At 30.5% G+C, this 72089-nt stretch overlaps 1 protein-coding gene across 2 annotated transcripts; it reads right to left on the minus strand.

The window, feature by feature from the left end:
• Positions 1-24408: 24408 nt before the first annotated feature.
• LOC121113674 (uncharacterized) lies at positions 24409-46810 on the minus strand. Of its 2 annotated transcripts, none has more exons than XM_040707522.2 (4): positions 46517-46810; positions 30037-30214; positions 28734-29021; positions 24409-25532 (listed from the first exon to the last, which is right to left on the minus strand). In XM_040707522.2, exons 1-4 carry the CDS (start codon positions 46694-46696, stop codon positions 25339-25341), a joined length of 840 nt encoding a protein of 279 aa, XP_040563456.1. In that variant the 5' UTR covers positions 46697-46810; the 3' UTR covers positions 24409-25338. The 2 variants fall into 2 exon arrangements, with proteins under 2 accessions (XP_040563456.1, XP_040563463.2); XM_040707529.2 differs by lacking the exon at positions 46517-46810 and adding an exon at positions 46333-46382 and having other exon boundaries at positions 25229-25532.
• Between the last annotated feature and the right edge of the window lie 25279 nt (positions 46811-72089).

Consider the following 72089-nt stretch of genomic DNA (forward strand, 5'->3'; position numbering starts at 1 on the left):
AGCAAGTTATCTATATGCTGTTTCAAGTAACTTATTTTTTTAGTTTGAAATAATATACATGTATGTATGTGACATTCTTGGTAATACGTCTTATCATAGAATATGAATATTACATCTTTATACAATCACGTAATCCAATTCAAAATTAGAATTTTGCTATATCAACATTAATCTATAAAACCGTCCGAGCTTAATTCTATCAATAAATTCATTTATTGTATAAATGTAAAAACATATTTGATGACTATAGACACGGCTCTAAGAAAAATAATGCAACAGTTCATATAATTATATAATTTGGTTAATTGCGGTAAGTATCGGTTTCAGATCTTCGAAGATTTGAGGTGCTGTATATCTCCACTGAACTGTAATGTATGTTTAATACTTTTTTACCTTGTTAGGCATTTGTGAAAATGTTTAATCTATGTAACACTGAATTATACTTTCAATTATAGATAAATATGATCTATTATTATTTCTTTTAATCATTGAATTCAAATATACAGATATTAAATATCTTCTCTTTTTTTTCCAAATATGGCAATTTATCCTTTTGAGAAATGTCTGTTTGACAATAAAAAAATTGCTCAATAGTCTTAAAATATTTTTGGAGGAGAATGGTAGATTGATAAGTCAGCAATATTGAATGAAGCAAAAATACTATAAAATAGCACATAAAAAAGTTTTACTATGCTATTGTTAAGATGGAGTCAGCTTTAGAATCAGGAGAATCAGAAAATTTATACCGGTTCTGACTACAAAAATTATAATAATTTATGTAAATAAAGCTTATTTATAATCTAAGGTTCACATTGAGGGCTTGTAAAGTTTTTTTCTTAATAATTATAAATAATAGGTATTAAGTACTATTAATTTATGAAAATTGAAAGCTGAATAATTTATAAATTTACGTCACAAATTTCAAACGTACTCTATGGTTAATACAATCAGAATTCCTGAAAAAATCTCTAAAATTTAAATATTTATATTGTTTAGAAAATTGCCAGTAGCCCTGCTCGTTTATTACTGAGTCTAGTGAATAGTCTATGTCATTAGAGTAAAGTGTATCGTTGCAGTGAGAGGTTGTGTGGTTAGCTGTTCCTTGGTTACGATAAGGGTTGTGAAATAAGAGGGGTTTTTTTGCAACTCCGTCTTAACCTATATCAATTATTCAACTCCGACTATTTGAAATTATTTGAGTTATACACCGAATTTTTGAAATTATTTAACTAATACAACAAGTATTTGACGTAATTTGTTTCCAACTATTAGAAACTATACAATTCCGACTCTATCTATTTGGATTTATATAAATCCAAGCCACTTTTTTATTGAAGAGAGATTATCTTTTATCCTAATAATTCTATTGATATTTTTGATGTTATGTTAATTGAATTTGATTAATTATGTGGTTTTCTTTGTTATAAAGTTGTATAGCTTTGATAATTATATATTTGTCCATACTCGCTTTTTTATATGTATACCAGACCTATATATAAAAATTATATACAACACAGTTTACATTACTACATACAAATTATTATATATTGATTCTGAAAAAAATAATTGAATCAATAAGATTTGCTTACATTTTTCCACCAAGATCAGATTCCATCATTCAAAGTGCAGAGAAGAGGCGCTGTGCAGTGACTTGAGTTGGAGGCAGCCCCAAAACAGGTATCACAGCTGTTGAATTATTTTTTGGTAGCACTGTATGGCATCACTAACAGTTAAATTATATCTTTTGTCAAAATTTTCCACTTCTCAAAGGGCTACATATAAGTTTTTCTGAAATTTAATCATTTTCAAATTCACACAGCTTGTTTACTCATTTATTTTTGTCGTTTACTAGACTGTTCTTATTTGTCTATAGAATTTTCATACTCTTCTTAAATTTCTGGAGATTGACTGAAGTTTCCTAGAAAAATTCATGTTTTTTTTTCTTATTTCATCTGTTTCTAATTCTCCATCAGTTTCAAAGTTTTCGACAAGCCCATTGATTCTAAGGGCTATATTGTAAAGGGAACTCGTGGCCTTTTTAAGGGATTTTCATTGAGACGAACGCTATGCGTAGGGTCTACATAAACTACGCCAAGTAAAAAATAGTTATTCTGTATTTCTATTATAGAGTCCTTGATCGTTTTAGCTATACTTTTTGGAGTTTGATTTAATTGATATAGTAACTTTTTCCATTCCTTTACAAATAAACCTGCTGTCATATTGTATCTTGTAATTTCTTGAATAATATAAATTGGGCGTTTTTGTATACATCAAAAACATTTAACTTGATTTAAATCAGATTTAGATATTGTCAAATCTGGATTTGCCATATCAAATAATAAATATTTTAATTTAAGGATTCCGTCAATCATTCAGTAATTGCTCCCCCATCTTGTTCCTTAATCTATTATTGCACCATTCTTCGCTCTTCTATTAACAATAATATCCATTTTCGGAGTGCGAGCCCTAGTAACAATAGACCTTACCTTTCCAATTATATAAACTACTTCATGTCAATTTAATCTTTCAATTACTTCTAGATTTTATGCTTCCTTTCAATCAAATTCAGAGTCGAAAAAACTTAAATCACGGATGGGTGCATCAATTTCCTCAAATTTCTTCTGAGTCATGCCTTCCTCATTTAATTTTTTGACAATTTTGATCCTATTATTTATATTATCAGCCCAAAATGTGATATTTTTTCAATTCATAAATTTTCTGATATAAAAAACAGTAGTTGTAATAGATTCACTAGAGTAATTTGGTTCAGTATCTTTCAAAATAATGTTCCAACTACTTTTTCAATATTTTCATTCATAAATTGAAAATTTAATGACAAATTATTTGTTTTTATTCTTATATTGGCATCAATTTACCCAAAAATAAGTTTTTCATGACACTCCACGCTTACTACCACTCACCATTTAAATCTTGAAAGGCTGGAAATGAAAAAAATCTGAGAGGGATATAATTTTCCACAACCTTTTCCATAATGGTTCCAAAACTTTCCTTTTGTAATTTGGATACCAACATTAGGTGTCTTGATGGAGGATTTCTATTTGATTTCATCCAAAAGATAATGTGCCTATGTAATCTTTTAAGATGTGTTTTCAAATTAAAAATTCTTGAAGGCGCATTTGATTTAAGCCCCAGAATGCAGCATATCTTTTGGCCACATCCATGCTTTTTAACAACACTTTTTTTCTTGACTTTCAACTTTTAAGACTTTTTCCATCTTCACTGACTTCAATAAACGATTTCCCTCTTAAAGCCAGAATATTGACACGTGCAATAACCAAATGAACTATACCATTCCTTACTTATAATTACTTATAGTTCAAGCGTTCACCGGCCATGGGCCCTTTCTCGCACATTTAAGTAAATGGAAATCAACAAGTACAACGTATAATGTCTACATGGAAGAACTACAGACTGCAGATCACCTTATCAATAGATGCCCATCACTATCGTACGAAAGATATGAAGCCTCTCAAGAAAAGGATGAAGTACTTCGTTTTTTAAGATTAATGAAATGTAAAAAAATGAAATCAATTTTTGAAGAAAATTATAATTTAAAATAATTATGTATACAGGAACTAACATTTACTGTTGTAGCACATATACCCCATTGTGTGGTCGCACTCTTTATCTTATGCATTTATTGTACAATTCTATTACATTGATATAATATTATATGTGTGTGAATGTATACGGTATACAGTAATAAACTCTTAACTTAAAAAAAACTTACTTATAATTAAATTTTCAAAATTTGTTCACTTATCACTTATTATGGTCATTATATCGAAGAGACGTGAGCCATTAAATTATGAAATAAATCATATTTAAATATAGGAACATAAGTAATATATAATAAATATATGTTCACTATAATTGTCCTAATTTGTTTCAAAAGTGTATGTGACATCATAAAATAATAGATGTAATCTGTTCTTCTTTTTGAACCTTTCTTTATTCCTTCCAACTCCAATTATTTAAAATTAGACAACTTCAACTCCGACTTCAGTTATGTAAAATTCTACGACTCCGACGCAAAAATACGCAACTCCAACGACTCTGACTTCACATCCTTGGTTACGATTGCATATATTATGTTCAGAAACTTATGAATATATTAGTAATAGATAGATTTTGATCCATTTCAATTGTTGCGTATCTTGTATTTTCTTTATACATGGAACAACTATTTGCTCCATATAACTAATAAGTACAATTGGCTATTAATTAAATATCCATCTTTATAGTCTTTAGAATCAAATGATTCAAGAATATTTATATAGCCAATAAAATGTATTAATAAAAAATTGTATGTTGGAGTTGGAGTCGATAACATTCAAAATACTGGAATTGGAGTCGGGCATTTTATATTCCGACACCGCAACCCTGGATGGAACTATAAAAAGTTATATATTACTTCACAAAATGTTACCTGAGTTAACAGTCTACTTTCGTAAGTTATACTTATAATTATTTTCATATTCATACCTAGCATAACTTTTTTGGACTAAGTTTTATTATATTCATTTTCGAAAATAATATCTAATTTGTTAAATGCAATTTTTGATATAAAAAGAAAGTACCCATCCAATAATATTATCCCACATAAAACCTCCGTTATTGAATTGGAATATTATACAACCGGAGATTTATAAAAATGTTCTTATTCATTTAAATTTACATTTTATAGACAATACTTTTCAGTAGGCTCCTAAACCATTAAATCCTTTTATATATACAATTATTTATTATCTCGATAGTGTCTTCTTTAAAGTTTATTCATATATTTAGAAACTTTTAATTGAGGTTTAGTAAGAGGGAGTATCCGCGGTACACCCTTCACGGTACGCGGTTTGGTACAGCATAATAATAGAATGTTTTTTTTAATAGAATTAATATAGTTTTCCATGTTTTTTCGCTATTTTATTCATTAAAAATTTATTTTCAGTACTAATAAAGTATTCCTAAATATACTTCAGTTCTCTAAAAAAAAAAAAGATTGATATAAAATATCAACAATTTATAGAAATACTATTATTACAAAATTCATAAATTTGATTGCAAAAAGATTATTTATTCGGTAATAAAGAAGAAAGATCAGTAGTTACAATATCACCAGGTGTCAAAAATAATATTTTGTATAATACAGATACCCCTGTATTTTTGAGGTATGGTGAAACTAATTTGGAAATATTGGAAAAAAATTCTGAATTATCCCTTCACCATAACACTAGATTTTTGTAAGCTGGGATGCATTTTATAAGTGATTATCTATTTTTCTATTTCTTTTAGATAATGTTTGATTTCTTTTAACTCAAATTCAAAGATATAAAATCAATGTTCAAGGTGCAATAGATATTTATGACGCAAAATATATACTTGATTTCGTAAAAATAATCATCAATGGTTTATTATGTATAATATATAAAACAAATATAGAAAGAAAGAAAAATTATAAAATCAAAACATTTAATATGTGATTAATATACGTACCGCACCAAGGGTAAAAATGTACCGAAATTATCAAATACTAAATAAATTGATTATAGCTTATATTTATTGAATTACGGAATTAGATGTAACCTTAGATAAATAATTCAATATTTACTCAACCTGACCACAAATGGGAGAGAACACTTTGACAAAACGACCTGTTAGATTAAGATATATGAATACATCCCTTTAATTGAATTAAAAAGGTGAATTATAAAAGGGGAAGAAAAATTATTTGTGGTATCATCAAATCTGGGGCTTGTCTGTCTTCCCTTTGCACAATTCACCGTGATAATTTAAATAAAAGGGGAATTCAAGGGAATTGTGCTCTTAAATATAAAATATGGAATGACACCTACAGTATTTTCAGAGCCTACAAAATTTGAAAAAAAACAACTATAATGTGAATGTCGTTTTTCCACTGGGCTTATAAATTTAGTATTTACTATCTTTAAATATCTGATTAATCTTGGCGGAAGGAAGAAAATATTAATCATATTTTCTTCCTAGCTTCTGCAAGAGAACCTCAAGAAGGAAATAATTAAATGGAGAATAAATGTTCTCACCAATTGTGAAGTAGTATACGAATAATATAATGATATTTATCTCTAAAGTTAAATTCTTATAATAAAAGGGAATATCATTTTAATTTCATTCTCTGTGGCGCTAATATAATTAAATGCAAAAGTTTTCCAATTAAAAGAAGAAGAAAAAGCACTTATATATAATTACTTAGAGATCAAATGAGAGAAAATAATGCAGTATTTTAAAAAGGGGAAAACAATATTAGTGCTCATCAAAAATAGTTTTTGTGTGTCTGTGTATTTTATGAGTGACCACACCATTGAACCTAGGAAGCTGAAATTTTGCATGGGTGCCTCTTTTGAAACGTGTCAGGCTAAAACGGAGGAGGGTATTTTCGGGAGGGGCCACTTATGCTATACCCAAAAAACAAAGACCTACATACGGTGTTGAATTATAAATCCAAAAGTGATTTGCTTCTAAAAAAATAATTATACTAAAATTTATGCAAAGTTAAAAAAACTATAGTCAAAATAAGATATTGGTAAAAATACCGAATTTCGTACCTTTTTTTTTTCAAGTGCAAAAAAATCAGCTTCCTTTGAAATATAGGATTCTTAGTCAAAATAAAGTTTGTAGGAATTGGTCTAAGAATTCTTTTGTATATACATTTGACATATAAAAATTGAATTTTACCTGAAATATTACTGATTGTTTGAATAATTTTTCATTTTTGTATCTTTTTTTTTTTTTCGTCAAACGTCAATTTTCAATTTTTAAGAAGAAATTCTACAAAAGAAATGCATTTTGTATTTTTAATTTCAGACTTTGACTCTAGAGAAGAGTATTTTTCAATTTCAGGAACATTTTATAACATAGTTAGTTATTACAAGATTTGAAATAGTAAACCAGTTGAGGTGGGTTATTTTTCCCACAACCATATTTTGCATAACTATTTTTTTATTTTATTTTTTGTAAGAACGAAAGAAATGTTAGTAGATTTGTGTTTCTTTTTACAATGCCAATAAATGAATTTGACTATTTAGAAAATTAGTGCAGAAAAGATTTTTTTGATTTTTTTTTTTTTTAATCTCAATTTGGCAATTTTTTGAAAAATATAATCAATTGAGTTATCATTTAGACATTTTTTTAAGCATTTAAATGTTACTTGATTATTTTTGTTTTTAAAGTCATAGTAACAGTTCAAAGGTTATAAGTTATAGTATACATATAAAATAGAGCTTGTGTATATCCCTTATGGGTGCCCACACCAATGAAAATAGGAGATTGAAATTTTGCATGGTTGCCTCTTTTGAACCGGGTCAGACTAGGACGAGAGTACCGATTATTAATTAAAAAGAGGTTTGAAGACTTCGTTCCAGTACTTGATGGGGGAAGCCTTCAAAGAGCTCTCTAATTCCTCCCAAAAGAAGTAATCTATGAGATTCATATTGGGGTAGTTAGAAGGCCAGATCTAGGGGTCCCAAAAATGCACCTTCTCTTCTTTAAACATTTTTGGATCTTGCAAGCCTTGTGAGAGGGGAACGAGTCTGAATGAAACAGGAACTCAACACCATTGGCCTCTGCTTTCATCTATGGTATTAATTACCCTTCTTTTGGTTCAAAGAAGATGGGGGGGGGGAATGATATTGACGTTGTTCCCAATAATCCCAAGGGTCATGATACTGGATAAAAACTTGGTTTTAAAGAGGTTACCTCTCTATTTGACCAAACATTTGTCGTTCTGGATTTTGTTGGATCTGTCAAAAGTCCAAATAAAAGATTATTCGGTTACCAAGGGACTTGAAATTGCTTAGTAGTTTCCTTGCGTGAGCAGCTCGGGTGGCTTTCATTAAGTAAATATATTTTGTAGAGGCAATATGACTTCATATGTGTTTACATATAAGAGAAAATATACATGACTAGTCCTCTTAAATTTGAGTTCGTCAACTTATGTTCCATTAATATGCACTTTCTTTCAGATTGACAAAAGGAGTGATTTAAATCTACATAAATGTATACAATGTGCATTTAATTTAATATAAAAATTCAAATCTACTTTTGTATTTTTTAAAGAAAATATTTGCGCATCAAAAAGGTATTGTGCATTTCTTTTACATTAAAATCTCCTTGTTTGCATAAACAAGGAAATAAGATACGGTCGCAACTTTTTTTATCACATTTTGTTTCCTTTCAGAAAATGTATCAAAATGTAATTCAATCTTTAAAAAAAATGTGTTTTCTATATTGAACAAACATTTGTCTTATTAATTACACTTCACAAAAAAGTGAGGAAATTACTTTGTGAGACTCTTTTACTTTTTTACTCAAATATATCCATGGACTGTTTACCCATCCAAAAATTAAAATGGAAACACTAATAATATAAAACTTTATATGATCCTGCAAAGTTGCTATGTATAATACTATAAGCATCAGTGAACCAATTCAATATTTTTTTCTAAAAACCTGGAAAAGTCATTGGAGAAAAATATATTACATAATATAAACAATAGATTATTTTTATATACATCAATTATAATCAAACAAGTCATATTTATCGGGTACTCCATTGAAGTCTACACACTGACTAACTCAATAACTAATTAAAGTCGAGTGATTGAAATAAATTCAAATTTCGAAATATATTGATTTATTTTTCTCTTTATTCATGTAGAAAAGTTACATCATACGGATATGAATAAAACTTTTAATTTAAAACTACTTTTCTTCAAAAAAAAGAAAAGAACAACAAAACAGAAAAAAATTACAATGCACTCAAGTACACACTTTTCAAACGATGACTAAAAAAATAAGGCAAGAATATTTTCTGATCGTTTAAAAAGCAACCGTTAAATTAACTAAAAAATGAATAGAATAACGAGAGAAAAAAAAATAAGCAAATTACTATTTTGAATTAAACGACTTGAACTTTTTTAAATTGTGAACAATCTATCCCAAAACCATCAAGTATCTTTCTGAAAATGAAGGATGAAATTTAATTATATCTTCAGCAAAACTTCAAACTTGAGATTTTATTATCTGGAATTTTAATTGTATTAGCAGTATAGCCTGACCGTGACAATTTAAGGTCTTCCTTTACTTCAACTTTAAGTCCTTTGTATTTAATTATGAAACTATGGCAATTGTGTAATTAATAAGAAATAATTGTTGTGTCTTATTATAATGAATTCGAACTTGTTGATATGTTTTTTTTTTTAAATTGAATTAAATGCAATCATTTTACAATGAATGTAAAAATGTATTACAAATGACTTCAATTAGGGGGACACTCATTTTAAATCTTAAATATATGTATGATGGTAAAACTTCCGAAGGGCGTAACATCCTAGAACCGAGCCTGGCAAGTACTAAAAGTATGAAGCACATAGATAAATAGATTTTCACAGTCTTGACAGGGAGAATTTAAGTACATTCATCCTGAGGATATTCACAATTCTTCAGTGAACTTCTTACCATCTGCTATACCGGTAAGATTTTTTATAATTTAACTTCGCCAAGATTACGAAAGCACAAGAGCATCTAAAAACCTGTCCCATATTTTTTCACCTAGTCCACATCTGCTGCTGAATCTTCAATTTTCAAGTGCTCGGGTATTGGCAATCTATAAGAAAACAAATATCTCTTCAGAGGAAATAGAAACCGAGCACAATTGAAAATGAACCTATCAGTTAAGTAATGAATAATTAAGTTTTTTTTTTGAGAGAGCATCCATCTTCAAATTTACTGGATCCATCTAGTGTTTAAAATAATACGTTTCCTGTAATTTTGTAGATACAACCTTGAGGTGGAATATATTTCACTTGAACATTTTAATCATCTTGTACACAATAATAAAGGGATATTAATAAAACTGGATGTTATTAAAAAAAGTAAGAAAAAAACAAGTGGGTTTTATATTGCTTTTGAAAAGTGGTCATTTTTTTCTTCGGTGTGAGAAAAAACAAAAATATTCTGACTGAATTAAGTGCTGTTACTCCGTTTTTTAACATATCGGTGTGTTCGTTATCAAGTGAGGAATTTTTCTGAACAATTATAAACTTTGGAGGAGATGACGAAAGTTTTTTTTTTTTTGTTGTTGAAATTGGTTCTTTAACAACCTATATAAAAATTTATTCATAAAAAGGTAAAGTGCATATCCTTGATTACTCAGAAAGAGTGTATTTTAAAGATGGACGGACTCCCACACGTTAGACAAACAGACGATGAAGTAATAAAGAATTCTTCTGACTCATCTCCTCGTATACTTTATATTTGGACGATGTAACAAGGAGAGCGTAGAAGTGTCACTGAAGGGAAGTTTATTGACTGGAATAAGAGATTTATCAAGGAAATATTTGTTATTTCATTTGAAGAAAGTAATGGGAAATCCTTTCGTATGGAATGTCTGAGGGATATTGACGAATATGATATTGTTTTATTATGTGGTTTTAAAGAGCATGAGTTAGCAGGAGCCATTCAATACTTTGGTATTAACCAAGCGGGTTTTTACTCCAAATTTCCAATTGACAAATGAGAAAGATTAGATGACCTCAAAAGAGTACACCCATTTAGGGTTAAAAATGTTGATGGAAGTTGTGTCAATGTTAAAAGGCATTGATAAAGTTAATTTTAATAAAGAGAAAAAAATTACTGTCACAATTGTTATCACATTTAAACGAATCGATGAGTTAACCGCTGTAAATTGCTTGAAACAACTTGGACAAGTAGTCAAACATTACCCAAAAAATACACAGTCAATGAATTGGCTGGGAAAAAAAATACAAGGATAACAAAGATGTGTGGAGAGTTGAAGATTACATTGTAAAAATAGTTGCAGATCCATCCAAAATTCCACAGCTAATTGCTTTTCAGGGATGGCTTGTTAAGCTTAAATTTAGGGTGTCCAGTCTACAATGCCAGAATAGTTTAGAGCTAGGTCACACAAAATATGATTGTAGTAATAGTAGAGTTAAGTTTCATGAATATGAAAATGTTTTGAAGCAAACAATTGCAAGAAATAGGTCTACTAAGGCCTCTGGAGGCATTCGAAATGTCTAAGATATATCTATTCGTGGGGTTATGGTAGGTGAAAAGGTAACGGAGATTACGCATGGAGGAGTGAAAATTCAGAGGAGCTCAGAAGCGAAGTATGAAAGGAAGGAAGAAGATAAAATTGAAAGTGCAACGATGTTTATTAACGGTGGAAGAAGTGGATCTGGCCTGTGTCAATCCTAACGCAGTAAATGGTGAAAATTATATAAGTATCTCTGAAATGGTCACTTGTGAAGACAATACTGAGAAAACTAATACTCAATATGACGTCTATCCAGAATTTATAGTTAGAAGTACAGAAGAAACGCTCGAGGTTGAAGGGGTTGAGATTAGTCAAAGTACGAATATTGAATTGGGGGATGAGGGTAATCTAAACTCCATTGGGAAAAGATGAAGCACCTGCTAAAATTCAGAGCAATTAATTTCACCGATTCTTATCGTTTCTCATCTTGATGTTGCTTAAAAAGCAAAGATTTTTTTTCAACTGATCTCAAGGTGTCAGGAAATCAGTTGGGGAATAGGTAAAATTATTTCATTAAACACAAGGCCAGGAAAAACCGTGCCTTATGTGAAAAGTTTAGTTCGTGATAAACCTGAAATGATATGCATTCAAGATGTTAAGGCTCATGCCTCAGCATCTTGTACATCGAAATGCCCTATTTGTATTCCTCAAAATTATCATTACTTTTTCACAGGCTCTGGTATGGATAGGGGAATACTTTCTCTAATTTCAAAATTTAAGAACCTAAATGTGTTAATCAATTATCAAAGATTGGGGATTGCCATAAAACTTTTATTCCAGCAACAAGGGGTGGTTTTTGTGTAATGAACGCATATGGACCTAATGTAAAATGCTCCACCTTCTTTCAATGTATAATAAATGTTTTTAAAGAATGACTTTTATCCTCTATTGATCATAGGAGATTTAAATGTTGACTTATATAATACGAATCGTCGGTACCCCCAATCAAAAAACTTTATCTAAACTCATAATGGAACTGAGTTTGAATGACATTATTATAATTTTGAGCCTAAAAGATAATATGTCCTGGAGAATGGGACAGAATAATTCTCGAATTGATCTGGCCCTTGCCTCTTCTGATCGTAAGCTTATTGAAATTGTTTTCTAATTTTATAGACGTAAAAATCGCTTTCAGTCTCCCAAACGGGTATTGGAAGAAAAAAAAATTATCAACAAACTTAAATCACGTTTTGTTAATCAATTCAACCTTTATTTAAAATTAAAAAAATTGTTCATGTTTTGATTCGTTCACTTAAATCTACTACCTTAGAGTTTGTTCGTAAAGAAGGAAAGAGAGAAATGTCGTTTAAAAAATATTTAGTAAATGCTAGGAAAAGGTTTCCTAATTGTACGTAATTTCACTTCCGATATTGAGATTGTTAAGTTTCCTTCGCCAAAATTAGGTGAGCACTCGATTTTAACTAAATAAGTTAGTTTTTATTTTATCAAAAAGAACTTTAAAGATGAGAAACTTTCGTAGTATGATGGTGTTAATGGCAAAATTTTCACTCAGTGCATTATACGGTGTTGCTTCTGATCTAGTTGTGATAGGAAAGTTTATGGTAATATATGGGCATCTTCCAAAGTCATTGACGAAGGACAGGATAGCCTTGATTTCCAAAAAATAGTTGCCTGCGGATTTCAATAACTGTAGAGCAATTACTGTTCTTAATGAAAGCTATAGAATCCTTTCTGGTATTCTCGCAGCCAAAATGGAGCCAATTTTAAGTTATAATGAAATCGCCGTAGCTCATCGAAAACACGCTCGGGAGAAGTTATTCTCTTGAATTCAATGTGCGTTCGCACCCAGGCGATTCTTAGAGAAAGAAATATGCTTTGGATACGGATTTCACCAAAAAAATTCCTAGGTTAGATGGATTAAATGTAATACTATTATGTTTATTAATAATTAATCAGTGCAACTCCATCTAACCAATTGAAGGAACATTAAAAAAAAAAAGATTATAAATTCGGTCCCGAACAGAAAGAATTTATGAAGGGGCGCTTGATTTCCGACATATCAAGAAATATTCAAACTGAAATTGAGTGTATACAAAATAGGTGGAGATTTGTTGCAATAATTGAAATTGGCTTCCTTTAAAGCCTTTGATACCATTTATCAAAGACATATTTTTGAGAATAATAAATAAGCTCCTTCTTAGAAGATTTTTCAACCCAATAAGTGATCTTCTATTCAATGGTACGTCGACTATTTCATTAGATGACTTGGGAAGTGATCCAATAGTTTTTATTAACAAAGAGAATGGAAGTTTTAATGAACAACTTCAAGAAAATATGAAAAAAGGTATGAAGAACTTAGAATAACGGATTGTTCTATCAAAAAGAGTGTCAGTATTTTAGGAATTAAGTGGGAAAGTTAAGGGCCTTGTATACAAACTAGACTGACTTAAACTTTTTTATTAATTTTTATTCATAAATAGAAGAAATTTAATCTCTAAAAAAGAATTGACCTCATTAATTGTTCCTGCTACTCTTTATAAGGCAACGTCTTTCCCTTGGTTGGCCAAGGAGATCATTGACGAAGAAAATTGTTGGCTCAATAATCTTTTTCATCGAAGCTACATAACTTCCTTAAAAAGATCCAAAAGTATGTTTGGAGGAGGGTTGTCTTCGACCTTTCAAGAAACTTGGAGTCTGAGTAGCGTGCATCTATTTCGTCCCATCCTACCTACAATTTGTTAATGCGTATCAGTCTTTATGGAACTATGATGGTGGCATATTACACTACTACCACTCATTGTCCGAAACTTAAAACTCTTTCCCCGTTTAATGTACAATTATAAGAAATTTAAAAGCTCTTCCGGATCTTGAGAATAACTATTGGTTTATCCTTTTATTTAAATATTATCTAACTACTGTTCATTCTTTTTTATGGAATGTTTACCTATTTTGTGGCTTTGTTTTGTTTATTTATTTATTTTCCAATTTTATAGAAGGAACTTTTTGTTGAAAAAGAATTGATTGTATAGCAATTTTTCAACATATTTGTCTTTGGTTTAGGGAATTAATTTTAAACAAGAATGTTTATTTACATATATATTTTTTATATGTAACTTTTTTAAGAGTGAAGCATTTTGTCAGGAAATGTATAGAAAACTTTGATTACATAGCCTCCATGAGTCCTGATCGAATAATCCCATTTATTAGATGCATCTTCATTGGAAGGTGGGCAGAAACAAAGCTCACAAAATATTTGAGGAATGTTCTTGTATGTGATTGTAATTTCCATACATGATTAGGACGTGTAAAGAACCATTTTGTTTATCGGCAACATGGATCAATCTGTCATTCCTGTTCCCATTTGGGAGTTACTATTTTTTTCATTCTTACCTTCAACGTTGTCTGCGGAAATTTTATATGTGATTGATAAGTTAAAATCATTACCTACTTATAACAGGTGAGCTGGAAACAACTGTTCTCCACTCTTGGTCCGCTTTAGATGGAAGATCAATGGTATTTTTTTAGAAGAATCATTTTCAAGAGAACGAGTCCTCCTGCTATCTGATTTCTAGGTCTACTTAGACCAGGACTATAAAATTTATGGAAAAGGTCCGACCACCATTTCTTTTGACCATTTATAGCTTTATCGGTTACTGTAGGCAGGGATAATACCTTATATAAAACAAGGGGAACAGTACGGGGTATTATGAAGATCAATATGACTTTGCAAGTTTAGGTGTCTCCATTTTGTAAACTTTATGAACTACATAAAAGGTATACAGAAGTCCAATTATTCTCTGTTTCTCAAGTTCTTTTATTGTCAATCCCAAGCACTACAACCTTGTTGATCAAAGGACAACTGATAATCACCATACCATAGACAGGAAACCATTTCCTAATAGGGAGAACACTAGTCTTCGTATCATTTGAGCTAAGTCCTGATTTCATCTCAAACTTCTTTAAACGAGACAGCACTACTTTTTATAGATCGATGAAATGTTTAGACTCAATTAATGCTAAATTCCCAATATTTACGGTTCAAGGTTAAATCTAATTCTTCAATGGCCATGACCAACAGTAAAGGAGTATCCTTGCCTACAACAACCTGGTAGAAATATAAGATCAATCAATTTCACTCCAAATCTAATTGGATAGTAAAAACGCTTTGGTAAAAACGCTTCACCGCCCTGAGAATATGCTCGTGAAGAACAGAATCGAACGCTTTCCTAAAATCGTTAGCCACTATAGCCTCAAATATTTCCTTCTATTCACTGTGTCAAGTGCATATTGTATATTTCTTCAAACATCAGATATTTTTCTATGCTTAAGAAAACCCTTTTGATGGGCAGCTATTTTTATATTCTATATTGGTTCCATATGTGTATCAATAATACCTGAAAGAACTCCATACATGATTAAATAAGGATTCTTATTGGTCGCCAATGACTTATATCCGATTCATCTCCTTTTTTAAGAGTTAAAACAATTCTTCCCTTTGTAACTGATCTCGATACCTTAGTTTGTCTTTCCATTAACCATCCCATAAATAGGGTGTAAGGAGTAATTTTACCTCTTGAGGTGGTGTTAAAAAATTTCCTTCCAATTCCGTCTGGACCGGTCGTCTTGTTGTCTTTCAAATATATATTCATGTAATAAGATATAATATTAGTAGAAAAAATAGAACTTGAATAATACCTTGCCTTCTAAGGAATATTATACCGTCCTCCGGCCGTAGATTGAAAATCTGTCTGGAAATATCCTAAAATATCTTGGGCCCTTGTAAAACTTTTATCACTGTAATTAGTTTTAGTAATCTCGAAGTTCCGCATCTCTCATTTTCCTTTACCTTTTTGAGTCTCAGACTGGAGTGATTTTCAATTACCATTTGTTTTCCTTCTCTCTTCTTCAACTATATTCGATATCCTGTCCGTATTGACGATATCTGAAGTGAAAGATCTCCAAAATATCAAAGCATTCGTCAAAGGTTCCTCCAAGTTTTCTTGAAATCCTTTGACTATTTCTTTCCAATCTGAACAATTTTCTTACTCTTTTGAATTATGCAAAGCTTAAGAACAGTACCTGCACTTGAACCCGCGAAAGAACAATGAAAATTACTCTCGATTTTATAACGAAGAAACTCTTTATATTTATTTTACTCCAATATCCATTTTGATTCCTTATAACCATTGCACGATGTTTTATTACGTAATTCAAGATCAATCATTTTATTATCAGAGGCTGGATCAGTAAAATAAAATACATTTCTAATTTGGGAAAGCAGTTTTGGAGTTACAAGTACCTAATCAATTCTAAAAGACTGGTCTCCCCTTCTCCATGAAAAAGTACTTGTAGAGCTCTGAACCCTTATTATATCTACCAAATCTAGTTTTAAGATTAACTTTTGAAGTATATACCTATTTGCATATTAGCTCCATGCTTCAAGATTGACGTTGAGATCTCCAATTAGCAAGAATGGGGTTGAGTCTTTTCCTTGGTCGTTGAAAATTGCTTGAAAAAACTCCGATGTCTTTTGATTAGGGCTAAAGCGTTAATTTGAAGTAAATCAAAATGGATGACCCAGAGTCAGAACTCAGGAGGGAGACACAAGTGACATGAAGAATACACAAATGGGATACCTTTGATTCAACGTTTTGTAGGCATACATTGTCAAGTTTGAGAGAAGGCATGCGTTTCATAAGTGCATCTCGGAATAGCCTATTCCTTCCTCATTTAACATTGAAAGAAATTATTTTACTACTTCCTAAGCTAGAATGGGTTTTATCAACTACTTGCATATTTATTCGAACACCAATGCTCAGGAAAAAATCAATAACTTTAGTTTGCCTTGTGTTTAGACGCATTATCTTATTTTTTTTAAAGTAACAAAAGACGATAAAAACACGCAGACTTAATTTTGATTGTTTCTTCTTTCTTACTGGGGAAATATCTTTATCCCACATACATTTTTCCCATAGAAGAAGCAGGAGCAAGATGGTCCAGAATTGTTATTTTTTTATTTTCCTTTCTACCCTCTCCATCATTCGTCTTTTCACTTTCTAAAAGACAACATTTATTTTCCTTATCCGAATACTTGGTCTGTACTTGATCTACATTATCATTTCCCAGTTCCTTAGTTAATCCAGAAGACTTAACTTCATCTTTTTCTTCAGCAGTTTGGGTCTCAATAACCTCTTTGATTTACATATTCGGATAGAATATATTTATCAATTCTGGAAGGATTATTTTCATTTTTGTCCTCTATCATCTCTATCATGCCTTCATTTCCCGATTCATTGTTGAATCGGGAAAACTTATCTTCATCTCTTTCTGTCACAGTTTGAGTCTCTCTAACCAGGGGCGTCAGTAGAAAATAATATTACGAACAAACAGGGCCGTAGTATACGCAGAGTTCATACTACCCAAAGTTCCAACAAGGGTCCTGAAAACTCGTATACAGTTGGCCTCAGTTTAAAATGTGTTGGTATTACCTTTGGATAGTAAGTTTGGGAAACCCTGGCGTAAGAAATATTATAGTTATCATATTATAGGGACCTGACATGCTTAATAGTGCACCTGGATCCATAATCTAACCCACTCCTCTCCCATTGTATTTACACTGTCTGGTGCCTAAACCCCCATTTCTAGATTCAACAGAAGTCCTTAGCTATTTGGAACTCAGATACAGCTGTATCACCCTGGCAACGTAAAAAAATAATTGGAAGATGGCTTTTTGCAATGCAACAAAAACAAAAAGAACTCAAAAAATTGACTTATTGATGAAAGCTTCATTTGCTTTTATCATTATAATGTTAACTTACAATATCGAGTTTCTAATTGTATTATTTTTTTTACTATTTTAATTAACATTTAATTCAAAATTCATTTTTATCCTTTACCCTTGCCAAAGACTATCTCACCTTTGTTAGGGTTGTACTAGTCTAATAAGTAGATTTAAACGTATCTCTCTCTCTAACAGAAGGTACTAGACAGAAGAGTCCTTATTAATATGGGATTGACCATGACGTTGTATATATAATGCATTACATATTCGTTAATTAAAAAATATATATTATAATTGTTTACATAAGATAATAATCAGTCGTCATCATTATTGGATCTACATTTTATTTTAAAATATATTATAAACATAACATTGCACAGCTGGTAGGATATTGAATATTGAGTCAACGGAAAGATTCAAAAATGCTTACGAAAGGTGAATTGTAAGAAGAAACCCGAAGTTTGATAGTGAAAGTTAAAATGTTATAAGGAAATCTATCATGGGTCAATGAAAATAAGAAGGGTGATCCGACGATGACATTGATGATAATCTCGATAGAAGAGTAAAAGCGAGCTCAAAAAGGGTCCACCAGAAGAGATGAATAACACAGTGAAGAGTCCATGAAAAGAGATGAGCAACACTGTGAAATGGTCGAAAAACTGTTTAAATCATTTAATTAAACTAAAAATGACGAAATAAAGGAAGAAAGTGTCATGAAAATAAATCAAGAAATGAAAATATGTATAAAATCAACTTGAGGAAAACATAACTATATTTTAAAAAATTGGTAAACTTTATAGAATAATTTTGTGTTGTTCTTGGATTTTGGGATAAGAATAAAATTTAAAAAAAGGCAGTTTTTAAGTCATCAGGTGGTCCAGAAATACTGGATAAGATAGAACAAGCCATGTCAATCCTAATGCATGGATAAAATACATTAAAAGAAATTGTGGAAAATTACCTTAAGAAATAAATGAATGTGGCATTAGAACGGATCAAGTTCGTGGGAAAGAAACATTTGATTCATTTTACACGGGTTTATGTTACCAAGCAAAAAATGCTGGATTAGCAGAAATGTCTTTTAAGAACTTGGTATCAACACTAATTATAATGGAAATTAATAGTGAAGAAACAAAAAATTACTTACTGTCTAAATACCCTGAGTTTTCACTTTTAGAAGTTATATCCATTTGTCGAAGCGAAGAAAAGTGTAAATTTATGAGGAGGCTTTGGTAAGAAAGTCAAGTTGGACATCAAGTATGAAAAGGAACAGATAAGAGAAATTTGAAGGTGTTCTTACTGTAGAAGAGATTATTATAGAAATGGAAAACATGTTTTGCATAGGAGAAGAAATGTAATCAATGTCAAAAAATAGGTAATTTTAAAATAATGTATCAATCATAGAGAGTAATTTTCAAATCTAATACAATAAAAGTGAGTGGTGTATAGAAGAACGTAGATGATTGAATGGTATTTCTGGAAGCAATGTACAGACAAAGAAAAATTAAAGGGGGAAAACAGTAACAGATTCTGGGGCTGAAATAACTGTTGCGGATATTGTTAATTTGAAAAGTATGGGATTTTGGAACAAAATAGAGGAGAACAATGTTGAAGGTCAATTATCAAGTTTCGATGCGTTGAAGTTGAAGATTATGGTGATAATACAACTACTATTTGTGTTAAATAATATGCAAGTAGATGAAACTATTATTGTATGTAAAAATGTTAATTAAGTATATTTGTCAAGAAAAGTTTGCAGAGATCTTGGGTTAATTCTGGGGATTTCTCCAAACAAATTTGAATAGCAGCATTAAAAAATGAAATGAATAGAGATGTAGAGCAAATTAAAAAGTCACTGATGAGGGTATTCGATGATATTATTTATAATGGGCAAAAGTTAGAAACAAATGGATGGAGAAGCAAAGAAAATATTGTTAAAGGATGGTTATAGAACTCATGCAATTTATTATGCAAGACCCATATCCTTTTCCTATAAAGGTGAAGTAAAGACGCGAATTAATCACATGGAGAAAATTGGAGTGATCAGTAAAGTAGGGGACAAGGCTATTGAATGGTGTAACCCATTAGTAGTAGTTCCAAAATTAAATGGGAAAGTTAGGCATTGCGTTGATTTAAAAAAATTGAAGCATCAGGTTAATCGACCAATTCATCCAATAAGGACTCCAAGAGATGTTTTGAGTTTACCTACAGAGGGCAGATTTTTAAGACAATGGATGCAAAACAAGATTATTGGCTAATAGAATTAGATGAAAAATCAAGACATTTGACTTGTTTTATGACTCCTTGGGAAATATATGTTTTTAATAGAGCACCTATGGGTTTTGTTACAACTGGAGATGCATATTGCTTACGTGGAGATGATATTTTTGGATAATTTACCAGATACATTTAGAGTGATCGATGATGTTTTAATAGGATCAAGGGATTTGGAAGATTAGGTTTGTAAAGTCAGAAGGATTTTGGAAAATTTAAATGGACGACTAACCATACCTTACCCATGGATAAATTGAAAGAAATGTCGACTTCACCACCTATATTAGCACCATTCGATCCGAAATTAGAAACACGCGTTGAGACAGATTCATCAAAAATTAATGGTTTAGGATATGCGTTACGTCAAAATCATAAAGAGGGATGGTAGTTCATATAATGTGGACCTTAATTTTTGTCTAGTGTAGAGACAAGATATTCCATGATCGAATTGGAGAGCTTCGGAATTTTGTGGGCAATTAAGAAGTACCTTATATTTTTGGCTGGATTACCTACATTTACAGTTATAACTGATCATAAACCTCTTATCCCTATTTTAAATAGATACACCATAGATATGGTTGAAATTTGAGATTGATCCAGTATAAACTTAAACTGTCCATGTATCAATTTAGGACAGAAAAAAGGAAAGGAAAAGATCATGAGATCCCGGACGCTTTATCAAGTGTACCAGTGTCATTTCAGGAAGTTAATGAAAATATTATTGAAGGAGAAGTTGGTTATTAAAATTTTATCTGAATTGAGCACTGAGGAAGGCCTTGTTTTATATAAAAATCGTTTGATAATTCCAAAAGGTAAACGGAAAGAGATTTTGGAAAAGCTTCATTATTCATATCAAGGAAAAGAACGGACAAAGAGAAAAGCCAGACAAACGGTTTATTGGCCGTGAATGAATATAGAAATTCAAGGAAAGGTACAGTCATGTAGGAAATGTATAGAAAGGTTACTATCGTTGCCAAAAGAATCACTTTTGTTTGATCCAACTCCAATAAGACCGTTCGAAATTGCATCTCCTGACCTGCTTGAGAGTAAAGGTAAACATTATATCGTTTATGGTGATAGACTATCGGGTCCATAGTTTAGTTTAATTCTAAAGAATTGAAGGAGTGTTTGAAGAGATGGAGCATAACATGGGGGCCATCAAGTACTCATTATCATCAAAGTAACAGTCACGCTGAAAGTATAGTCAAAGCAATGAAGGAACAATTAGAAAAAGTAAATGGAAATTATGGGTCAGAAGAGTGTTTTCTTTGGATTATTTGAGTTTAGAAATACCCGAAAGATTGATGGAAAATCACCTAATAAAATTTAGTTTGTTCATGAAGTACAATCTAGTATACCATAATATTTGAGAAGTTAGATCCAAAGCTGAGTAATAAAGGGTCTATTTTATTTGGTGTAACATTTTTTTTGTCTGGAGCTTATTTTTTCTGCGAGGTTTCGACTAAGCTTTTCAATGGGTGCCCTGAGATTCCATTAAAAATTAGAATGATCAAATCAAGCTTTTTAAACCTTTTTTATTCAAGGTAAATTTTAATACGAGGGTCGTTTGAAAAGCCCTTACAAAGTCCGAGAGAATGCACTACTGCCGAATATCCAGGTTATATTTAGTTAGTAGCATCTCTTGGAAGAACACACTCCAATTTTCAACACAGTTGTTCTATTTCTTTCTGTTGGCATTCTTTTGAATCGAGAAAGTGGAGTAATTTTCAAAAAATGTAGAAAAATAATGTCGTGCGTTGATTCAACATTAATTTATGAAAGGAAAAAAGCCTCAAAAGACTAAAAAAGCTTGATGAGCATTATTGGGACTCTACAACATTCATTAGAACAATTTATAGGTGGTTTCAAAATTTCCAGAGTGGTCATACGGGGACAAGTGACGCGGAACGTTCTTGACGCCATATTGATGTTACTACTCAAGAAAACGCAGATAACATTAATGATATGGTGATGGATGACAGAATAATGGAAATGGGTGAGATTGCTAGTGCTGTGGGCATTTCGAGTTGGAACCCTATTTATAAAGAAATAGACCGATCTTAATAATTAACAACACCTAATAATATTTCTACTTTGATGTTGTAAATTTACAAAAATGCAATTATTTCTTCATTGTCTATTCTTAAACTTAGACGAAACGTTTAAAAAAAGGAATTTGTTTTTATGTTTTTCTGTTTAAACTATAAATGTAAAAGAGATGGGATCATCTTGTATTTTATATTAATAAAGGATTTTTAATCTAGATTAATTATCTTCGAAGTGTGTTGCAAAATACAAGAGTATTCTTACATGATATAGTAAGTGACGTTCCGTACTTCCTATTATTTCAAGTCTAGTTTCTTTGCCAAATATTTCTACTATTCAAGGAATTTGTACCAAGTTTTTCGAGTGGTCCATTAAAATTGTAAAACTTTGAATTTTAAACTTCAAAAAGATTATTTATTAATTAACAGTAGAATTAATATTTTGCTAGATGTGTGTCTGGGCTCTCCTACTCAATAATGTAGCCGCCCTTAGTGGCAATTATGGATTCCAGGCGGCAGCAGAAGGCTTGGCACCCGCTTTGGAAGATGTCCTTTGTCATAGCGTCCCAGTGCTGGCTGCCAGTGGCTTTTAGGGCCTTGGTGTTTTGAACGACGGACACTGCATGCCTTTCCGTCGACAAGCACCTAAAAGGTGTAGTCAAAGGGTTAACATCAGGGCTGTAGGAGCCCAAAAGTGAAAAAAAAAAGCATTTCAAAAGAACTCAACAGACTCATTCAAAAGATCCTTGCTATGAAAGAGATGGGGTTCTTTGATTGCGGGTGCCAAAAAGTGGCCTATCTACCCGCACACGGCTCTTACCGACTTTTTTGACAGCTCTCTAGAATGTCTGGTGTGAAACCCCGATATCTTTTGCATGGTATCTCATGGATTTGAGGGGTTAAGCCCGGGTTCTGCCCTGTTTGACTTTTTTCACAAAGCCTTTCTTCCTCTCCTACGTTTTGGATTTGCTAACGGCGTAGACGATGGTTCTAGAGACACCCAACTACTTGGAGTACGGAAATAGATATTCGTCGGTCACATTCAAGTTTCATTTTCTCGACTTGTATGTAAGCTTGAGAGTTCAATTTTGTTTTTGCGTAACTAATTGTTTATGCTTTCATAAATCAAAAAATGAATTATTTTTAATAACTCATCCTTCTTTAATTATTGAAGGAGTAAGTGTTCAATAGACGACATGGTAGAATTAAAGTTTGTTAAAGTTCGATTTCCTAGTACTAAGTTAAATATGTAGGTAAATAATGCTTTGTTTAATAATTTTTCTTTTTAGCTTGAGGCGTTGCCGTGACATCATCATATTAAGGTATACTAAATTTAATTAATATAAATTAGAATTTAGTTTTTTATTTGACAATAAATAACTTTTTATTAATATTAAACGGAAAAAATATTAATAATGAGATTATTCAAGAATTTTAATCAACTTACATACATACAAGAACACATGGGCATGTCAGAATGGTTTCTATATCCTGACTTTTTGATTTCTATTGTTATCAAAATACTACGCATAAATAATTTCGTTATTTTCTAATATTATTAATATAACAAAAAAATTGTGGTTCAGTTTATAAGACCTTTTTTGAGTTCCCATGCTTGAACCAACACTACATTTAAGAACCAATTGTGTATAGCCTGACATCATCTATTTGTTCTTATTATTAATCTGTAGTTGATTACACAAATATTCAAAAAGTCAACTCCTCACATATAACTTGAATAAATAATTGATAACATAGGGGAACAAATTATTGTATCAAAATCTCTACCAATGAAATAAAGCGAAGAATATAATTTATTTTTGAGCACAGAATCCAAGGGTGATCTCACTTATTTAGAATATATTGGAAGTATTATTGTTTAGAGTCATTTATAATGATTATTAAGACAGTCACCAAATTGAAGAATAAAACTGATATAAAAGGTTTTTTTATGATGATAAAAATGTTTTTATTGATTCCTTATCTTGTTTTGAACTAAATTTTTGTTTTCTGGAATATTTTATTACATAATTTTTGCAACATTTGTTAAAAAAATAAACTAATTATCGTGTGTTATTTTTTCGGCAACATTATTCGCCATACTTTTTTGTCTTTGTAAGTACTAATTTTTTTTTGAGAAGTTTGTGTTACTCTTTTATACTATTCAATGTGTGTATCTACTTTTTTTAACAATGTAGTGAGCGACCCCGGTTAACCTTTTCCTGGTATCAAATATATTTTATATTTTATTCTTAACTATTATTTATTCTCAACTAAAACAGGCGAACATAATTATCATCAATAAATAAGTACATAAGTCCATTTAAATAATAAAATACACATAAGCTTATAGAAATTAAATTATAATAAAGGGATTTTTACTTATTCATTCATACTTTCACTTAAGCTTCTAAACGTGTATACAAATATTTTGACTGTACAACAATTTCTCTCAGCTCCTGAGGATGTGACACATAATTATTTGTTATTATGATTGCTATTAAGGCTCTAGAGTTTAATACAGTAAAATCTAAAGCTTTGTTTTCCGATGAAACTCCTCTGTTCTTTTATAAATCCCAACGACACCAAACCTTTGGCAACTTTAGTATTAGCATGTTCTGATCCTTTTTGTTTTTAACTTTACAAAGAACTTTAAAATACACACAGAGGGATAATCCACAAAGACATGTACAGTATCATTAAAAAGTTTACTAATTGCACCCACATTTAATAATGGATTAGTACAACTCATAGCTTAAACTACTAAAGTTCAACTGAGTAATAATTTTCTATTTACATATTCTATAAATATATAGATAAATTACAAATTATTACTCTATGCAATGACATTCGAGGAATAGTTTTTATTATAAAACTATTAATTTATTAATATATCAATTTTGGTTAAGGTGTATCAAATAATTCATTGAACCATAGGTATTTATATTTACCTATATGGAAAAAATTTCAGATAAATTCCCATTTCTGACACTAAAACCTAAATGTAGGACTGTTCATAAAAAATTTAGAAGGAATCACTATTTTAAATTTATTTTGGATACATTTTATAATATTTTAATCTCAAAATTCATAATTATAAATATTCAAAAACAAAGTATAAACAAAAGTTGAAATGGCCTTTTTTTATTAACTCTAAATGCAGGATTTCAATGCTTTGTAATTTTTAATTTATAGCTCATGTAGTCCCAAACCCTTTCTCTAATGACGAGACATCTTCCTTCATTCCTAATTTCATGAGCAGCTTTCATCATGGAAGTGACGGGTCCCTTATAAGTGTATTCACTTTTTCCGTGAACCACATTGAGTTGATAACGATAATGAATCTCTTCAGATTCAGTTCCTAAAATGTAAAAAAGTAATTATTTTAACATATTATTTAATTATTTATATTTATTCAAAGTCTAATAATTATCTTTTTCTGTATCTTCCGTGAACAAAACTTAATCAACTTTTAATATCTTAATATCTGTTAGTTTTCAACAAAGCAAAATATCTGCATAACTTTTTATATATTCTTGTCATGACTTTACTATGTAAAAGTAAATCAAGTCTGAATGTTGGTTTAATCATATTTTTCAATATTGGAATGTCAAGTAAATATTTTTTTTTATACAGAGAGATCAATTGTCATTTTTTTAGAGACTTTTATGAAAAAATTCATGACATTTCCGGTTTTAATTTACTTAGAAAAGAAATATAGTTTATAGTAAAGAAATACACAATCCTAAAATATTTTTCCAAGATATTCTTTCCATGATCCAAAAATATATTTTCTAAAATAACTAAATCAATAATATTTTACCGTTACACTTACTTATTTCAAAATATGAGCCCCTATAACTTAAACCATGTATTTGAAAAAAAGAATCATATGATCATTAGTTATCCTATATTATAATTATATCTTAATCTAGCCAATTAAACTGCTAGGTGACCTTTCCTAAAGATTTATTTTCCTTCTACTTTTTCCCATCTGATTTGAATTTGTAATGACACCAAGGCATTTTTTCACATTCATTTTTTATATACATAATATAGAATACGTGGGTGATCTGAAAAGTTTCCGACCTAACAAAATATAAATATTTTCCTAATTTTTTTTTTACTGTTCAACATAGTCGCCTTGTAACTCTACACACTTTTTTAACTACAAAACTCCCATCTCTGTAATCCGTGCAAAGAGTACTTGACGTTTTTCTCTGCAAAATAATTGTTCACAAGATACATTTTGTTTTGGCTCAATTACTCAGAGTTGGATTGACTTAGGCGCTTCAAATTTTAACACATTTATATGTCGGCTATTTCTAAACTCTCTTTAAAGGTTACACTTTCAAAAACAAATATTAAATGACAGTTTCATCCTCAATTTTGTCCATTTTGACAAACTCACTCATATCAACTCACTCAAACGACTTTTACATAACAACTAGGCGTCCACAATGACTGAAACTTGTGAGAGTAAATATAAACAGATGCTCTATGGAATTACTAGCTTTTATTTCATAATTTTTTTTTTAAACAAAAGTTCAGCTCCCACATAAGCCTATAAATATACAACTTGTAAGACACCAAGAGAGGATGGATAATTAGAGATGAAAATCAGGTGTACTTTTTAGCTCATCCACTTTTTTTGGAGTTTACAAATTGAAAACTAAATTTTCTTATCCTATACGATTCTTACTATAATTCAATTATATTCAAAACCTGATTGAATATTCGTGCGTCCTTATAAAAGACAGAGATAATCTTTGACGATTTGCAGTGGAGTTATAATTTTAAGTCCTTCTTGGACTATAAGTAGAATTGAGGATTGACATAGGAGTAATACTTGCCTATTTCTTTGTTTGTTTCTTTCTTTCCCAGCTGTTCTTCTCCGAAACATTCTTCAAATGGTCGAGGTCCCCAAAATTCTACCAATTAGCATCAATGTGAATCAAATGATTCAATAAGAATCAAATATATTTAAAATTAAACCACAAGATCAAAGAAGAAAAGATTACAAGAAAATCCGCAATTATTTTTTCTTTTTATAATTTAAAATATGATTTCTATTTCTCTCAACCAACCCCAAATCATTATTCCTCTTCTCTTCTAAAAAGAGAGTCAAGCCCCAAACCATACTGTATTAAGGATTTTAAATTCATCTTGTCTAAGTATTGTGCAAATCTTTAATTCGAACAAAGAGCAATTAATCAGTAAGGAAGTTTCAAAATCTGAGACAACACATATGTAAGATACATTTTTTAGTTAAACTACGTTTTTAAATATAATGTTGAACTACGGACACACATAAATTTATTTCAAAATATCAATATATTATATTTTGAAATGAAGTATTTATATCTTTTTATTAATCGTCAATTATAATCATTATCAATTAATTGTTGAAGATGCTTACTATTACTTTCAAAAAGATATTATTTGAATTCACCAACGGAATTTTTCATTGTTTTTTATACTTTTTTTTACTTGTTATTATTATTTTATGAATTAAAAATAGTTAAACAGCTGTTGATAATCCATAGCAGATTAGCTGGTAAACATATGTTTTCGTATGAAGCATATTACGTCCTTATTTAAGAAATATTTTTACTTTTTCGTTTCAATTAAGATCTATATAAAATAGGTAAAATTCGAATAAGAATTGACCAATTCCGCCTTATTAAGGCAAGAACACTTAATTTCATCATAGAAAAATATTCACGGCTTAGCAAGTGCTAACTCGAGTCCAACCAATCAACACACAGAACACTAATGACGGAAACATAGGCAGAAAAGTCGTAACAAATGACAAAACATAATATAAAGGTTTTTGTAAGTAGCACGTTAATGTTTTTTAGGTATTTAGTGGCTATTTCAATTATTATGCCTATAATTCAAAATAAAATAGAGATAAAAGTTTATACTTTTTGTAAAACTTTTTGGAATAATATTTAAGTCAATTTTTGTACATAAAAAGTGCATTCTATTTAACAAACACGAGGCCAACAACCAAGGTAAAATTATAAGTTCAGGAAATAAAATTAAAGTTATTATTGAAAAATAATAATTATAAGTACAGTATAATCCGCTTAATACGGATATCTATTTATAGTGGATCTATACGAAAGTCCCAAATGAGTTAAAATATAATTCGTAGTTAATTCGATAAGGCGGATTTCAAATATGGCGCACCTATTTTGAGGGTCCTTTGAGATCCAGTTTAAGCATATTCTACTGTACTCTAATAAGGGAAAAAGAAGTAGAAAAACCAACAGATGACAAAAATACTATTTCATTTTTGTTATGGGAATTATAGAGTAGACAAATTAGTAGACAAGAGTTGTAAGATAGTAAATGCAATTAAGGTTATATTACATATAAATATCCCATTGTTGGATGTCAAAGACATATTAATTTATTAGGACCATTTTATTAATGGATGTAATAATAGACGTGCTTTTGGAGTTATTTGGGTGTCACACACCAAAGACTTCTTATTTAATTATACCTACATTTGAATATATACTTATGACCTAAATATGATTACAGAATACATTACCCAAAAACCAAAGCCATAGAAATAGTTCTGGGTGATATCCATCCATGTTGTAGGATTGTGCTTCAAGATAAAAATATCTTTTATGGGAATATATCTCGATGAAAGGCCATGTCTGTGTCGTGCTTGAAGTATTTGCATTCGATAAAGACCCGGAGAGATTCCCTGTACTAATGCGCTTTTGATGATCTCCAATGACTTCGACTTGTGGAACAATCATTGTTAGATCCAAATAATCTCCGTTAAAACGACGATGCTTGTGATTGGAGTGTAAATGATTTAAAAGGAAATCTAAAAATAATAATTTGAATATTATCTATAAGTTTATAAAGAGAGAGTGCGAGTTTGGGGCTAGTTGGTACACGGAGTAAAGTGGTAATCTACATTTCATAGTAAGTATCTACGAGTTTTGCTAGAGCATTTTCGTAGAATAATCACAAATTAGTGTTGCATTAAAGGCATCTGTTGAAGAGTGTGAGTATCTTCAATTCTGTGCTCTGACTCATTTCTAAATTTACAGCCTCAAAGTAATTTTTTCCCTGTACACTAATTTTCTTATGAAACTCAAATATAAGTTTAAATTATTTATATTTTATCAAAATTAATCTGGTAAGTATTGAATGAGATATTAGTCTATAAGTCAAAGAGTTTCCGACAATCAGATTGGCTCAGGCTGGTCGGTGAAACGAAAAAAAAAAAAAAATAAAGCCTATTTTCTACAAAGAAATTTTGACTGTTTGACTGTTAAGGTCTCATTTTTGAGTGTGAGCTTAATATCTTAGAACTGCGTTACTACTTGATCTAAGAAATAATAATGTAACAAAAAAAGCAGTATAGCTAAAGCTCAGTGTGTGCTCAGGATGAGATAAGATAAGGAAAGGGGAATTCATATTTATATTATTAAAACAAAGTTTGTTTGTCTGTTTATCAACGTATAATAACTTTGAGCAACGCCAGACACCCCCACTAGTTTCAATTTAGTTTATTGTAAGGTATGAACTGTACCAAGGGCTTCATATTGTTTTGAACTTTAGAAACATCTCAAAAAAGATATCAATGTCACTTCTAAAAGCTGATTAATATGTTAATATATTAATAATTTAATCAATATAAATCCTCCTAAATGCTACATAATTTTTCATTGTTCTTAGAAACAAATATAAAATCGAGTATAAATATGTGTAAATTATATTTATACTCAACGAACGCCATGGAAGTAAAAATTAAAAGTTATTTTTTTCTTTTAGAGCATGTATTCTATAAATAAAAACCTTTAATAAATTTTTTCCAAATAATGTCTCCTTACCCGAAGGAAATCTTCCAGGAAAGTTGAATTGAGAGTTTTTGAATCCACATTGTAGAAAAGGACAAGACAAAGTGGCTCCTTGAGAGAATTTATGATCCTTGGTGTGACCTAAATCTTCTTTACTCATAGTACAAATATGAAGACATGTTGACGGTCCAGTTTTGATTATACTTCCACCCTAAATTTGAAGCGAAAATATCATCGTAATAACTTTGAAACGTATAGAAAACATTTTATTCATTCAACTATTTGAACATAAATTCAAATAATTAGAGATAAACTCCCTAAATAATTTTGGATTATTCATACTAAAACACTTTACGGCAATGTACATTTTATTAATAATTCACTAAATATTTAAATGGAGGAAATATATGAATATGCAAGGGTGGCCCAGAGAAATTGGGAAAATAAGGAACGAACTAGATGTTGTAGAACCATATCCTTTTATTTTTCAAAAGCTACATTCAATAAAATGCAATTATTTATAATGACATTAACTTCTCTTCATACCCTCAGCCTCAATCTTTTCCCAGGCCAGGGCAGCCTCGTGCAGGACAAAAATCCGGGCTTTAAAAGTGAGGACATTTTGTGGCCAATACTTTCTGCACTTTTTTTCCCTTCTCGGCCGGTGCACATCCTATTTGAAGGTCTAATTTCTTCTTTGGACTACACCATGTATCCGAGGAATGTAAAACCAGAACTAGTTCAACGAACGAGGCATACATAAGCTTCTGCACCGTTTCATGAAACGTAGCTTTCAAATAATAAAAAATGAAGGCTCTACAACCATATAGTTTGTTCGTTATAATATTTTCTAAATCTATCTGGACCACCCTGTACATAATCCATATCGGGATAAAATATTATTCTAGGGTTATATTCATATCACTCTTGGCATTATTGCCCATTTTTCCATTATTATTTTATTATGGAATTTTTTTAATGTTCCAAGCATATGTAGAAAATGAGTTGATATTACATATACTACTACTACTTTTAAGACGAATGAATTGAAGTAAGCACTACTTATGTTACTACGGAATAATTATCCTCGTACATAGTGGTGTATAAAATATGACATAGAAGGGGTGTCAATATGAATAATGTTCCAAAGCTGGTATTATAATCATAATAATAACATATAAGTATAAAGTAAACATTAGAATGACGAAAGTAACACTGAGGATTTGAGTAGTGGTTTAAAGTATGTGTAACCTCTTGTTGGAATCATAGTAGAATTGAGGATCGACATTATCATAATTCCTGTCTATGTTCTTGCCAAATATGGAGTGGGATTTATGTGTATACCCTACCACTGATAGCTGCTTTTAGCTGATGTAATAAAAATAATGACAGATAAGCTTTTCTACCCCAAAATATTCTGTCAATTGTAACATTTTTTACTCTTTTTTTTAAGCGCACCGGCAAGTTATATTTTATAGAACTCTACCTGTAGAGATCAACTGTCTACTAAGTGGTTTTGATGAAAAAGTGTACACCACTATACAGGTATAAATTTCTGTCTTTAAAATAACATTAGTACAAATTTGAATATTATATCTACATTCAAATAATATATATATATAACTTTTTATATATATTTTTTTTTTAAATGTTCCAAATGTAAGGGAGAACACTTTTTTCATTTCATTTTCAGATTTAAATGACGATCACTCAAAGGAAAAACATCATTTAAAAAATAACAAGAAGACTAATCGTTTTACTTTTTGGAATCAAAAAACTGTATTTTTCTTTAAAAATACAACATAACTAGAAGACTCATCCACATATTGATTCATCAAGAGGTCTTCCTAGATTAAGTGGATCAGAAGTTGTAAATTTTATGTCAATAATATGTATTGTCAGTGAACTAATATTAAAAGCATCTATATGTCAAATTTTTTTGTTCATATGATCATAGGGTCAAAATATTTTGAATGTTTAAATAAAAAAAACCTAGACTCTCAAACAAGCAAAAAAATATTGTGTTTCATGTTATGTATCTTTACTTATAACTTCTATAAATAAAGATAAGAGGTTTAAATTATTTAAAACATGATACTTAAATAGAAAGGATCAACTACCCAATATTTATCAAAGATTTATTTGACTTTTCCGAATATATATATTTTTTTTGTATATGCTTAAACGAAATTGGGAATTTTATATCAATGGCATCAATCACTTTGCAAAAGCATGTTTGCCTATAAGTTAAAAAAATATATTTCTGAACTAGTAAAAACCCAAAAATGCCCTTAAAAAAATATCTATATCGATTATAATATTCGAGAAACCTTTGATGAAAGTTATAATTAATATCTGCTTATGCTAATAAGAACACTCTGAGGACTTTAATAGTAGATATTTGGGTTCATAACCCTAATCATCGATGATATCATCTCGTGACATCATCATCAATTATTCCCTCTTTATAAGAATAATTCGTACATTAAATTTATAATTATGGATAATAATTATTTGGGTTTATAATTATTGTGTATCAAAGATATTTAAATTCTTACTAAACTTCATTTGAAAAAGTGAGGTACTTTGCTATATTATAAGTTAAAATGATGTGATTTTATTTGACATTTTAATATTTAGGACATTTTTGCTTAAAGCTCTTCTTTTTTTTTTAAATATGCTAGTAGTTGTTGAAAGTCAGTTTCAGAGCACACAGTTACATTCAATCCTAATTTTGAATGATAATATAAGAATTTTTTATACCTTGCAGATGTTGAGGTTTTGAAAAACGCTCCACTAGGTATTTTTTTAATCAATGATAAGTACCACAGTTAGGGAAGAAGGAGGATCCTCAACAGTAAAAACGCGTTCTTGAGGTCAATTTACATCAACACAATATTGTTTCCTTCTTTTATTCCGGACGATACAGAGTTATCCGAGTGACTCCTCACTATTAGGAATAATATTAAAAACATCGCCCGGTAATGCTGACGTCATATGGCTGTTTTAAACTTTTGTATGGCAAATCCCTCTCAACGCAAAATCAAGTTTATTTCTCTGGAACCACTTAACAACATCAAAAGAACAGAGCTTAGGAAGGTGGAGATCTACTAAGGCCACATAGACAAATTCCCCTCTCCCATTTTAATCGAACCCGCTTGTTTTTGGGAGACACAGGTGGTGAAGTGTACTTTCGGGCATTTTTCGAATCACGTCAGGGTCACCAATGTAAAGTATTTGAGGTTTAAATATCTACTAAATATATTTCATATTAATAATAATACCAAGAACAGGGAAAAGGAGAAGTGATCAATTTGATCATGATCAAACTCCAACATATGTTATGGTAGATAAATGACATTATAAACTAGACAGAGTTGTTCCTTGCCATTAAATCTATATATTAAATGTGAATGTGTATGTGTGGGTTTGTGTCTTGGGTATGTTTGTCCTTCGATCACAGTTTCTTATGGCTCTAGAAACGGTTCTACAAGCCATGACAACCTATAAATATGATTTTTTAGTACTTCATCTGAGGGCCAAGGTGTAATTTAGTAATTAGAAGGGTTCTTTCCCAGGGAAGCATCAGTGGTAGAATATAAACTGTCTCAGGGACCAGCAGTCCACAACCCGTGGTGGGGGTGTATTCTAGCATATCAGAAGGGTTATTGGTGCATAGAAACATGTTGGTGGTAGAGTTTAAACTTCAACTGTACTACCCGATAACCAGGCTGTATTTTGGTATTTTTGGATAGTTTCTTGATGCGCGGGGAAGCAACAGCGAAGAAGTTTAACTTGACTCAAGCCCAGCATTTCGTCTGCACAACCTGTGGGCTGGGATGCATTATAGCATATTAAAAGGGTTCCTTGGTGCGGCGGCAGGTAGGTTGGAACTTGTAGTTGTTAAGGCAATAATTCTATTCATGATTGGATGAAAAATAGAAAACTGAATGTTATCTCTCCAATACAATATTTTGAAATCAAAATTCTCAAACTTAAGTAAGAAAAAGTAAATTCTAACTTTGAGCATTCTTTATAATTTATGTTAGAGAAAATAGAAAAATCTTAGTTTCAAAAGAAAAGAAATTTACATATGTATATTTATTAAGTACAATTTTTTTAACCGTTATCTTACGAAATGTGTCACGAATTTGTAACTTATTCAGGCAGAAAGTTATTTCAGAAATGGAAATGGGAACTTTAAATCCCAATAACTATAAGGTGTCCAGTTAGGTTCAATGGGTTGTAGGACAAATCCTCTGTAGGAAAATATCATCTGTTGAACATAAATCCCGTGGAGCGAACCCCTTAACTTAGATATACATCATATAAGTAGGCTTTAAACAAAATCTGGATCCATGGGCCGCGGACACACTCTATAAAATCCCTGTTAAATATCAACAGTTTTTGCACATGTATTTATTAAATAAACATTATTATTTTTTAATTGTTCTTTATTGCTTGAAAATGCTTGAATATTTGCCTCAAGCTAGAGGGAAAAATGAATTGATGTAGCATAATCTAATCTGAATAAATAATATTAGATAAATAAATGCATGAATTAATCATATACTAGGGAACGTACTGATTTGACTACTTACAAGATATTAAGATAAATGAGAATTGTGAAGGTACATCCTTTAAGTAGACTTTATGTTTATTGAAACGTTTCATCATTTTGATATCAACATTAATCTATACATTAAAAAAAAAGATTTTTATAGGGCAAAAATGTCAAGATTCTGGGAGTAAATATTATGGACACTTATTCCCCTACTGGGATCCCTTAATTTTAATCCGTATTTCCGCTAGGATGAATAAATTTATAAGGAGTACTTCGGTTGGGGAGCTGCAGCCCTCTACATCTATCAAGACAAAGCTCCAAAACAGTTGGCCCCCATTCCCTTCTGTATTGGTCTGAGTGGAGTGTCCTCAAACCTACTTAGAGAAAAACTGGTGGCAAGCAAAATTAAAAATTCTGCTTCTAAAATAGTTCAGAGAGATATTCAAGATTCTGAGCTCAACTTAATCAAGTTATCTCAGAGGTGATTCAAAAAAATTATTTTACAACAGTGGATGAAAAATGGCTGCAATATAATTTTGGGACTTTGTCAATTTTCACAAATGAATCAGCTCTTCTTTGATTTGTTAATTTTTAATTATAAAAAAAATTTATTCACAAATGTATGTTGATAAACTTTCACAAACATGTTTCTAGCATAGTTTTTGAGGATTCTAAATATATTTGATTGAATAGATTCATCATATTGAATAACTGATTTGTTGTCACTCATTTTCATCAAAGAGTCATCAGTATTCAAATCAATCCGTTCTAACTGGAGTTCTTCTTTTGTTGTTTCAATATCAGAGCACAAAATGGGTGTTGAGTAAATGAAACAAATGCTTCGAAATCAAGAAATGGTCTTATAAATTCCTCACGTAATGCTCGAAGTCAATTACTGTAATTCTTTCACAATTCTTGTGTGATGACCCCCTGTGTTTTCAAAAGTGGGAAATAAACAAAGTTTTGTTTCTTCAAGTTTAAGTTTCCCTTGGAAGGCTTTCACCACCCGGTACATTTCATGAGTAAAATACATTTAAATTCTAGTTTTGTGTGTAGTTCATTTATTTTTTGCAATATTTCAACAGCAAATGTAAAATTACATACCTACTTCTCCTATTATTACATTTCATTGTATTATAAGTTAAGAAAGTTTCTCTAAATCTTTTGTAATGAAGATTTAGAGAAACTTTCTTAACTTATAATGCAATTAAATGACAATACATTGTTCTGTAAAAAATATTCACAAATTTTATGGTTCAGACGTCTCAAAACCCCATACTTCTTACCTATGAATGCAGAGGCGCCATCTGTTGTTATACTTGCCAAATTATATTAACTTAACTCTCACTCAATTAAAAATTTATGATACTGTTAAAAATTCTTTCCCAGTTGTTGTGACTTGAATGGTCTCCATTGAAAGTAATTATTCTTTAATATGGAAGTTTTTGTGAATTCCTCTAGATTAAATAAGTAACTGAGTAGTATCCTGTAACTGTTCAGAATTTGGAGATACGTCTGTAAAGGCTATTTTTAGTTCTGATCAGACCAGATTCCTGGGCTCTAGAGGGTAAGTTTGATTTATCGCTAATAGGTTGGTTTTTCATAAAACAAGATCAATTTCCCGGGAATCAAAGTTTTTTTTAAAGTATGGGTTGTAGATTCAAAAATGCACCCCAAAAATCAAAAAAAAAAAAAAGATAAAACTAATGGAAATAGGGAGAATGTATATTACATACGAATAAAAAAAGAAAATTATGTATATGGGTACAGTACAGGAAGGAGTGGATTAGTAAGTTAATCTTAGTATGTATCTTCAATCTTCATCATGGTTCAAGAAAGAACAAGGCAAGGTATCAATGGCAATAACAACAAATAAATCACAAGGTCAAACATTTGATTAAATTGTTTTATATTTACGAATACATTAAATTGAAAATTCAAGCAATAATGACGTCATAGACTATGAGTGTTTTGTCAAAATCTGCCTATTTTGCTCAGCAATCTGTACGACACATCAGATTGAAAATTCTAGCAAGCGCGATAACATGATAGTCTAACCTTGTATTTTTATTAACCTTAATATTTAACCAAATCAGTATTTTCACATGGTCAAATATGTTGAATTTTCAAGAATGTCAAAAGGGGATGATTATATTTACATCAAATGGGCAGAAAAAAAGAACAAAAATGTTGTATACAATGAGGTGTTACAATATAAAGGTTCCTCCTCTATATTTACAGTTTATAATAGATCGTTTTAGTTTAGAATTTTAACATGAACAAGCTATCAATAAATTACATCTTTTTAATTGGCTATCACTAATATGATAGCGTGTTCGTGCTAGTATGAGTAAATATTTATGCAACAAATCAAATTTTTTAATTCTTTATTTCAACAAGAGAGAGTTAGGAATGCTTTCAAAGATGCAAAAATAAGGCATTTTTCATCTAAGTATGGCTAGTTTAATTGAATGCTTGTTCATGGGGTTCGGCAGAGTAGATATATCATAATTAAGTACTGGTTTTGAAAATACTTATAAACATTATTTTAAAACCCATAGGTATGAGTTTTACTCCTTATATACACCCGTTGTCTGAAAACTAAAAATTACACCCTTTCAAATATATCAAATAAAACAACATATAAATCAGATGTTTGCAAAATTATATTTTAGTCACACTGATGTTTATTAAAATGAATGCATATTTATTATTCATTACATCATTGTTGGTTATTTTTGCAAAAAAAATAAATTTAAAAAGTTGGAATATTTCAAATAATGTTCTGCATAATTTTTTAGGATTTAATATAATAGAATATATGTTAAATATTACGTCCTTCATAAAAATTCATTATTAAAAAAAATTATATGCTTTAAAGTAAATTGTAAAGTAAAAAGTAAAGTAATTGCATATATTCATACAGAATAAACTAGGGTTGTATTGACTCGATTAATTATTGACTCAGGTTTGACTCAAAATGAACTCGACTCAAATAGTAAGTCGATTTACAAATTTAAAAAATCCGAGTCAATCTCATATTTTATCGAGTTGGCTTGACTTTTTAACATAAATCTCATGAAATATGTATAGTTTCGAAGGTGTTGCTGCTCTCAGTGATTTTACGATCACTTAAAGAAAATTAAGTCATAGTAGAGTTCTTCAGATGGAGTTGAACTGACTATAATATGTAAATCTTATAGTTTTACATTTATTCTATCTGAAATAGGAATATTCTTTGATGTACATATACATAATGTATATTTTGTCCTCTATAAACGACGGGGCACGAACCTACGCACATTGAAGTCCAGAGAATAATTTTTCCCCAACTTTTTGTACATTGAGCTACATTGTCCCATTATAATTTCAGGTTTCGACATAGGTATACCCAAGGCTAATAGAAATACAATGTTATACCATACCGCGTGTACGTCTCATGTTTGATTTCCACTACGCTTTGTATAATGACGACATAATAGATGAGTGGTAGTGTGTTTTGTCAAAAGCTGCCTATCTTGCCCCGCAATCGGTACACCACACTTGATTGAAAATTCAAGGAAGCCCGATAACATTATGGTATAACCTTGTATATCTATTTACCTTGGGTATAACAAGGTTTTGTATTGGGCAAAAAGAAAAAGAAAAAATTAAGTAAATCTTATGTTGTTTTTTTTGCTCTATGAGCAATTATGAGCTAAAAAATATTAGCGCATAATTGTTCATAGAGAAAAAAAACATATGATTCACTTAATTTTTTCTTTTTTCCTTATTTAGTTTTTCATTTTTTTATGCACAAATTACATAATAAATGGAAGAAGAAGAATTAAACAGCATAAACAAACATTTAGTTCATAATTATCCCTCAAAAAACCTACCAACTACAAAAACAAGTAAATAACATTGGGAAATATACCAAATTCGGCAGACACAATCGGCAATCATTTAACAAAAACCGAAAGAATAGCAAATAAAAATCAAATATAAGAAATCAAATTCCATTAGAAGTGCCAACAGTTTCCATAGGAAAACTATTTCTAACTAAAGGTTTTATTAGACCTTACAATCCAGAGAGTCGTAATATTTTGCCAAAATCAAGGGGTAATACAGAGGTGTCCGGAACCATCAAAGAGAAGGCAGCATACAGTGCAATAACCAATATTACGACAGCTCTTATCTCTTCAGCAGCTAAAGCTTCATAATTCATAATTTTGCTGGCAATATGAGCTTTGGAATTCAACAATGCTAGTTACAAAATCATCCCCTTCGTTTTAAAAGCCCAAACAAAACAAGTGATATTAATGAATTTCTATTCTGAGGCATCCCCTCTATTTACATTTAAGGCAATATATTGTTTTAGAATTTGAAGCATTGGGGAATCATTTTTTTTATACCAAGTTTTTGAGTGATCCATAATTACTCTAGAACTTTCAGATATCTCATTACCCTTATTCTTAAAATCCAATGAATATAACATTTTCAAATATAGGAAGAATATGGTTCTTATCAGTCCTAAAAAGCGGAAAACAAAATTTATCCTTCAAATACCTAACCAAGGTTCAAAATAGAATTACAAATAGCCAGACTTTCTACCCAGCTCAGACCCTCTGTATTGCTGAAGAAATGTTTTTTTGCTACGTTTTGATGAATTACATCTACGGTAGTGTTCGACTCATACGTTTCTTATTTTTATTTTCTAGTATGAGTATTTATAACTTATTCAATCTCCAATGAGAAAGGTCAAACATTAGAGCGAATCAATTGCTCGATGTTCACCACTTCAACCGTCGAAATCATATGCAGATGTTCCTAGCACGAATAGTGTGATTATATGCATGTACTGTTCTTCTCCACAAAGTTTTTGCTGGTTACTTCAGATTGCACAAGTTGTATTTTGTATTCAGTACTTCACCATCAAAATATGGCAATATATACATTTACTATCTTAATATATAAAATAAAAAGAAACAATCAGCAATTACAGTCAATTTAAAGACGATAAAATATAAGAAAATAAATACTAGAATTATTTGATGATTATTGGATTAAAACATGAATACTATGAACTATGTATTCAAAAGATAAAACTTAATTTTGATACAACATTTTGTTTCAATAACTTTGTTATGATTAGAGAAAAGAACAAAGATGGGGAGATGAGAAGATACAGTTTTTTAATCCAAAGCTGGGTAAATAAATCCTAAAAGCCTACCTTCCACACCAGTGAAGATAATTTATCTTAATTATTCTATTCATCTCTCTCTATCTTCATTTCTCCTCTTGGCCAACTTTATCCACATAAACTCGTTTAGAGCAGGCAAAGAAAAACTCCTCTTGCGATAAACATTATGATATTGTGCTACAGATTGTAAACACTGCGATTTAATAACAACCTTCCAGGCCACTCGCTCGAGAACCCTATCTCCCCCAAAACCATACAAGAATTCGTGGTTTGATGGTTTCCTACCACATCTGGACTTCACAACACCCTGGCTAATTTCTTGTGTTATATACTTCAGGGAGTTGCAGTCCCTGAAATTATGCAATATATTTTTTTAATTACATTCTTTGCAGATTGTTCAGTTGTTCTTAAAGAGCCCTTCTGTGAAAAAGAACCGAGACGAGATACGATATTTTCTGTTATGGTGTAGGGATAGGATCCCAAACACACTTGATGAAGTCGTGTACTCTTTCTGTACTTTTTTTATATACTTTTTTGAATATAGTCAGTCTACTTAGACAAGCTTTGACTTGGAACGTGCCTGAGACACATACCACTGTGTTTTGCTCTCGGGCACGCTGAGAAACCCTGACTGTGTAAGGGAGATATTAATATAATATATCTGAGCTCAGCTAATTTTTTTCATCCTATAGGACATAAGTAATAAACGGAGCTGTCAAATTCTTACCATTTTTCCCAAATTTTCCAAATTTTTGCTTTTCAAATCTTTGGAGTGGGGAATAAACAAAACTTGAAATATATTTCCGAATAGAATATGTCATACTTTGAGGGATCAGTAGGAATTCTTAGTGAGAATTCCTTTCGTTTTAATTGTGTGTCAATAAGAATCTTCTTTTTTTTTACAGTTTTTTGAAAAAAAGTTTAAACTTCAAGATGAAAAATGTATTTTTCACCCCGTCCACCCGTCCCCCATTACACTGAAATTCAATCTGTATGGTCTATAACTTTGAATTCATGTATTTTCTCATTACCAAAAACGGTACTAATATTACAGTCCGAGGAGGATAATTGTCCATAAACGGATAAATTTAGTTATTTTTTAACATACGAAGTTACTTATAACTAAATCTATGAAACTCTTGAAATTGCCTGAAAAAAACAAAATTTTGCTGTACAGTCAATTTTTTTTAAATGTGTTTTCTTGTTTACGTTTAACCTTTTTCAGCTAATTCAATAATATTTTTTGGCCCTTTTGAATTTAATGATTTAATTGAAAATAAAGAAGATGGTTAAAATTTATATTTTTTCACCTTTGACAAAAATAATTTATGATTCCCATATTAAACCAAACAATTGAAAATTGAAATAAACGAATTCAGAATGATTGATACTAAGGTATGGATAAATAAATTTTTGAAGAATTAGAAAATTTTATCCAAAGAGGGCTTGAAAATAAAAAAAATTTGAAACAAAGGTATACTCGTCTTTTAAAAAAATAATTCATGGTTTTCTTTCAACACATTTTTTTCTAAAGGCAAAATGCAACAATGCAACTTATTTTCTTTTTTAAAAAAGTATATTTAGTATATGCGTACTTTTAATTATTTTAACCTTCTATGTACCATTTCTGATTAGGATATTTAACTTTTAACAAAGACAATAGCTTCTCTATTTTTATTTACTAATTTTAAAAAATATGACAATGTTGATCCAACCTTAATTATTCTGACATTTCTATATTTTTTCATTCTTAAAAAATTTCTACAACTTACATAAAAATATTTTAGTAATATGCTTGAAAAACCAAAATTTGGATTTGAAATTAATGTTTCAAATACTATGACAATAAAGTCTCAAATCTAAATAACTTTCAAAAAAATATTATTATATTTACTTATCCTTCAAAATAAATATTCCACAATCTATAAAATAATTATTATACAACAGTTTAACATGGCTATCATAAACTAATTTGCACTGAATTGAATCAAAATTTAGAATTACATTATTCATTAAAAACTTTAAATAAAAGTTTTTTAATCAACTATTTTATCTCATAGTCCTAGTACAAACTCGTATGAAAGACAGAATTAAAACTAAATAATGTTTTTCTACATTATGTAAAAAACATATATATTATTGTCAAATTTGACTAAATTAAAAAAAAAAAAAAGTTGTAATGGATTTTTGGAAACAATGACAATGACCTAAATTTTTCTTCTTTTTTTTTTATGCCAAAGGATTTGTCATTTATCTTTGATTTTAAAAATAATATCTCTTTTTTTTAGCAGGTCTGGTTTATGAACAATATTGATTGAATTTTTATTTCCTTGATGCAGTTTTTAAATAATTCGCCAAAGCATGGACAATTTCACAGCTGTATAATTTTCTTTATAACTATATAAGTGAAAAAAATCATTTCTAACCCAACGTCGATTATTCAAAAATCATGTTAGTTGGCAAGCTTTATAATGGGTTTATTTGCATATAGCTGTAATCTTTATATATTAATTCTCATAAATTAAATAGATATGTTTTTGACCTACGATTTTAAAAAATGGCTCTGAAGTAGTAAAATAATGCCAAAAAATACACATTATTTCTTGTCTAGTGGTACATATTTTATTGCTTTCAATCCGGAAAGACATTGGTACAAAATCATGAAGGAGGACCGTTGGAAAGAACAAAGAATATTTTTAATTTTATCAAGGCCATCAAAAATTTTAGCAAAGTTTTGCTCTTTCCTGATGAAAATTTTTTCACTGTTGATACCACTCTGAATAAGTAGAGCATCCGCTACATCACAAACAAACATCCAAACAATATTTCAGCTTCAATGAGACATGAGGTCCCAAAAGGATTTTTTGTTTGAAGACAACATGTGGCCACCCTCCTCTCCACATGCAAACCCATTGGACAACTCTATCTCGGCGCGTATGGAGGAGAGGGTGTCTGCAGAGGATTGTCAACTCTCTAGAAGCTTCCATCAAGAAGGAGTGGACCAAGATAGTCAAGGTCTGCAAGGGAAATAAGCCTCGTATTTAGGCAAATATGATAGCTCAGGGCTCATATATTGAACAAAAGTTGTGCCGAACACTATTTTCAAATGATTTTATTAATAATTGTCCTCACTAAGCCTCTTATATACAATTTACTCTTGAAAAATTGGAAATGCTAAAATGTGTATGACTAGATAAGACTAACCCTGTATAAGGAATTACTTCAGCTTTGGTTCACGTAAAAATATGCTAAAATTAATTAAATAAGTGCTGATTTGGGATGAAAATGCAAAATGATAACAAATTCTTGATTCCCTCCTGTATTTATGGCTTGACAGCATATAAGCAAACATAATGTATCTCAAAGTTACTTTATTTCATTCATCTTTTTAGGTATTTTGTTTTATTATCAACGAAGAGGGTTCTTTCTCACATTTTTATTCATTACTTTTCGAATGTAGATCATCTACCAACATTCTAAGAAATTAAAATTTATAATTTTTTAAATGACGGATTCAATTTATTCGATAATTGTCACCGAATGGTGATTAATCTAAAACATTCACTAAGTTGCTTATTATATATTTTTACTGATATATATGTTTAGCCTTACTTTTAAATCCTCTAAAATATACTCAATATATTTCTTAATAGCGAAATTGTCCTACCAAAAACTGGGTAACTTTATAAACATTTATATTTTTTAATGAAATTAAATGTATATACTGTATGCCCTAGTTTGGTTTTATCTAATGTACTTTACTTTAGTTGAACCAACACACATTCTTGTTCGTGAAAAATTCACATAAAAATACTAATGAAATAAATTAGTATACAGAGATGTAATATATTTAGGAAAGTTACTTTTTTATTTAATTTTTAAAATTGGTTCCCTATAATGCCAAAGAATAATCTTTTACAGAAAAGGACAAGTTTTAACTTTTGTTGATTAAAATACCAAAAAGAATCATGTAAAACTACTTGAATGTATATTCATAAAGTATTAGCCTAATATTACAACGTGTAGTTTTTAATATTTTTGGGGCCGACAAATAATTGCACTTTTTAATTAGAAAGTTTCATATCAAAATAGCACCCTGCACAAACATATTGGTTCATACATATAATTAATGCACTTGTTATAAATAGACAGAATATTATGAATGTGTCCAAGAGTCTGTTAAATGAATGTTTCTGAAAAAGTGGATTGCAACCTTAAAAGGGGAGGACAGTCATTTTATGGATAGGTCGAAGGAAGAAAATGATCAAAAATTTGTAAAATTATAGCGAAATATTTAACCAGTGCTCAATATTTCCATGTTTTAAATTAATGTATGATTTGTAAAGATATCGTCGAAAAAAAAGATAGCTCATCACTGAGATTCATTCAACCCAATTCAATTTGTAAAGGCTCTAAAAATTTGTATTTATGTTATACTTCTGTTCGTTTTAAAGTAATTATAATTCATTTTATATATAAACTAAAACATACATTTAAAATCATTGCTCAAATCGCTTAAACAATTAAAATTTCTTCAAACTAAGCTTAGAATTCATTTAAAAACTATTCAATGCTATGAGATTGCAAAAATGTCGTCCTTTAATGTTATGTATGTACATATATAATTTGAGGTTAAATATACTGGGTATGTGTTCAACATAATAAAGTTTATATATGTAATGCAACGCAAAGTTTATATAAATTTTTAAACAGAACGTTTTTTTTCTTCTTTTTTGATGGAGAAGGTTTCATAAATAATATATATATAGAAAACCTTATTTAAGAATTTGTGAGAAACAGACATAAGGGCTGTGAAGATTTTTTGTCGAAATCTATTAAATACACCATTCAATTTTGTTTAAATAACCTATTTTTCTTTTATTATTTAATAATTAATCATCCTTATAATTTTATTTTAAGTTATCTAATTATATTTTCTTTATTATCAAAAATTGTAATGCAAAATTAAGTTTTACAAGAATGATAATAAGCACTAGGTGCTTAATAAAAATATATTATATTGCCTAGTGCGCAATTTTTATTTAACCCTCTTGACGTCTTACTGGTTCAAATGAGCGGTTTTCAATTTTTAGATACCTTAAACTACAATAAGTATACGCATTATTCTAAAGCCAGATACTTTTAAATTAAGTTAATTATAGACAAAAAAATGAGAAGTTATTGAGATTACAACAGACTTAAATCATTATTGACATATTAAATATTGCTATTATGAAAAAATGAATACCAAATAGTATGCTAAAATATTCTTGGTAATGAATTATTGATAATCAAAAACTCGTTGAGGAACTATCCTTAAAAAAAATTATATAGAAGATTACAGCACTGAATTTGATTAATTATCAAACTAAAAAAAAAAAAATATTCCTTAAAAGTTAAATTTTTTGTCAAAAACTGCAAAAAATAATGGTCCTCAATGATACAACATGAAAACGACATGATTTGCTGCTGATAATTAAAAAGAATTACTACTGGTTCCACAAGGTATACTCTATCTCAATCAGACATGCTTTTAACGTTGGGTTAATTCCTCACACCAAGGAATGAAGTTAAGATTTGGAAGATATGGTAATATCATGAATACCTGGTATATGGCTTACCTTCAAGCAACATTGAGCTATTAATAATGGCGTCGATGGATCTCGTCATGAGGCAACATCAATTAATCAGAGAAATTTAGAGAGTGGAATGTATTTATGATACTATACACCCACTAAATTATTATAGAACTTATAGGAAAATATATTTTGTTATGTGACTAAGATTTATGTATATCGGATATTTGCTTCTAAAATTTACACGTAAAATAGGGGCTGAAAAGTCCTGGGCTTCACAAAGAAAATATTTTTTTTTAATTATTCGGTTTATAAAATGGGAGTCCCCATAACACTTTCCAGCCTTGTTGGCCTTGAACGGTATTTATTTCCATCAAGAAGCAGTGTCAGATTAAAATATAAATTATTTTGTTCTATTTTTTTGGAAATAACAAAGGTAACTTCATACTTAATACTTAACTCACAAACTCAAGAACAAATTGTCAAGAAATTGTGACATCTGTCTTTGGAACCTGAAACTGAAAAATTTAAAAATATAGCTACCTAACTTTTTCAGAAAAAACGAAAAATTAGTTTTTAAAATGAATAATGACAAGCTTTTTTATTTACTATGAATCATTTTTTTCATAAAAGCTTTCGTTAAGAAAGTTCAAAGTTCAACCTATTTTTTTTTCATACATATTCTACCCGAGTTATTGCAAAATATTTAAGTGGAAGTTGTTTTTATTGTCAATTTGAGTTTTATATGTCGAGAGATTTAGTCGCAGGGGGGTGGGCTGTGGATTTTGTCTTGAACAGTTTTTAATGCGGTTACATTCCGTAAAAAGAGATATATTTCGAATTCAATCTACAAATCATTAGAAAAAAGAGTTTAACTTTTATAGAAAGTCCAATATCATTTCATAAGAAATATACCAATATAATGTTGTGTGAACTACATATAAAATACACATTAGAAAGCCCTTGATGTAGACTCATACTCCATAAAAATATTTGTTAAAGGTTACCTTTTTCCCATTTTTTTTAATAACTCCTCCAATTTCCTTCATGTTTAGCATACAACTTATACTGTACTACTAAATTCAATTTATATACTAATAGAAAAAAAGGTAGGGAATAACAACAATAAAAAAAAATAATAATAAATAAAGAAACTTTGGGACACCTCCTTAAAAAAAAATCCCGTCTCACCAAATCCTTTGTGTCTCTTAGATTAGTTAAACTCGAGTTATGATAGCAATCGTGAAAGGGTATATTATTTCCGTTGTGTATTGAGCTAAGTGAGGACTGAACACGCGAAAAGTTGGCACTTGCTGTTGGTCGAGGTAATTGCGTCATGGGTGCTCCGATTGTATTATATTTTTCCGACATATTTATCTACATACACTCACAAATGAGTTTCAATGAAAACGGAGAATTGGGATTTTGAGAAAATGTTCTTCTTTGAACTCACACTCATGCATAGAACAGATACTGAGGGTGAACAAGAAAACAAAAGTTAGAAAATAGCTTTTGAAAATGTCCTGAAAGGACCTGCTTTTTTTTTTTTTTTTTTACTGTTTTGTAGTGAGTCTTTCCCAAGGAGAGGAAGGAAATAAGGGAGGGATTATAATGTTTATTTTTTATTTTTCTTAAAACATATATAAAATATAAAAGTATACACATAATATGAAAAGCAATTTCAACTTTGTCCTAAATATATCAATCAGGACCACCGGCCTTTTTATTATAAACCACTTGGTCATACCCCTTAATACTTGCCCTCAATAAATGTATTTTTGATTATTATTTGATATGAATATTAAAAAAAATATATGATATATAGTTAGACTTAAAAAGTACTTTTAGATTCCTTCATTACAAAAAACAAATAACGGAATTTTTTAACTGTCTTTGAAGATACTATAAACAAATATCTTTTGAAATCTGCATTCAAGGTCATTCTTGTGAGAGAAAGAGGTTTTGAAGTTTATGTTTGTGTTTATTAGAAAAAGATTAAGATATGTCCTGATTTGATATTCAAATATGTCCACATTCAGCCCTGATTACGCCCATCAAACGAGAGCCTGAATGTGCACAAGTATTGAAGATAAATCTTCGAACAAATTGTTCTAAGCCTCGACAATGCTATCATTCAGGGTCACTAAGCTGATGTGAGGGATATCACAGAATTGGTTCGCAATACGTCCCATATGACAAGTCGAGAGAGCTGATGTCCGGGTTATGTGGATGGTTAGATGTATTTTTCCGTTGGCAAATTTTCTGTTAGTTCTGTAAGTTTAGGTTTTGTCATCGTATTCCGAATGGTTCTTTTTAAAACAAGGTCCTTCAGTTTCTCCATTTTGACGTAAAGAAAAGTAAGTCTGAAAGTATTTTTGTTCGGGGTTCAAATTTTTTTCCTGGACTAGTAAAATATTTAAATTTCCTCATCAAAACAAAGTTGTGAACCTGAGCTTTCATATAATATATATTTTTGGGCATCCTCACTTTTATTTACATATTATGTAGAAGCTTGTGGAGTAATACGTGGAATCGAACAATTTCTCTAGATATATTTTTTATTATTTTCAATAACAACCACAAAAATATATTCCTTACAATACTTGTAAACAAGGCCTATGCAAACTTGTTCATTCAATAAAACCACCTTCAGAATCAACCACAGTCCTACAGGAGTTTATGGAATAAAACTCAGACAATTTGTACCACACACCTACTATGAGACTCTTCCGTGAGTTTACATGGGGATGTGAAGATTTGTTGGTTTCCCTCCCCAAAATGTGATACAGAGGAAAAACCAGCAGGTTCACATCTGGCGAGGAATCAGGAGGGTCATGATGATCCTGGGAGCCGCTACAGAGAAATTGTTGACGATGAGATTCATCAATTTGGTTGGGTCTTCTTTGTACCCTTCACTTTTTGCTTAACTATCTAGTACACCTTGACAATTTGGCTCCTGGAACACTCCACAATGTCCATAATCCTCTGCACATCAACTCCAGCATCTAGGAGATCTGGGATGCGTAGCCTTTCAGCTTTTTACTTATTTATGATGACGAAATGTTTATCATAGTCTGTTTATGCACAAAAGATGGCTGAACCAGAATGTAAAAAAAAATAATCCACAAACCTTCGTATATTAATAAGAAAATTAACATTAATAAACACGATTTGCTGTTCAACCCTGTAAATTGGCGGTCAAGAAAAAAACATGCTAGAATTATTTTAATGTAGTGGAAGATCGTGTGTGTGTGTACAATCCACACTTCTTAATATTACATATTTATTAAGACTGTTAAAAAAAAAACTTAATTGTCCAATTAAAATCTATTTTTTCATGTAAATGTTTCAACAAACAAGCAACTTCTTTGTATTCAAATAAAAATTGTATGCATACATATTTATTTTTCATTAAACTGGTAAATATCGATTGATAAAAACACATGCTTTGTACATCAATATAACGGATTTTCCATGATTATTCTCCTATTTTTGAGTAAGACTTAATAAAGGGCATGATCAGGATCGTTGCAGACGATGTAAAATAAAACATTTATGATTACTGATATAAACTTTAATATTATGGAAAAAAACATTTTATCAATGTAACCACCATTTGAAAAGATACTCGTGATTGATAGAGACCTTATTACCAAGTAGTCCCTTCAAATCTGAACACTTAATTCTTTCAAGAACTTTAACCTTCAACAAAATATAATTTATTAATTAACTATTGAATTTCAACAAAATTAATACTGTAAATATATAAGTGTTTGAGCTCTCTTAATCATTAATGAAGCCACCCTTAGCGGCAATGATGGCTTCGAGGCTGCGAAATTCTCACACCCACTGCAGATATAGTCTTCTGTCATGGTGTTCCATTGCTCGCTGACAGTAGCTTAGAGGTGTTATGATGACAGAGATTGCAGGCCTTCCTTTCAACATGCATCCAAAAGGTGTAATCGAGGGAGTTGACATAAGAGGTCAAAAAAAGTTCAAAAGAACTAAAAAATGTCTTACAACGGAAGAGATGGGTTTCTTTCATTGCTGGTGTTAAAAGTTGCCTTTCCAACTCACAATGCTCCTTACACCCACTTTTATTAGCTTTCTAGACAGTCTAACGTGAACCCCAAGATCTCTTGCATGGGCACTCATGGACTTGGGGGGATTGGCCTGGCTGTTTTCTTTAACTCATCCAGGTCCAGTTTCGTCTTTTTGACAGAGATCTTACTTCTTTCCAACGTTTCCAAATTGTTGACAGAGTAGACGGTGTTCTTCCTAGAGACGCCCAAGTTCTTGGATTGCGCGAATGGAAAGTCATCAATCACGTTCAAGTGTCATTTTCGACTTGTACGTAAGCTCAGACGTTTTTTTTTTGTTTTGTTTTTTCTTTCCACTAATTGTTTATGCTTTACTACTCATATATCGAAATATGAATTAATTTCAATCACTCAACCTTCATTAATTATTGAATGAGTGCTCAGATTTAAATGGACAACCCTGTATATGAAGCCTTGTGAGCAGCCAAGCTGAGGGGCGTTCTTTGCAGGATTTGGGCTATGAGCATCCTAGATTTAAAAAAAAACATTATATTGAATTCTTGATTCGGATAGGGCCATAAATTCTTCGTCCAGATGATATATCTGCTATACATATATTATGGCCCATCATCAGGATGATTTGTAAGGTCATCTCTTATGCCTATGTGGTTCTATTCCACTGTTAATTTATTATTGTATGACTAGACGAATTGATTCGTCATTGAATGTTTTGTCTATGTGAAACATTTTTTTTTGTTCTTTCCTTGATTAAATATAGACTACTAGCAAAGGATTATCCGAAACATTTTTTTAACAAATTGTTCAGAAAATACTTCTTGTTCTTTCCTTGATTAAATATAGACTTTATTAATGTAATCTAAAGGTTTCATTATCCGGCGTTGCTTTTTTTTTTTCAAAAAGGTATAAAACATTTTTGAAAAAAAAAAAATGGTCAAATTAAATTGAATTTTCGTAAATTTTTTCTGAAAATTAACAAAACCCCTTGTTCCCTGAATATTGAAAATAAAAAGTATAAGTGAAAAATCTTTTCAAAATTGAATACATATAATAATTATTATAAATATGAATTTTTCGTTGTTGTCAAAAAAGATCCAGATAACTCTAATTCTTGGATTATTCACACTATATCAATCCCATTTATTAATGTAATCTACAAAGTTTCATTATCGTAGCTCAACCCAATATTTGAAATTAAATTATTGATTTTTTTTTTTGGAAAAAAAAAAAAACAAAAAAATAAAGGTAATATTTTGTAAGAAACTGTAGATTTTTGAAAAAAAAATTTCGAAAAAAAGTCATAATTGAAATTGAATTTTCGTAAATTTTTTCTGAAAAATGTAAATTTTGTAAAAATATTTAATAAAATTAATTTTTTTATTGAAATTTTTTCTTTTCAAAAAAGTTAATATTTGAAATATCATCTATTTTTCTCGAATTTTATAGATTTTTAAAAACTTTTTTTTAATTTTTGAATTTTTTCTCCAAAATTCATCTGACCTATGATGTGAAATTTTCAGAGAAGATTAACACAGATATAATCCAATGAAAATATATATTTTTAAAACGGTTAGACTTGGAGCAATTTTTTTCGAAAAAAAAAAATTTAATTATTTGTGAATGGCTGAAATTTTTGATTTTTTTCCAATTTTCCAAATACCAAGCCCCCCACCCCCAAAAAAAGATAATCCTGTGGATGCCCCTCTTAATACATATCCATAGACTGGAATGGACCGATCCAACACTATCCAACCTGTTGAGAAGCCACTGATGCATTGTACAAAAAGCTGAAAATAAGTTATATTTGTTTGTATTTAAAAACTTTTAAAAAGTTGACTTAAGATATATGTCTTCTTAATATGGTTGTAAATAATGGAAAAATAATTATACAACGCCCAGTACCTACTAAAACAGCACGCATTGTGTATTTTTTAGTATAAAAAGTGTATGGAAATTAATTTACTGATGATATTTCTTTAACCAACTTTAAAGTATTTACATACATAAATATTAACTTTTTTTTTGGGAATATAGAACATTTTTATACTGATTACGCCAACATAACTTTATATAAAGTTGTAATAAAGCCCATTTTAGAAAGTTTTTTCTGTTTTGTTTCATAATGTAGTAACTTTCATACGTAAAACTGTGTTTTACCTAGCATTAAAAATCATAATTTACGTGGTATGTGTAACACTGTTATTTATAGCCCTACTCTGCATATTGTTTGTTTGGTAAAATTAAAAATTGCTTCAATAATAGAAGTAATAAAATTAAACCTCAATCCATAAATTAGTTTTGAATATTTGGAGTTAAAGAAATCAGGTATGTTATTTTGGCAACACTACTATTAAAACGGAAACTGGATGAAGTGCTTCGTTTGTCTGACGAATCAAATTGACCAGTTTTCAACTTTAAAATACGAAAAGTATATATCTAATGAATATTTTTTACAATTGAAAGTTCTTACATTTTTTAGTAGACCTTAACGTTAGGGATATGAAAGAATTTTTTGTACGAAGATTGACATACGAGTTTTTTTGACCTGTTTATTATTGATAAATTTTTATTTTGTTAAAATTGAACATATATTAACTTTATGAAATCTTGAAACATACTCTCTATCAGACTAAATATGACCATTTTATGTAGACATAGATTCTGAATAAGAGGCATATTCTGTATTTGAGACACAAGCAGATTTTGAGCTATGACGATATACAAAAACCCATATTCATTTATATGAACTTTCTCCAAAAATATTGATCTAACAAAGACTAAAACAATCATATGCATTAGTCTAAAGCAATGTGTTTTTGGTGATGAGAAAATAATGAATAATTAATTATTGAGCTTAAAATTTGAATTCAAATTAACTTGCTAAAATGGCCTTAATAAGAAATAATTCAAAATAAAGAATTCAACAAAGATTAATCCGAAAAATGCACTGGTACTTTATTCATTTAGAAAGATTTTTTTTTTGTTAATAACGGTGAGATAGAATGGTCCATATTAACCCAAATGAAAAACCACTCTTATTACCTTTTTTATCTTTTTATCTTTTTTCCAGTTAGTTCCCTTTTTTCGATTCTTGAAGAGTATATTCTAAAGGAAAAAAACTTATTGGAGGAAAAAAAAAGAGTATCTAACGTAGAATGTCGTTCCTTTGCTTTTTTTTAATGAAAATAAATAACTCTTTTTTTTTTAAATCAATAAAAAATGAAACAAACTTATACATCAAAGAATTAATAAATATTCATTTTCCTCAACATAGCGCTTTCTTGCACTTTTTCTCTTACATACATCAACTTATCCAAAGATTCTTACTCATTTTTATCACCACCATCTAATTATTGGGGGGGAAGATACTCCTTCAACATTATAGGCTCATTTATTACAAGGTATCACTCAACATTAAGTTGTTTAATTATATTAATTTGTAATCCACCCCTTTTCTATTATCAGACTCAACATTAATTGTACAAGTAACATATCAACCCATTTTTATCCAGAAGAAGGACTCTCAAATGAATATGTGTTTAAATCACACGGAAAAGTAAAGAAAAGGTGTTTTCATGCAAAAGTTGTGATTTGCACAGAAAAGATTTGAAGAAGGAGATAAAAAAAAAAGTGAAACTTTTGAAAGATTGCAGGAAAAAATATCTTAAAAAATCCTGCAAAAGATTTATGTGTACGAAATACAACTGATAACCCCTTGATGGTATTAATGTACATATTATGTAAATAAGCTTTGTTTTTCTTATGGAATGAAATTTTACATAATTTTCTATTTGAAAACTATTTCTTGGAATTTACTTTTGCATTTCAAATTTCCACAAATGGTGTTTATCCGTCCATATCCAGTGTGTTCAATTTTTTATCTTTCATCTACGTATTATTCGTCACATCTAACATAGTTAAAAAATAGAAACAATTTTTTCTTGTTCACTGACAAATTGTGATCGACTATATTCCTTGATTTGAAGTAGTTTATAATATTGAGATAGAGTGTAACCCAGTTCTATTTAAATCATAAATACATGGAAAATTACAACAAAATTTTATTTCAACAATTCATATAATCCTAATTAACTAATTAATCCCATAGCTGATTAATTTTTGATAGATTTATTTTAATTTTATTATTTTTAATAACAAATGTGCAAAGAAAAATAACAATAAATAATGAATATCAAACAAAATAAATATTTACTTTAAATTATAAGCTATTTATTTACTTCTTTTTTGTTTTTTGAAATTTTGTACAAAAGAAAATCGAAAAATTGATTTTTTTTTTTAAATATTTTATTTTCTTAAAATTTGTAAAATTAAATTTTAAATATTAAATTTTTTAGTAAAGAACCAGAATTCTTTAATTTGGAGGGGCTATTTTTTTTTTTTTTTTCATAAATTAGAATTGTAATAAATAGTTAAATACTAGCAATAAATAAGAATCGAAGTCGCAAATTAAACAATATTTTCCTAGTTCATAAAAAAAGACTCGATTCTCTGTTTCCGATTAATAGTCCCATCACTTCCTAAAAGCAGAAAAATAAAATACCATCAAAGCTTATTTTTTATAATAGTTTTTTTGTTCCATTCATATACTTTTTAATTGTTTATTTTTCTAAAAATAATTATTTTTATGCTAGGGAATAGGTAAAATGTATTCATTATAAAGTTACATTTATTATTTTCTTTTTAAAATAATCTACTTTTATTCTCTTCTTTTCAAATATGAGTTTTTGTAACTCACACTTGTTGTTTAAAATGAATCAAAAACTCTCATTTTACAGTAAGGAGTTGTAAATAATATGAGATAAACTAAACAACTGCAATATTATTTTTTTTTTGGTGTTTTGAACAGGAGAAATAATCGCTTCTTGGCTGAATCAAGAGCTCAGGTCATGGTCCTCGGCGTCGTGTCGTCCGACAGGATCAAGACGCCTTCCTAATTCTTCAAGGTCAACGAGAAAGTCAACACGGGCGTCTACTGCAAGGTCCTCAGGTACCATGTCTCCCAATGGTTGAAGAGCACGTTCCCCAGGTACAACTGTGTGTTTACCTAAGAAGGTGCAACATTTTTGCAAGGAGAACAGTGCTGCCTTCTGGCCCGTAGACTTCTGGCCTCCGATCTCACTAGACGTGAACCCCCTGTCCTTCGCTGTTTGGTGCGTCTTGGAGGGCAAGGCAAACAAGACTTCTAACCCAAATGTCGATGTCCTGAAGGCTGTGATCACGGAAGAGTGGAACTACTTGTCCTCAGACTTAAGGCAGAAGTTGTGCTTCTGTTCCTCCCTATATTGAAGCCAACATCCCGAATGGAGGCGGACATATTAAATAAAAAGTGTAGAAAATTATTAAATTGTCAACTTTTGACTCAAAAGTTTACTATAAAAATGGGATAAAATAAAAATATGTAGAAGTGAAAACCGCTTTTTAATTTTTTTTTTTTTTTCAAGTCCTCATACAGTGTATACTTTATTGAATTATACCTCCCTTTTTTGAAAATTCTAACGTATCAAAAAGCAAGAAGCACTATAGTTTATAGTTTTCTCTTTGAGTAGATATGTCGTCTCTCATACAACATATATATGTAAGGTAAAAAACTAGAATTAACCTTGACTGACAGAATATATACAATTTATGGTTTCTAGGATAATGGGAAATATTATTTTTGTTTAGATCCAATAAAAGTATTATTTTGGAATGAAGTAAATAGTAATTTCTAAATATGTGCACAAATACAGCACAATATATCATTTTCTTTAAATATATATATATAATACACAAGGGGTATTTTAACCCTCTCACACAACTATTAAATGAGAACAAAATAAAACTTAGAATTAAGTCTAATGTCATGTTTATATTATATATTTTATGATATAAATTCTCTTCGCAAAACACATATTTAAGGTATAATAAATTTAATTTAAAAGCTCAGGAAATTGCACTACACTTAAAAGGAAGTGCATTATTCCCAGGGCTTGTCCTAAGTTGATTATAATTTGGTCATTTATGTATTACACGCAGACTATATATGTGGTGTTTGGTCGAAATTTCCAGGGATTTATTATAACTTTGATAACACAAGAGTACCTGGAATTACGTAGTCATAACTTGCCTTTAAAAAAGGTACATCTCAGAAGACATTGATGAAATGCATGTAGAACCCATAGGTGGACTGTTGTTCACATTCTGACTGTCAGCCATGTTTTGGTGATTCCAGGGGGGGGGACAAAATAGGATGGGGGATATTTGACAAAAAGTATATTATTTTTTGGCATTTTACTTGCTATAGTAAAACAATATGCAGCTTCCTTTATCAATTTCATAATATATCTAGCTAATAGTATCAATTTTAATATTGGCAATTGCTTGAGCCAACTTGCCCCCATCGATGAGGCAAGTTGATACATCTCTGGAGTACTTTGATGCTAATAATTATCAATATCTAATTATAAACATTTCATGTTCAGATGTTGTTTCTTTACTAATCGCAAAAAGAAATCAAATGTAATATTCTTCAGAAAAAACCCAATGAATATGAAAAAAACTTACACCAAAAGCGTAAATTCAGAAAATGTGTCCCTGCTCAGGGCTGGGAGAACTTAGCACACAACCTTCAATAATATAGAGTTGAGCACTGTTTTTGGCACAACGTTAAAAATTGTTCATTTTATCAAATAACTGCTACTTAACACAAGACTGATCACTGCTTTGTACAACAACATGGGATCTCATCCTCAGGGTCTGTTTTTGCATTCAGATATGAGGTGGATATTGCGAGACAATGTACTAAAGAGATTCACAGTCAACAGTATGAGATGTACATTTTACTCATTTACCAAAATATCCCCATGTCGAGCAAATAAATCAATATGGCTTTATTACATAACTAGTTTATTTCTTACCATCTCAAGTCTTCTCTAACTGTTAAAAAGTATTTCCAAGAAGATGGTGCTCAACAAAAATATAAATGGATTCGGCCTGGTTTTACAGCCACAGCTGTCGCCTGAGATGGAAGATGAGCTTTTCGAACTCTCATTTGACCAAACACTAAAAAACCCTTCTAAAACACTTAACGAATTCTGGTTGTCCGTAATCAATGACTTTATTTACCGTCAAAATGAGAATTGATAGCATATAAATTATTACAAAAGGTACATGTCGCTGATTTTGTATTTAAAACATATTCAATTATTTCTTTGTTGGATTATTTTTTTAAATATATAACTACCATTTATTTGGGTTTATCTTTAAGAATTATAAAGTAAGAATAAACCAATTTTAATTCAGGTAAAATTAGAAACATAACAATAATTTTATACATTTTTTTACCGTAAAACAGAGAATTGATAGTATATGAATTATTCTAAAATGTACATATGTTGCTGATTTTATATTTAGAATATATTCGATTATTTCTTCGTTCGATGTCTTCCATTTTTCAATATATATAGTATTAAATTCTTTATTTTTGATCAATATAGCCAAATACTGTATATTATTAGTGTTGAACACTATGGAGTTGATATGACCTTGTGTGGGACAGCCAATTTTTAAATGATTAAAAACCCGTACTGCTCGATGGAATTATTTATATTCTCAAAGAGAGTCATTTAAATTTTCTTCAGACTTTTCTTCAGATTTGTCCGTTATTTCCCTTCAAATCCAAACGTGAGTACTTTCCTTGGGTGTTTAAGTCCCAACTACATTTGCCCTTAGTAGTTGCTATATATATATATGCAAAAAAAGGATCTGTCTAAAGAAATTAATTGGAAGCATAAACCGAAAGAAAAAACGGACACAACTAATATTCAAGGTTAGTCTTTGTCTTTTATTAGCACACACGCATGTTCAATTAGATTTTGAATAAAATGGAATGGAATTGAAAAGGAATTTAAGTGATAAGAAAAGATGGATTGAGAGTGTGAACTGAAAAGAAAATCAACGGATTCGGATTTTGAAGAAGATAGAAAAGGGTTTAATCAATAAATTCCTGTGCTATGATGTGCCCAAATAGTCAAGATGTACCAATATATAATAGTACATTCAAATTATCAACAACGTGTTGGTAATTTAATTAATTTGTTGATTATTTTATGTATTTATTGTTAACAAAACTTGAGATATAATTATTTACATTAGTACCAACAAAAAGAACTAAGTATTTGAATATTAATGTTTGAAGAATTCACAGAATAAATTAATAAGACTGTTTAGTTATACAACGTTAGATTTGATGTTTATTTCCAATATTTAGCTTTATATCTACAGTTTCACAATATTTTATTTCACTTTATCCTCAGGCTGCTAATTTTTTTATACCTATTATAAGAATATTGAGTACATTTTTACGTTTATGTTATATACTTTTGAATCTAAATGTTAATTAAATAAAATATTATTAAATTTTATACCTGTAGATTTTGTATGTATAGAGGATAGACGAGATAATATGTTCCATACAGAATAAAAAGTTTCCCACACTAATTACATCGTAATTCAAGTATTTATCAACTGCCGGATAAATAGTATGACCACATAAAAAGCATTCTTTGGAACCTCTCAGAATTTGCAAACATCCCAGAAATGAATAAATTACCATCCCCAAAAAGTTGAAATCAGAACTATGATACACATAAAATTATACAATGATATTTCAGTCTCCGGGGTTAATAAAACGTAGGGTTGAAAACTGTACATGGCTGAAGTTTTGCTTATTTTTGGTTTAAATCATACTCGTAATTCAAGATGTGACTATAATTGAATATTGTTGTGATAATAAAATATTTTATAAATCTTAATTGCTGCATTACTTTAGTCATATGTACAGTTATAAATTTAGTTATATAGGATTAAAATACTACGTACGTATGTATACATGATTATTTTTTTACATATAAACATCAATCAAAAACTTTTCATTCTTTTTTATAAAAAAGTTTTCTTGATAATGTCTTGTTTTTACTCCTAGTTACAGAATATGAACTCATTACACTTTCTGGCCATTCTTGCTCGCTTTTGAGTTGATGGGCCATAAACGTAGTTTTTGACAAATATGTATTCTTAAACATTTACAAATAAATTATCATTCAGCCTTTTTAATATTCATGTACCAGGTGCGTCATAAGTCGTTCAATATTTATTTTTTTAATTTTAATTTATGGCTCTATAGAAGGTTGAAAGGTCATGTGATAAGTGATATAAATAGATTATAGTGCCTTTTTTTTTCGTAAATAAAGTGTTCCCAAAAAATAAACCGTAAAGTAACAATTTTAAAATGACGGTTCTACATTAAAGATTACATGCGAGTGTTTTAGCTGGAAATCGACCTGTTGTCATTCCCAGACGCTTCAACATATCTTGGGAGTATCGTTTATAATATTTAAAATATGTATAGTGAGTGTGGCAAGGTGAAAAGGAAGCCAAGGCTTGGGGATCAAAAGGTCAAAGGCCCGTGGTCAAAAAATTTGATTCAGCTCGGGCAGGTTTTGCCAAGTGGACTTCCTCTGACATCCCAAATGAGCTGATAGAGATTATAGCATCCAAAGTGACGGAGAATAAAATTGAAGATATCAAGACTTTTACTGGATTTGATGAGTACTGGTTCTCTGTGATTGTTGATGAGACATCAGATATGTCAAATACGTTGCAGTTCTTTATGTCACTGGGATATCTGACGAAAGGGATCAAGAAAGAGAGCTTCCTCAAGTTTGTAAAAGTTACCCAGACTGACGGAAAATATTTGTTTGTAAAGGTTCATGAGGCTGTCAAGGATCTCGCCCTTTATCCCGGCCGCATTGTCTCACTGGCTCCGGAAGGAGCCTCTAACATATCTAGAATCAAGCAGGGTCTCGCCGCCAGGTGGAAAGAGGTAGCCCCCTTTGTTTCTACATCCACTTCTACGCCCATGTCCTCAACCTTCTAGTGAAGGATCTTCTCTCAGATATAACCCTATTGGAAAATACAATGGGACAGTTCAAATTTTATAAAACATCATTGAATGGTCACTAAATAAGTCAACAATCTACAAATCGGTGAAGATAACAAGTGAAGATGAGGAGCTTGCAGAGATGATGATCCTGAAGAACCATTCTGCAACCCTCTGGAGTCTCTGCTACAATACCGTACACGCTGTATCTCTAGAGATAGTCAGAATCATGAAAACCCTCATAATAATGAGAAAAGATAAAAATACATTGTCGAGTTCAACAGCAACTTATCTCCTCAATAGCATCTATAGTCACGAATTTGTTTTCAGCATTGAAATATTGAAGAGACTCTTAAGACACACATTTAGCTTGTCATATGAGCTTCAAGGCAGAAAGATGGACCTAACAAAGGCCACAAAACAAGTCAACCTAATGATTAGAACTCTTAAAGATTGAGAAACGCATTGAATCAATCTGAAAACTTTTTCTGATTCCAAGGATTCCAGTAAAGTGGAAAGGAACAACGGATCCTACTTCTATGAAACACATTTCGATGTTGCAATCAACTGTATTGTATCGAGCAGGAGAGCAGATTTTCCACCTGTGATAAAGACATCACAATGGATCTCATTGCAATCGTCATTAACAGTGAGGTGGAGATCTGTGTCATGGAGGGTACCGCCAGGCACTACAGACTTGATCTCGAGCAGCTCACTCGACCATGCAATCTTCCAGCAATTCAAGGCGAATATTATAATGTTGCATTTTGCATCATATGTTTATAATTTATGTTTCTCTAGGCAGATATTGACACAGAAGTTAAGGTTTCGTCACAAATTGCTGCGGAGTTGATGAGCTCCGAATGTTCCACTTGATTCCAGAGCTATACAAGGTGATCGTGATCCTGGCCTTACTGCCCATCAGCAGCTGCTAGGTGGAGTGGCCATTCTCCTGTCTCAGAAGGCTCAAGAACTACATGAGTACCACCATTGGCCAGGAGAGGGTTTTCTCTCTCTCCCTTTTGAACATGGACAGGGTAATGGAGGACAAGGTGTTCCATGAAGACATGGACTGTTTGATTGACACCTTTGCGTCAAGTAAAGAGAGGATAAACTTTTTCTTCTAAGTCATTATAAAGAACAAATGTATTTTTTCTTCATTTAATTCAACTATTTATTTTACATTTGAGTTAAGAACATTAAGACTTGTGAACATAATCTGCTACCTTTTCTGTCGATGTAACCGTTATATAGTCCATTATAATCTCCTACATCAACTTCATCCGTTATTCCTTTCTCAATACTTAAGTAGGTTTAAATTGTTTGACTTAATTTTTTGTTTCAAAACTTTTGCTCTCATTCTCGGCCTGTGCATTTTATACTCCTTCCTTTCTGAATATATTGGCATTGACTTTCCGTCTTGAGTTTTTCCCTTTGATTTGATTTTTCCTCATGCTTGCCTGAAGAAAAATATGGTCATTCCATTGGCCAATATTCTTGCAAGATCTAATCTGTGCTGTAGCATTTGTCCTTTTGAAATATCCCACGTTCACCACTGACAATCAAATGTTCGCCCTTGTAAAGCGGACCGAATAATCTTCCTAACATACGGCACTATGTATAGAGGTAGTCGTAGATTTTCCATCAAATTGTGTACTTTTTTCAAACAAACAATGTAGAAGGATGGCACTGTCGGTTTGCCTCGAAAGTTGTTTCATGCCATCCAGTTCTCTAGAAGTTTCTCGAACTTTTAAAGGACGAAGAACACTTGATCCGTATAGAGATAATTCAATAGCTAACAAGTCGTTCTCCGCCTGTTCAAAGAAGACAATATCGTGATTTTAACCAACGTATTGTGACTATTTTAATGATTATGATCATCGTGAAAGTTTTGATTATTAAAGAGTTATTGCTGATAATATTGCATTTGAATATATTTTTCCTTTTAAAATTGATAAATGTTTATATTTTTTATTGTCTGATGTTTATATTGGCTGTTAGTTTAAAAAGTATATAGAAAATACCATGTTAATAGAAAATAAATATACAAAAAAATCGACTGACTTTGTTTTTGTCTTTTTATTTGAAAGTGTTTTATTAATATAGGTGGGAATTCAACAGGCAGGGAATTTTCCGGATACACATTTGAGACCAAGAGTGGGGTCATTATTATGGAATTATGGTCAATATTAAATATAATATGAACAATTTCCCGTCTTTTACTTTATATTGCAGAAAAAAAAACTTCTTCATCCGAAGAAACAAATAAATCCAGGGAGGGAAAGAGTGAATGTATAGTCATATAAATCCTTTAAATTTTTTAACTGGTACGTTGTTTTTTTTTTTTCGAATGGGTAATCTGAAAAATGAATTTTCCTTTCCTTAGCACATAATAGTTGTTATTATTATTTAATTCTGAGTAGTGAACATCCTTACACAATAGATTCAATCACATTCAAAACCTGATTGAGCATTTGTGTGTGATCATGACGCTCCGTAAACCTAAGGATTTGTTGCAGCGTTATAATTTTAAGTCCCTGTTGGACTCAGAGTGGAATTGTGGACTAACATTGGAGTAATTTCAGCAAATGTCCTTGTTTTGTTAAGTTCAATGCTCAGCGGTGTAGGAGGGCGCTCTCTCTCGTTGGCACACCCAGGGAGAACTACCATCGAAGGATTTCATCCATGGAAGATCTTTGGTGTCAAGAATTTTGAGGTACTCTTCAGCTTTCAGTCTGTATCCTAAAGGGAATCACACGGGATTCATGGTCTTAGCGTTGGATGCAACCAGGTCTAACAACATCACTAAAGCAGAATGTGTTGTTTTGAAAACATATCGGTGCTCCCCAAATATCACTACTCGATAATTTTGCCTCTTGAAGACAAGATCAACAGTATATAGGTCTTCCCATCAGAAAAGAGCACAATGAATTACAGGTTCACTGGAAGAGGTTGAAGATTTGCACGCCCCAAATGGGCTTTTCTCTACTGTTCTGTCAACAAAGGCCACAGAATACGTCATAGAGACTTTCATCCTGCTTTTTTAAGAGCCCTGGACACTGCTGATGGGGACTTGTTCATCTTCCTACCCATGTCAGCAATTGAGGAATTCGGCTTATTCTTGAAGGCTGCTCCTGGAGAGTGTCTGGGGTCCTCCCCGGCCTTCATCCGTATAGAGACAATGTAAATCATCTTCCTCGAGACACCAGTCTGCTCCGATATTACATTCTGGTACAATCCCGCTCGAAGGAGCGCTGCAATCTCAATCCTCTTCATTGATTAATATTTTGCCTTTTCCCTCTTGTGGTAGTGACTAGGTCAATATTTTTCTTAGAAATCGACAGCTAATTATATGTTCTACAAGATTGTTTTTCAGAAAATTATAAAAAAATGACTCTCAATCTCTTAAAATTTGCATAATAGAGATTAGTAAATAATAACGGTTGGCCCGGTATGTTATTTTCATGAAAAGAGAAATATTAATCATATAAAAATATGTATTATTATTATTATGAATAAAGTAATTTATCAAAAGTTGCTTATATATGTACATAGTTTGTGCCCTAAATATTAAATATGTATAAAATCATAAAGACATCCTTTGTGTTCTTATACCCTTGACTACAGAAAAATTTCTCGTAAATTTCGTAACCATGGCTTGGGGATTTTTGAAGAGAAAAGGAAGAACGTATATTAAATACGAATTAAAACAAGATTTAGGAAGAAAATGCACGGATTAATCTTAGCATTTATCTTCAATCTTCATTATATTTATGATTGAAGAAGGAACATGGCGATTTAGCAATGGCAACGACAATAAATAAATCACATGGTCAAATATTTGAAAAATTGCTTTATATTTAGCGAAATCAGTATTTTCACATGGTTATTTAATTATATGTTGCATTTTCAAGAGTGTCAAAAGAAAGTGCAGGTTTTATTATATTTACATCAAATGGACATAAGCAGCAAAAAATTAAACTATTTTTCATTGGCCAAGAAACAAGATAGTTTGTTTGTGCTAGTATGATTTATAATAATTATGTTATAAAAAAATTCTAAAATATATATTTAAAAAAGTTAATCTGGAAGAATGGCTTTTATAAGTATATGTGGTTTTATTCTTGATATACACGATTTTCATAACAACTTTGCAGTCATAAATTCCATATGCTTATTTACAATAGATTTTATTGTGGATTTTTGAAGCACCAGAGGTTTTCTAAGATTAAATCTCTCAAAAGTCAAATAACGTTGCATAAAAGTTAGTTAGAGTATTAAAAGAATAGCTTGAATGCAATCGAATATTCATGGCCAAACATTTGTTAACAGTTTAGTTTAAGTATAAGACAGTATATAAAAGCAAATATGAGAAGTTTCATTGAAACATAATGAGCTACAAAGGCATTATGTTGGGAAAAAGAAATGTCCCCAGTTCCCGTAGCATTTTTTTAACAAAGTATATCTTGTCCATTACTGATCACATCGGATCACACGATAAAGAGTTGAAAAAGTGTGAGTGGTTAGTACAAACTCTTCTCGAACATTATTGCACTTGGGCGGTTAAGTCTTGAATTATCGTGCGTCGAGTATAGATGTCTCAAAGGAAGAAGACATTCGTCATATTTTACTTTGGAAAAACGCGTCGAAAACGACCAAGAAAATTTGCGATGTATACGGGGCTGATACTCTTTTACCTTGTGTTGAACCAGAGTGGTTCAAGCAATTTATTTTTTACTCAATTCTGCCATCTTCTGTGAGAAGCTTGACCGTTTGAAGATAGGGATCGGACAGAAACTGTAGCGTTGGCGAATAGGAGACAACAAGGCATAATCAAGACAATGCCAGGCCACACACACCTTTGATGACGCGCCAGAAAATCTGGGAGCTCGGATGGGAAGTTCTTTTGCATTTCCCTACAGTTCGGACCTGGTACCAAGTGACTACCACCTGTTCCTGTTTATGACCAACGCCCTTGAGGGTACAAATTTGTCCTTAATAGAGACTTCTGAATATTGGTCGTCCGAAGTTTTTGCCCATAGGGTCATTCCATATCAAAATCGACCAAAATATAAAAAATGTCGATCTACCCTCTCAGATTTGGATGATTTTAGTCACATAAGCTCAATTCATGAATAGATTAAGTATGCCAATTTTCAGCATATAATTCGTAGTTGTTTCTTAAATATAGATACTCGTCTCTGACCAAAACTTTCAACGTCGCTTTAATGTTTTATTGCCGGACACTACTTTATCTTGCATGTTTTCAGATCCAAAAGAGATAACCTCTTGAAATTTGGTACTTAACTATTTTAAATTATGAGGATTCCAAAAAGGAAGTCAAAATTAGAATATTTAAATTTATTATGACCTCAATTTGGATTTTAAAAAATATATGAAACACACTAGTAAGTACTTGATCAACAGTAAAAAAAATTGCCCAAATTTTATGCATATAAAAATTTGGTAACATTTCTTACATACATAAGAGTATCAATGAACCAAAAATTAGGATTATTTTTTTTTATCATAGCTCCCAGGGTGGGATCTCAAAGTTAGGTTTATTTTCTCCGGAAATTTGGTCAATTTTACTAACGTTTTTATGTCTTAAACTTATTTTATGATTTATATTAAGTAACAAAAGAAAACTAAACTACAATTATTCATATTATTGATTCGAAGTGGACAAATTTAAAAAAAAGTATGAGTAGTTTATGGTATATCACTTTATTATAAAGTTCGAGATAACTTTAAATAGCTTGTTCATTCTTTTTTTAGACTCAGAACCGTCGTCCTTTCGCTTTCGTTGCTGCTGTTATCATAATGGCGTCAATAGCCCCTTTTTTAGTGGTTTGTAGCCCCACATATTTTTCTTGAACTTTGAAACCCCTATTGTAAAGTACATTACTTTTCTGATGGCGGTATTTGTAAGTATTAGAAATGAAAACTTTTTTTTAACATTTGCCACCATTTTGATGACTTTGGTGTTAGATGTTCATGGTCAATCTTTGCCAAAAGCGATTGTAAGCCATCTTGTGATGGAATTGTTAGAACTATTAAAAAATTGTTTGCATTGGCTGGTCTGAAGTGAACATTAGAAGATCAAACAATTGACCAAATTTGTTTCTTCAACTTCTGCGGGGATGTTATAGCAAATATTGTAACCCTTATTTTGATCAAATTTATGGAGACCAATTGCGAACAAACATGCAGAAGCGGTATGAAGACGCAAAGACTATTCTAGGTACAAGAAACTTTAATTATTTTCAGCCAATCTCTACTACCAAGAGACTTATCGATCACCAGTTGGCGCTGTTAAAATTATCACAATATGCTACTTAGACTTACGACAATATGGTATGGGTTTAGTGGTTACTAATGAAGATGACAAAAGCAACGACATAAGTATGAAGTATTTCCATCCTTATCTGCTTTTTATCTGGCCTCCTAGACAAAATCTTTGTAGGGTTCCCAATACCTATGTTATATGTGAGTTCATGAGCGATGGCTTATTTATCATTTATGGCTTAGCTCAAAAAATTATGATAACAGCAACATAATTACTTATATAAATAGATATATATGTTTTTGGGGGTGGAGGGATATAGAAAAATTTGGGGGATTTAACCCATTCGAGCCCATTAAGATAACAGCAGAAACAAAAGCAAAAGGATGGCAGTTACATGTCTCAAAAAATATTAAACAAGCTATGTTAATGTTATGTCCAACTTTATAAATAGGTGATATACTATAAACTACTAATACTATTTTTTAAATATGCCATCTATTATTATTTGCTGAAATTTGGCACACTTAATCTACTCCTGAATTTGAGGAGCTTGTCTTATAAAAATCATCCAATTCTGAGAGGATCGGGTGACATGCTGTCGTTAATTTAACATGGAATGACCCAATAAGGAAAAGGTCTCCGACGAGATCGGATCGGATGATTGTAGCGCGTCTTATAAAGCATTGAAATAAAGTGAAAAATACGAAATTACTTTTTACTCAACCTATTATTTTCAGTAGAAAGCAGCACAATGCTGGCTTTGAGCTATCATGTTTACATAACAATGCTTAGAGTTGTCAATTTTAGATATTTGCTATCTTGCAATTTATTTATTCCTGTAGTTTGCAAGATAATCAGTACTTTTTAATTTTTCATAGTTTGTATATCGACATAGTAGCTCAGCATTTGAATAAGCTAAAAATACATTTGAGCTCCACGAAAATAATGAGTTGAAAAAACTGATTTTAACATTGATATAATTGAAATACCTACTCTACAATTATATATTTGATACGTTTATAAACTTTGTTGGCTTTAGGGGAATGTAATTTACTGTTTCAAATATAGTCAAGATATAATTAATAGTTTTTGATATATTTGCAATTAATTTATTTTTTATATTTTACGTGTGATGAATAGTAAAATGTACAATTAATCTCCGTACTGTATTTTTGTTACAATAGGTTTTCTAGGGTAGATTGTAAGTAATTAGAAGCTTATAAGAAGAATTATATAGTGTTATAACTTAATCATATTTTAGAACATTTGAGTATTTCCTCTCTCTATAAAAAAGATCCTTATTTTTAAAAATAACATTAGTTTTTGAACATAATTTCACCATCACTCGGTTGAACTCAATAAATAAGTTTTAAAGCTTTATAAAAATAACTAGTCTTTGGAAAAGATTTCCAAGTATTTTTACTGATCAATACAATTAATAGTTTTCAAATACAACACATTTGTAACAGAGGAAAACTTTTCAAAGCCAGGAGAAAAGTGAAAAATTACTATCCAGGTTTGACAAGGAAGGACATCATTAACGATTTGAATAATGTAGATGTCTATGTTTTAAAATAAATTTTAAGATAAGTATTGTATCCTCACTGGCCTTCATGTTAAATGTTACAGAAAGACACCTTTTCATTGGAAAAACATCTCTAAAAACGTTTGAGTTTGTCAGAGGATATTTCGATATAGACGACTCACTTATAAGAGAGAAATTTAATATTTTTGTATGAATAACAAACGTTATGTTTTTGAAGCAAAATGGGAAATACAATGTTAGGAATACTGTTCCAACTGTGAAACAGGACAAAGAAAGTATCAAACTTGGAAGAGGGGTTCATTCAGAGGTAGTAGGCTTAATCAATACAAAACAAAATACATTAAATTAGCCAAAAATGGACGTTATAGAAGAACTCAGATTCAAAGAACAGGACCATATCAACCTCATCATATCTCGCACGAAATATCTTGAAAGTCACAAAATCCAGATATTAATTGATTGAGAATCAATGTCGTGAATCGAAGTCCAGAGCCCATTATAGAAATATCTATAATAAAAATGAACTAACTGAAATTTTGCAAAAAGGAACAGAAAAAAATTACGTAAATATATGTCAAGAAAGATATATAAAGTATATAAAAGACGACTTGTTGAAGTTATCAAGACTAAAGAAAAAGTATCCTAAGATTTTACTGATTTTAAAAAAAGTTAAAAGTTTTTTTAATTGATTAAAAAAAACATTTTTTTACTTGTTTATATTTTTTGAATATCTTTTCAGCAAATGTATTATATTTAATATTTTTTACTTATTTCTAGTTTTTGAAGATTTTTTTAGCAAATTAATGAAATACGCTTAATACAATTAATTTGCATTATCATTGTAATACTTTTGTTTAAAGAACTTTAAGAGGGCTTTCCCTGACCACAATTATTGTTAGTAATTTTTTTGAACAGCGTTTTAACTCCAGCAAGTAGACATACATAAACTAGTTTTCAGATTCTCAGATACTCACGCTATGTTTATGTTTCCGTTGAGTATTGGAAATTTCTGTAGGGGTATGATTTATAATGAAAATTCTCAGTACTTTATAGCTGATTCGTTTTTTTGGACTACATAATCTGAAGAATGAATTTTCTTTTCCATAGCAGAAGTCATTATTATTTATTTCCTCTCTGAAATTGATTCAATTATATTCAAAACCTGATTGAACATTCGTGCATGCTCGTAAAAGACTTAGCGTAACTCTGACGATTTGTTCCAAATTTATAACTATAAGTTCTTGTTGGAGTAAGAGTAGAATTGGGAATCAACATCGGAGTCATTCAAGCAAATGTCCTTGTTTATCTCCTTTTCTCTTTCCTACCTTGTCACAGCTGATTACAGCTGATCAAATGAAACCTTTCATCAATGGGTATGATTTATGATAAAAATGAACTCCTTACATAGATAAAAGGTAAAAATTCACAGACTCTTTTTAATGGAATCACGATTCTTTAGGGCTATTACAAACACACTTAGGCAAATAAAATTATTTATCGATTAAAAGATAATCCTCAACAGCAATGCTTTTATAATTTTACACTTGTATAAAAAAGTATTAATAACATAATTATCTCTGAACTCGAGTGTGAGTGAAATATGTATGTACTTTTAATTTAATTCGTAATATGGGGAAAAATGAAAAGTGTATGGCTTTGATAGATGATAAATGTCCTTTACAATGGAGTAAAGTAATATTTGAATAATAGATTTCCCAATACAACAGAGAACCAATAAAATATTTAAATTACCATATCTTGACATATAATTCATTCAAAGTATTGTTCTATAAAATTTAAGTATAAGCCGTTTGATCAGTTGCTACAAAAATATTTTATAAGTCAATATTATTCCTATTTTAGTACCCTCATTTTGTATCTTCAATATTTATGGAAAATTCTATTCATTTATAATGATGCGGCAATAATTTTAGTTTTAAATAGCAATGCCTTAATATATATTTTTTTTTTCACTTAAAGAATTTATTCGTTTAGAGAAGTTACATTTATACATGAACATTATATAACCTGATCCCAGCATAGCCCCAGTGTAGACCGGGTATGAGGAAATAGTTGCTCGCCACTCAGTATACTCCAAAACCGGTACTATAATCAACTGTACCTAATGTCTCGCTCCCGCTTTTTACAGGCTCTCACTCGATGTCCATAGTATGCCATAGCCTACAACTATCGACACAAACAAATAATATTGAGTCCCTTTATTTTTAGGACTGTGTAAGTCCTTATTTATTCGGTCCAGTCCAGTCTTTGGATCGGTCCTTTGGACAGTGTTTACTAGAACTAGTTTAGTAAAAAAAGTTGAGTGACGTCATTAAAATACCATAGTTCATAACATATAATTAGGACTGAACTGGTCAAGACTGCAGTCTTCAGTCTGATACAACACTTTTTATTTTCTTCAGGCTTAAATAGAAGTTTTGTATAAGAAAAAAGGCCTTTTTTTTTTGTTGCAATGCCCGAATCTTCTGACCTCAATAGTAACAAGTAAACAAATGATTAATGTTGAAACAAACTTTCTGTCATAAGGTTAAAGTTTTTTCCTTCTCTTACATAAATACAAAAAAAATAAGGAAACTTAACTATGATTATAACATATATATCATGTTAATTGTACTTATTTAACTAAGTCAGTAATATTTGGAAATGGCATAGAAACATACACATGACATGACAAAAAAACTTTGCAGGATAAATATTAATATTGTATTATTTTTTACTAAGAGTTTTTTTTTTTTTTTCAGCAAATAGATTACTTTAATTATAGTAGTTTGTTTTTTTTATTTGAAAAATGCCATGTTTTTTGTTTGAATACATATAAAAAAGAATTAATCATATTTTTACCTCAATTTATTTCAATTTAGGACGCCATTTTAAAGAAATCAAAGTACTAGTAAGTTTCTTTATGTTCAGATGACTTGAAATTTCTTAATTTGTGAATCACGAGTGAGTTTTGAAAAAATAAGTTACTTTCAAGTAGTTTTTGTGGCACAAGTATATGTACTACACCTGACCTACTAATCCCTGTTGTAAATATTTTAATCTAATTTATATACGTTACTTTAGTAATTGTATAAGGATTGTTTTTGATTGGCTATAATTATATGGCTGCCAAATTGAATATTTCTCACATTACTGTAGAAGTAAAAATGATGATTTTCTCATTTAAGTAAATTGAAAAACAACACTTTAGTACATGAATTAAGACTCTGATCATTTTTATCACCTTAATCCTACGTTATTTTGTGTCAGTTGACTATCACTTTTGGTATGGGAAAAAAAAGGAAACATTAAATCAACATAGTTATCCTGACAATTTGAATAGTTTTTGAAAAGAGCCGCTCAAGGAACAAGTAGCTCGCTATCATAAGGATCGACTTCAAAAAAGCTTTTGACTTTATTTCCCATAATTATATTCTTCATGCTGTGAGGAGGTTGCTGCCAAAAAAGTTTTTTAGTCCGGTACGTGCACTTTTATTCAACAGTACATCATTAATTTCGATTGATGGGGTGACAAGTGATCCAATCTTATGGAAAAGGTGCTGTAGAAGAGGAGGTCCGTCTACTTCTCTCCTGTTTATAGCCGCCATTGAAAGGCTAGCGTGGGATATAATAAAAAATTATAGTGGATTTGGAGTAAAATTCTCAGACTCCTGTAAAAATGCAGACGATGCAACAATAACAATAGCCCTAGTTATTCAAGAGGATAGAAGTGCTGTTGAATATATTTAACAAGTTTGGAAGGATATCTGGCCCGGAGCTGAACAAAGAGAAGACATCGATTCTCCCCATAGGATCATGGATACCTAATCAAGAGCTCAGTATAAGTGCCTCCATGGTAAAAACAAGTATTAATATTCTGGGCCTAGAGTGGGAAAGGGATGGAATTCATATGCGTAAGTGGGATCGGGGTTGTTCCCAGATTATCAGGGGTTAAGTAAGTGGAGAGGGTTTAATCTTCAGAAGAAGATTGCCCATTATAATATCCAGTTAATACCTTCGATATCTTTTAACTTTTTTTTTTAGCAATCCTTGCTGGAACCCCCATATTATAAGAAAATAATGGTTACCAAGATTGTCTCATAAAAGTTATTTCCAAGCTATTGAAAGACCCAGAGCACAACTAAGTGGAGGAATTTTTCCTCTTTCAAAAATAATCACTAAAATTAACATGAATATTATTATAAATATGTCAAAATACCCCACCTTGGAACTGAAATGCACAATTACAACAAGGAATATATATTCCGGAATAATGATAGGACCAGATCTCTCGAATACAAACCTCCGTGCAATTTCTCAGGATTGACTGCTGCACAAACAATCCTCTGGAAATGCAAGCCTGTACATCAGGTAGATTGATTAATAGATATAATTCGGCAAAATTTAGGAAAAAGTTTTTTTTTTTTTTCACTAAACTCAAAGATCCTTCATTTCTGGAGGAATATGCAATCAATAATAGAATTCCTACAATTCATGATATTGATCATTTTGTATCATTAGGGGCGGAAGATTAAAGTTTCCCCTCACAAGAGGAGCAAATGCCCACGTTATACCTTGCCTTTGGTATATTATAATGAAAATTCCTAACTCATCAGATGTTGGTGGAAAATTATGATGATCATATCAAGCTGTTCGGGATCCCAGAAAACTGGAGCAAGAGGATCTTAAACTATCTTAGAGGAATTAAGGATGGCAAAAAGTTTACGGCTCAATTCTAAATCTCCATCGGAATAATTAAGTTTTTCATACCATGTGGTAAACTTTTTAATGCCACGCTACATGCTTTCGTGTGTTGTCCCGCTGTGGGTCTTTTAAAGTCCCTGGTAAATTTAAATATAAAAGGATTAGAACGTGGTAATACTAACTTTGCAAAATATATGGTTTTGTTCAGGATTTCCAAAAGGAACAGA

The sequence above is a fragment of the Lepeophtheirus salmonis genome, chromosome 1, assembly GCF_016086655.4.
Source record: "Lepeophtheirus salmonis chromosome 1, UVic_Lsal_1.4, whole genome shotgun sequence".
Classification (NCBI taxonomy): domain Eukaryota; kingdom Metazoa; phylum Arthropoda; class Copepoda; order Siphonostomatoida; family Caligidae; genus Lepeophtheirus; species Lepeophtheirus salmonis.

Coding starts and splice junctions, on each gene's coding strand:
- LOC121113674 (XM_040707522.2), bottom strand. CDS start 46,696: ATGTCGGAAAAATATAATACAATCGGAGCACCCATGACGCAATTACCT. Junction 30,215..46,516: donor TAAGAGACACAAAGGATTTG/GTGAGACGGGAT, acceptor CTTCAAATTTAG/GGTGGAAGTATAATCAAAAC. Junction 29,022..30,036: donor TCCTGGAAGATTTCCTTCGG/GTAAGGAGACAT, acceptor TATTATTTTTAG/ATTTCCTTTTAAATCATTTA.